Genomic DNA, 50,631 nt, shown 5'->3' on the forward strand with positions numbered 1-50,631 from the left:
AGGGAAGAAGGAGAGAAAACGATCATGAGAGGGAGAGAAGCGGTTCCTTTGTCCACAGAGAACGCACGTACGGACGGCAGTCTGTGACAGACGTTGTCTGGTTTCTGATCGACAAAACAATTTACTTTCTCACTCACGGTGGCACAAACACAGCAGTAGTCTCGAGCGGGACAAACACAAAACAGTCTAGCGTGGTGAACACAACTAACAGGCAGCAAACTTAAAATACTCCTCAGAGTAAAGCAGAGAAAAATTGACTCGGCGGTCCGTCAACTCACACAACAAGAACAATAGCAATAAAGCTAAAAAGCTAAATGCTAAACAACAGCAACTGATGCTGAAAAGAATACACAACTAACACTGCCTATGCCCAGACTTATGCCTCTTACTTGGTCGCTTCAGAAAGCGAGCAGGGTGTGTGTGTAGTCCGTCTTAATGTCCGGCTTTGTCCTTGGCTCGATGCAGACGGTGGCCGTTCTCGCACGGTTGGCGAAAATCACGGCAGCTAGCTCTCAGTGGCGTGGCGGAGAGAACAGCAGAGTCGACTCGATGAAGACGAGCGGGGCAGAGAAGTTCCACGTCTTCCTGAAGAAACTTTGTTTCTTCCTTCTCGAGGGAATTTGAGGGCGCTGGTTGCAGCAGCGGTCTCTCTCAGATCCAGGAATGTGTTCAGGTGAAGACGGGCGAAGTCTCGTCTCGTCCGGCGAAGGGAGTCTTTGATGAGGGGAAAACACGTGTGTGGGGTACCCCCTTTAGTCAATCTGACTCAGAGGAACAGAAGTTACCCCTAGCTCAGTGACATGGGAAAGGCGTGTGCTTCAGGGCACGTTCAGTTTTTAAAGGGGCGGTGATGTCATGGCTGCATCATCAGGACGCTTCGCTGTGCAGGAGCGTCTCCGCCAATGAGAGACTGTATGTTGACTGTTCCCTGCTGAGGTGTGAAAATCGCCAAGCATCCTTGGAAATTGAGTTTGCAATGGACTGCCATTGTTTGTAAGCAGCATTTCGGCGTTATTCCTTTGTCTCGGGTGAAACAAAGGAAAAAGCCCCTCGTGGTCAGGCCTCACAGGTTACATGTGGGCCTTCTCTGTGTGACCTCTTGGTTTGAGGCCCAACAGAAAGTAAATTGATGAGACTTCAAGAAAAACAAAAAGAGATCAGACAAACAAATACTTGATGAAATAGATCAAATCAAGAAAATAGATCATCTAGATATGGAACAAATAGGAAGGGCACTCACATTTGTCAAGCAAAAGTACTATGACAATGGACCAAGGGCCCGGAAACTGTTATCACGGAGGTTATGAAGACAGAATAATAAAGCTAGTATATTAAAAATGAAAGACAGTGCTGGTAGTATATTAACAAAAAGGTCAGAAACAGCAAAAGAAATTGTTAAATACTACTTAAAATTGGAAACTGGAATCCAGAAACAAGAAAACCACATAAAAAAAAATCAAAAGTATTGGAACATATCACTCTGCCAGAAGTAACAGAAGATCAAAACAATCTATTAAATAAGCCAATTACTGAGGCAGAGCTGTCTGCTATTATAAAAAGACAAAAAATGAGAAATGTCCAGGAAGTGATGGATTTACAAATGAGCTCTATGAGGAATTTCAATCTTTACTAGTTCCTCTGTTATGAAAAAACCTTTATTGGGCTCTGCAGAATAAACAATATGCAGATACTTGGGAAGAATTAGCAGAGTGTGCCTCACATCGCCCAATATCCTTCCATATCCATAAATAACTTACTTCAATTTTTGCAAATAGACTAAAAACCATTATTCTTATATTATACATCTTGATCAGTTGAGCTTTGTTTCCAATAGAACTATGATAACGTCAGAGGAACCTTGACTATAATAGAAAACTCTTCAAAGACAAAACAACAAATGATTCTTATTCTTCTCCTGGTCTTTTATATTTGAGGTGTCAAAAATTCAAATTCAATGATAAATTTATCAGTTGGTTATAGTATTATTATACTATTATTAGTAAAATGCAGGGATTTGTACTGGGACAAGAAGAGCACAAACTAGCAATGTATGCAGATGACTCCATCCTTTACCTACCTAACATATCAGAATTGCTGGAGGTCGTTACGGAGGAGATAAAACAATATAGCACAGAGTCTGAGTACAAACTAAATATGGGTAAATCAGAAGCAATAATAGTTGGGCAGCCAGTATCACATACTATTAAATCTCAATATAATCTAAAATGGATCCAAAATAAGATGAAATATCTAGGGGTGACCATCTTTCAAGACATTAATAAGATGTATCAATATAATTTCGGGGCTTTGGAGAGTCAAATGAAACAAGATTTAAAAAATGGATACTGATCCCATTAACAATAACAGGGGGAATTGAGATTATTAAAACAAATATTTTACCAAGATTTATATTTTTATTTCAAAACTTGAACCAATGTGATAAAATGTTTAATACACTTGGAACAGGTATCTGCTAAAATGACTACTCAAAGACATTAGAAAAATTTAAAATATATGTATAAAAAATACAATAATGGCCTGGATAAAAGTCACAAAACCAAAGGATATTCAGAAGGATCTAATATTTATGAGAGAGATTGCAACAGACAGGCAATTTAAATCAACTTTGAACGACAACACTTTTAAAAACTGGGCAAGTAAAGGCTTGACTCGATATAATCAGATAGTTACAGAAAAAAGGAATAGATACTTTTGAGTTTATCAAAACTATATAACCTAACAAAATTTCAATTTTATAAATTCTTACAAATAAGAAGATACCTTGTAAAAGAAATAGGATTAAACACACCCTTCACTAGCTTGTATAATAAGTAATAAAATTAACACAAAAAACTATAACAATACTAGGTCATATTTATTGCATAGTGGAAGAAGAATCTAGAAGTAAGGAAGTCAAAGCAATAAGCATAAGCATTAATACATGGAAAAGTTCATTAATTTGGAGAGAGTAAAATTCAACCACATTTCTTTAAAGCACTTGTTTTTCAAGCAAATTTCTCTAAGGAGGCAACGCCAAGCTGCTTGCAAAGATGTGGAGAGGAAGAAGCCAACCATACCCATATGTTCTTTTCCTGTCCAATTTTGCAGCAACATTGGACTGAAATAAGTGAAGCTATAGACTCCATACTTCAGTGTACACCCCACTTTTGGGGCCCGAGCAATTATTACTTGGTTGAACACCACAGCCTGCTCACAACAAACTGATAAGTATCTCTTTAGAATTTCAAGAGCAGCAGCACTTAAGCAGATAACAAAAAACTGGCTGAAACCAGCAGCACCACAACAAAGCAAATGGAAGGACACAATTAACGAAAATCTATAAAACAGAGATGATAAATCACAGGATTAGGAATCTAGTTAAACAGTTTGATGTGAGATAGAGAGGATACAGAAAACAAATATACAAAAATATAAGATACTCCCTGAGCCAAACCTAATACTACTGTTATGTGTGTTGGGATCGTGGAGCGAGGGGGAATATTCGATAGTTATTATAAAGTTGTTTGATACTTCTTTTTTTCCTTTTTTGAGAGAAGTAACTATTGTGAGGATCACAAATTAACAAATAAAGAGTATAAAAGATGTCTGGTGATGCGAGAAAGGATCTCTGAAGTGAATGCCAGGATTTAATACGTTAAGAGCAAAGGCTTACAGCAGCATCTACTGGCATATGGAAAGGTCAACATGATTGGAGAGAATCTGAAAGGTCAAGCCAGTAAAATAATCAAACATCTGAATCATTGTAGTTTAGTCCAGGTTTATTCTGCAGCTTACGGCTCTTTGGGAAAGAAACCCAAAGTAAAACCGCTGGCTAAGCCTCAATGCCTTCAGCTATGTGAACCTGCTGCCCTGTGACAAAAAGTAGGATAAAACATGAAGAAACACCATCTAACAGGGCACAGGATTCTGCAGTCTTGTAACATTTCACCGACTATCGGACTGGTCTGCATAGCAATAAGTTTGAACTCTGAACACTGCAGTTTCCATAGGAACTAAGTAAGCTGGCTTTCAGCTCACAAGACAGATTGATGAGACGCTTTAAGTGCAGAAGCAAGACTATTTATGTTCAAAACACAGCCACAAGGCACAGAAAATGATATGGACATTAATTATGAGGGATTGCAACCTAGCTTTGTGAAACATATTGAAGTAAATTGAGATTTTTTTCATCATGCAAGTTATTTCTACAGCACAAACATCACAAAAATAAACACTGCCTGAGGCAAGGTGCCTAATCTAAGACGGGAAGTCTTTTGCCATCACGAAACATAACTGGTAAAATAAGAAGCAGCAGCAGAACACGGCTGTTGTATTCGCTGTGGGGGAATCCACAACAGGCTATTCATTTACTTGACTTTTGTATTTGAAAATGTATTTAAGTCAAGTGATTCTTTTAATAGAAAACCCATCCTTAAAAAAAACATCACTTGCCATCCCATTGACAAAGTCTCATATATTCTGTTTTTAGTTAACTGAGTCTATTATTCATTTTGTCTTTTATTATTGTGGAAACTACTACATATAAATATATATTTTTAAGCTCAAAGCTAAATGTAAATGCTAGCATGACCAAATCCATTTTTTTTATGTAATTTGTATATTTTTATACTATATTTTGCTCAGTTTCTTATTATGAGAAACTTCTCATTTTAACACAATCCTTTTCATGTTATTAAGAGATCTTTTTCACATTGTAACAAGACGGTTTCATGTTATAATGACGTTCTTTTTTCGTCATTACTAGATCCTAAATTATTCCGTTTTAACAAGAAACTTTTCTTGTAATGACGACATATCACTTTTTCTCCATGAGGTGTTTTCTGCTAAGCGAGCGGTTGAGGGTGACGTGGGACGGGAGTCATGTTTTGTAAAGCAGAGAGGTGAAATGTTGAGGTTGTGGAACCACCTTATTCAGTTTCCAGAGGAACGACTGACCAAAAAGATCTTTAACTGGGATCGAGCGCACACTTATCGTTGGTCGAGAGAGGTTGCGGAAATATTTTCCCTTTCTGATTAGAATTTTATTTTCAGGAATAACTTGCCGTGTAATATGAACACAGTCAAGCAAAAACTATTAAAGATTACTATTACTATACAGAACCAAATATAAAATTAAATCTACAGAGAAGGCAAAGGTCCTTGTGTGCTCAGTTGAGAAATGGTACTTCACTGCTGGCAGATGTAAAGGTATTCCTGAGGAGCAACGTTTATATGTCTTTTGTGATCTTGTTGTTGCCGAGGATGAATTTCATTAAAGCAATAAGCCCCGTGAGGCCGTGGTTTACAGTGATTTTAAAACAGCTAAAGGGTGTTGTTAGGCACCATGAGGAGCGGCGTACATAACAACGCCCCTTAGCTGTTGCTTTCATAAAATGGTTACTACATACACCTGGCACGGTTTCATGAAATAAACACACAGAAACAAAAATTGCAATAATTTATTGACAGCAAATAATCATTCTTCCTCCAAGCGATGTAGTTCTTCAGCAACATTTAGCAGAATGGTTGCCAAGCAACACACAGACGCAGCATATTTCATTCCTCCTTGTACAGTGATTTGAGGAATTATTTGTTTGAAAAGATCCGGTTGAAAAATCCTGATTTGTTTTGGTTGTTTTGGCTTTTTAATGTGGAGATTTTTGTTTTGGCAAGATTTATAGGGAGATGCTTGGCTGCTGAGACAGAACACTGTATCCATCATAACACATAACAGGACATTTCTGCCATGTTCCCTTTTTGAATCTGTACATCATAATTTCAATGTCAGGTCATTATTATTGTTTAGTATCTTGTAAGCCCATATGGGACACTTATAAACAAATCCATCAATCAATCAATCAATCAATCTTATTATGTCGTAAAAATTTCTCATTATTTCACAAAATCAACATCTCATTCAAGCAAACTTTTCTGATTATAAACAGTTATAATGAGATGAAACTATCTTGTTACAACGTGAAAAGAATCTCATAATAACATGAGAAGGATTGTGTTAAAACGAGAAAAGTTACTTCTTATAACAAGAAACTGAACGAATATTTTTCTTCATGCTGGAAGCAGTACACAGCCATATTTTTACCATTCTCTTTCAACTTTTATCTTTTCAAAACCCATAATTAAAGCTCAACATGCCACCTGTTATTTATGATTTGTTTGAAAATTCAGCGAACAAAGCTTGGAGGAAAAAAAACATCACTCTGTTCAACAAGTCTTCACTGCATACGTGAACATTCAGCCCTTGATGAAGAACTGCATCATTTCAAACCCCACCTCTTCCTGAAGACAAGCCATGTAATGACATATGTCACTAATGGAGCGAGCACTCCTGAGCAGCACCAAATAAAAGCAGACAGAATTAATTGCAGCCTGCCGTAGTGACCTTTTTCTGTTTGATAAATCATAAAGCCCAAGAGACCGCCATTAGCCTCGTAGATGGGAAATATGCAGCTTTGAGAAATGATCTCGGATCTCAGGATCCGGAGCTCTATCGATCCGGCTGGTTTTGTGCTTGCAGCACACATACAGTGCAGTACATACAAAAACACCCACACATGCATGCAAAATTTGTATTATTCTGCCCCTTTCAGCTCAAAATGGGACAGAGACACCAGCGCTTTATTGTCTGAGGAGAAATCATCATTCAGTAAAGAGAAGCATTCCTGTGGTGCTCAATTAAGCTTAAACAGGAGGAGCCCACCAGTGTCTGGACTGTGAATAATGTAGACACTCATTAGGTTCTTTCCTGGTTCATTTGAAGAGGAAACCACATATCATTGGCTCTTTGAGACAATGTCAGGGCAGAGGCTTTTGAACTTTGTGAGCTGTTGGTCTTTATCTGGCACATTTGAACACAAAATTAAAACGTAGGAGGTAGACAACACATAAAACTCATCAGCTAATCGTAGAGTGGAGCAATTATTTTCAAGGTGAAACACACGGTTAGAGAGTCAAGTGTGATTTCCAAGCGATTTCATCATGATAAAGCAGTTAGGCTTTATTATCTATTAAATAGTGTACAATATGAGGTCATGAACTCAGCATGACTGTGGACCTGAGCCGCTGTGTGAAACAGTTCTGGCAGAGCAACTGAAGCCTGAAATGTTTCCCTCCAGCCAAAGACTCAACTCATTGCAAATTAATCACTTTCATTCTATTTAAATATAAATTTTACATAGCCTGAGTTCAAATATACATATGTGCTTTCTTTGAGACACAGAAACACATATACAACACACACACACACATCCACACTGAGTAAACATTAAGGTTACATACAGCTGAGTTTGTCATGTGTCATGTTGAAGTAAACATAAGTTATGTTAAAAAGGAATGATAAACAAACAAAAGACAGAATACTCAGCACAGATACACAACTTACATCAGCTACAAAGGAGAAAATATAGATTTTTATGTTATAACATCTAAAATTATCCACTCAGGTTCAGCAACATTCATGGATTTTTTCCAATTTGACATTTATTTTAATGGATTTCTCCATTATTCTGGTTACTTACAATAACCTGTGAGATGTTGGAAAGTCCACTAATTACAGCTTTACACTGGTGTCTATTATGGCAAACAACATAAGCCTCATACAGGTTTATGATAATGATGTACTGATCCGATACACTGGATCAGAATCAACACCCATACAGACCTCATTAAATGGATTGATGTGACTGATCCACACAAAATAAAGTTTCTTAGTCACTGTCGTTACAAAAGTTTTAGAACCAAACCTCATAAACCTTCGAGGACAATATAATTAAAACATGCACAAGCCCAAAAAGCACGTTGGTGTTCGAACTTTTCTAGTTAGATGTTATATGTACTTTCGGCCTCATTCGAAGAAAAAGGGTAAGTAATCGTAAAGATAGTGATGAAGTTATGAGGGACTACTAATCAGGATAGTGGTCAATATAATAAATTCACAGATATTCATGAACTAATCATTAACTACTGATTCATTAATATTGTATCCTCCTTTCTGTTCTCTAGTAACTCATCATTATCTACAATATAGTCCTCAACATCAGGAGTTATTAGGGACATACAATTATCAGGATGTTCCTCATTCGCTCCTTAGTAACACAGAATTTTTATTGTACTGTATGACAGAGAGTCAATCATGGAGTCATATAGAACAGAAAACTGCATGGAGGATTTATTTTGTTGTTGAAATGACAGGGTTAAAAGCTTGTGTTGCTTGCACTAATGACTACTGTTCTGAAACTGTAATTAGTGGAGTCCCCGTCTCTGCAATGTGTGCAGTGGTGCAGGTGAGTAAACTGTTATTATAATGTGAATAATAATGAAATGTGAATAATGGACAAAAAAAAAAACAGATTGAAAAACAGGAGAGGAAAAGAAGCTCCCCCAAGAATTTGAAGAGTCGAGTCAGATCACGTAACCTCAGCGGTTTGGAAAAATAAAACCAAAACGCCAAAATTAGAAACAAGAGTGAGTGCATGAGTGTATGTTAAAATATCGTGCAGGTTATGATCGCATTTATACATTTAATTCCTTCAACCACGTAGACCAAGACATTAAACAATAGATAGAAAATGTTTAATTCAAAGAGAGATATACAGTAATACCTGCTTTGAAGACTTGCCAGAAAACAGTCTGTGCTCTTTTTCTCTCCCATAGCCTGAAGGTTACATTGGGGAGGTGGGGGGGAAGGGGTGGGGTGTGTGTATGGGGGGGAGGGAGGAGGGTGTGTGTGGGGGGGGATCAGGAGTCATTTCTAATGAGTTCATCACCTTGGATATAGCAAGGGGGGGATTTCACATTTGCCATAAACACTTCATTATATCTCTAAAATTATATGAAACCAGGAAATTCATGGCAATTATACAAATCAGTTCATCCTATTACCTGAATCTAAAAATAGGAGATATAAAGCAAAAGGGAAAGGACTCAGAGTGCTGTCTCAGGTGTTAGCCAAAGCCACAACACACCACACACACTCTGTATAACACAAACAACATGCTCCATGAATTTTAAGATGTGAACCGACATAAAAAAAAAGCAAGATGGAGGTGAGTAACTGAGCGATGAATGAACATAACGTAACACAAATGTGATGTTGTATGCATACATGATGAATATGATGTACTGGATTCGGACCCCCAGGAAGACTTACTGGCGCAATGGGCATCAGCTAATGGGGATCCTTTTAAATAAATAAATAAACCGAGCCCACCCGAGGTCTCGCTGCCTCACACAATGCCGCACTAATCAGAACATCAGAACATGTCAGCTTTAATTGGAGCACGTTAGCACATGTGGCGAAGATGAAGTGTGACCGGTGTGGAAAGCAGACACCGTGATACCCTTAACCAGACCTGACATGAGAGCGATCAGTTCACTTGCGGATAAAAATTTATTAGAAACAGTATAGCAGCACTAAAGTATTTGACGCAGTTCAGAAAAGAAGCTGCATCCAGGGAAACAAACTCAGCAGCAGCCACAAGAAGTATGAAGTCAGTGTAGGAGCCATTAACTCCAGTTAGAGTGGAGCTGCTGTAGGGGACTGCTGATGTAATGTTATTGAACAGAGAGTCTTATAGCTGAAGATCCATCCTGTAAAGTTGTATATATGAGAGTCCATTTGAACAAATTAGATGTAGCTTTGCATTTAAATTATGCATTTTCATCTTGGGCTGGAATTGAAAAAGTGTTGCTGCCTCCACTGATCACTGAGTAAAACATTTGTATAAAAACTAAAAAGACCTTAAGGATTTTATCTTTAAAAAGCCATGAATAAGTTTTAATCAATTGTCACACATTTAATCATCATTCATCCACTGTGAGATGCTGCTGTCTGAAAGGGGAAATCAGGTTTTATTCAGCAACGTTTTGAAAAGGCAGAAATGTTCAAGCTGTGAATATTTAGTCAAACTCCTGTCTCACATGCTGACACACACAGAATAAAGGAAAAACAACCAAAGCCAGCATCACTAGCACTGAGGATGAAGGATTAAGAAATAACATCGCCTTCACATGTGTAGCTCCCTGCACCACTGCCTGATAAGTGGGCAATATGTGTGCTCCCTTTTACAGTACAGTTTTCCTTCAGGAGGAAAATGTAAAGACTCAGTACTTTGTACTTCACCTACAGCTGGGACTGCATCACTGTTTCCCAAGGTGACATCCTCAGATGTCTAGTTTTTTCCACAACAGTCCACAGCTCAAAGATATTCAGTTTACGGTCATAGAAGATTAAAGAAACCAGAAAATATTCACATTTATGGGGCTGGAATCAGAGAATTCGGACATTTTTGTCTTAATAAATGACTAAAAACAATTAATGGATTATCAATTAGTTGGAGATTCATTTAATAGTTGGCAATTAATCGATTAATTGATGCAGCTCATGCAAGTGGCTCTGTGAGGTTGTACTTCTTAGCTAAATGGTAACACCAGCCTGCTAACATGCTGGTGTTTAGCGGGTGTACTGTTTACAATGCTCCCCATCTTAGTTTAGCATGCTAACGTTTGCTAATTAGTGCTAAACTTTAAGTACAACTGAGGCTGATGGGAAGGTCATTAGTTTTGCAGATATCTGGTCGTAAACCAAAGTATTGGACAACCTGAAATTCTGACATGATGTTGATGCAAGATAGTTAGCATAATTAAAAAGTTAACAAACGTCTTTACAAAATTTTGTGACAATCCATCCAATAGTTGGTGAGTTGTGAACAACAACAACAGTAGTGAACAGACACTGACATCCTTAGTGTGGCTGAAAACAAGCTGACAAGAAGATTAAAAGAAAATTATAAACACACACTCAAACCCTTCTTCTCTTCCTGTTTCATTCACACATCTCACACTCATGACATTCCCTCACCTCACCTTAGTTACAAATTGTAAATTAAGTAACTGGTCACCACCCCCCCTCTCCTTGCCACTCGGGGCCACACTGTGAGCCGGCCCTCAGAGCAGCTCCGAGAGCAAGGCCTGCAGTGCTGGGCAGTAAATAACCAGCATAAACGTGTCGCAGGAGACAACCCTCAGACACCAACCCATTTAATGTTAATAGGAAAGCATCGGTTACCAGATTCTAAATAATAGCTTGCAGTCACTATGGCCAAGGATAGGTACCGCAGGCACAGGAATTTATGGAGTTAGCAAATTGCTTTTCTATCCCCATTCTTCCCCCATTTGTCCGTTTTGCCATCTCTCAGCGTAGGGTGGGGATGATGGAGAGGTGCAGGGAGATGATGGGACTGTTGCAGCCTGCTTGACTGAGCACACCTGTCCTACGGCCAGAGAGCTGGGGATGATGATGCTCCAAGGTGTACAACAACAATCCCTCCATGTGGGTCTCAGGAGGAACAGCCAAGACAAGACACTGAGATATATTTATTCCAGCAAGGCCTGAGGGGTTCTGGTTGTGACCGGTGGCACTTCTGTTCAACAGGAATTGTGAATGCACAAGACACAGCAAGCTCGTGGTCAGCAATGTTAAGCGGGGGCACATTCAGAGCCACATCACACTGCTCTCACCTCTTTGTACCAGGTGTTTGGTCCAGCTTGATTAGTATTTAAAGAATACTGGAGGATTCTGTACCGTCATTTTTCAAGACCATATCAGGTTACATCTTTTAAATATCTATTCATTTTTTATGGTTTAAAGACAAAATTACCTTTTGGCAGAGTGATACATTGCAAGTAAAACTATGAATTGCATGTACTAAGTAGGTAATTAAAATAGACCAAGACAAACTGATGAAACTGTCCCTGTGCTTTTACCTGTATCATGATGCAGTAACTACATAGTTAATACTAAGAGTAACCAGTGTTACACTTGTTTAAAACTACCCTACCCTTCAAGGGTCCAGTACACTCCGTCAGAACTGCTTGTCAGACAGTAGAATAGCTCTGTGACTTTCCAAAACTGATATCCCGACATATAGTCCCACTTCTTGATGTGATTGGCCAGCTGTGCGGAGGTGAGAAGGAAGTCAGGGTTTTACAGGTGCAGTGTGTAGAATTTAGTGGCATCTAGCGAAACGGACTTGGCAGAAATAGAATATAATATTCAGAAATATGTTTTAATTAGTGTATAATCACCTAAAACTAAGAATCATTTTCTTTCGGTTACCTTAGAATGAGCCCTTCATATCTACATAGGGAGCAGATCCTCTTCCATGGAGTCCTCCATGTTGCACCACCATGTTTCTACAGTAGCCCAGAGTGTACAAAACCAAACACTGGCTCTTGAGAGGGCCTTTAGTGTTTTTAGTGAGTTTCAGGGTCACCGTAGGTTCTCCTACATGCTTGGAAGGAGGGGGGCAGTATTCAGTTGGTTGCAATCTGCAACTCACTGATAGATGCTGCAAAATCCCACACACTGGTCCTTTAACTTCTCTCTCTAGCTCTTTTTTCATTCTTGACACAAATATTTCTGTTACTATGTACAAGCAAGTGCAACACTATGAATGTCCTCCAGGAGAGACTGAAAATGTATGCTGTTACCCCCGTATTTAAACAATATCACGCCACTCTCCACCCTTCTATGACGGCCCACTTTTCACTCCACCCTCCAGAGTTACTGGTTGGACAAAACATCGAACCACCTAATTCTGTTCGACCATAAACCGACTCTAACAGTGCACAGTCCTGCTAATGGCTCTGTGAAGCTTTGCGCTAAATGCTAACGTTAGCATGCTGATGCTGACCTACTAAACACGCTGATGTTAAGCAGGTATAATGTTTACCATTATCTCCTCAGTTCGGTGTGTTAGCATGCTAACTAGCTAACTAATTAGCAGTAAATACAAAATATAGGTGAGACTGAATGTCATCAGGTTTGCAGGTATTTGATCATAAACTGAAGTATCGGCCAAATTAAAATAGTGAGCTGATGATGAGGTAACGGATCAACAGTTATTACACTTCATCATGAGGGGGACATGAAAGTTTGTATAAAATTTCATGGCAATCCATTCAATAGTTTTTAATATATTTTACTCAAAACCACATTTATGGGGCTGGAATCAGAGAAATGTCAACCTGCTGGTGGCACTAGAGGAATAGTACACTAACGCTGAACATAGAATTTATCATCTCGGCACCGTGAATGTCTGTACAAAATTTCTTGGAAATCCATCTGATAGTTGTAGATATTTCAGTCTGGCCCAACGTGCTGGACTCACTGACAGACTGACATTGTCATCCATACAGACATGCCACTAGAATGACTAAAAAAGATAGCCCAGAGGACACGGATATGGCAGAAAAGTAAAGTTTTTGGGAGTTTCTTCTTCAAGATATCAATTGCAAGTAAGCCAAGCATTAGTGTAACTCAACCATAAAAGATATCAGCACTTAATTAATTGTGTTAACCGCCTATATTGTTACAGACACCACCTCACTCATCCCATCAGATAGTCTGAAATCCTCTCTGCATGCATGGTTGTCTTAGTTTGATGTTTCATAAAAACATCAAACTAAGACAAGATGAAATAACACAACAGAGAAAATTTGACTAAACCTAATTAACGCGTCATGGGATACAAACTCAGTGGATTAACAGGCATTTTAGTTTAGTTGTTTTTCATACTGTGCAAGAGTGAGTCGCAACAAATGGATTCTTCTGAAGGGAGGAAAATGAGCCCTGATATCTGCAGCTCTTCTGCTGTGTGCAGACTCCAGTGGGAATTCTGTACATTATTGCTAATTATACAAGTGTAAAGAAGACGGGCAGCCCAGACAAATATCACCAACAGAAATAATCCTTTAAATATAGAGAAAAGTTGAGTCACAGAGGCTCTTTCATTGCAAGTATCAAATCTAGCAACACAAGTTTTCCCGAATGATGTTGAATCTAAAAAACAAATCATTGAAGTCTTCATCTGCCCCGCTGGGGAGCAAGGTGGCATCAATAAGGTCAAAGCTGGGGTCAACTGTAATTAAATCACAGTGGCACTTTGACCAGTTCGACTCCACGAGGTCTGACTGAGGTCACGGCTTGTAAACTCATTGAGGTTTTCCTCTGTGAAGCAAAAACATATGAGACCTGACTAATTATCCACAATCACCGTGCCCACATGAAATCACAGGCTCTGACCTGCCGTCACCTTTTCATTGTAAATAACGAAAATTCCACACAGTAAGAATATGTAATGTCACCATAGCAGTTGGTAGGATGCTAATTCTTAACGCTCCGCTAGAGTTACTGAAGACCTCGGGCAGACTTTAACAGAGAATGACATTTTCAGATCACTCTCCTGAATTAAAAAAAGAGGAGGGGGGGGAAAGAAAAACATGCCCGAGACAATCTTTAACACAGCTTGCTCCCAACATAACAGTATAAATAATGGAATCCTAAAAATACATGTTTAGGATTCATCAGAGGAGATGAAAACAAACCATGAAAGAAACCAGCTCTGGCCTTGAAGTCTTGCGTATTTAGGATTAACCTTTCACACACACCCAAAACTGAGAAAAGAACTAACAGTCCAGAAAACACAAAAACCCGAAACCATTATCCAATTGGAGTTACTGTGTCTTCTTATGGGTAAATAAAGGATATTAAAATGGAAAGATGCTGTACGATTTAATCTATATTATCAAAAACACAGCTTGAGGGTGGAGTGTTGAAAATGCATAACATAAAACATGTCCAGGAGGCATGTAGATAGAGAGAGGCAGTGACAATAGAACATCCTCGTAATCCTTTTAGCGTCTTTTACAATTATAGTTCACTACTGTGTGGAGCCTTAAGAAACAGTCTCCCTCTGCCAAATCTGGTTACAAAGAACTACGCACAATATGCAAGCTGGTATGGTCATCACGCCGCATGTTACCCATTATTAAATCCACTATCTGCAGAATTATTCCTCCTATTTTTCCTTCTTTGAGATGTTTTGCAGAGATCAAAAGACATGAAATCCTGTCATCGCATCAAATTGGATTGCCTGAAGAAAATCCTGATTTTAGGCTTTTTGAGTTCTGAAGAAAATGATCTTTCAGTGTAGGTACAGGAAGATTACTGTCCATGAAAATGACTTGAAGCTATTTTAAATGAATGCAGATTGATAATGCTAAAAGGTCCTGCGGAATGACAACAAAAATGTCATTTTCAGAAGAATTTCTCCATGAGGCAGGATGTCACTTCATGCTCCCAGTGGGATGGAAACATTATTCAGCTCTTTCTATACATATACAGCAAAATAAACCATTTAAAGCTTCTAGAGACCTTCGATTTCATCCTGGACTGAGCCGTGAACACCAAGTTACCGGGCTTTATGATCAAAGATGAAAAAATACAAAAAAAGAAAAAAACAGCCTTGTAAGAAGGAGAGTTGAATGCTTTTGATGTTCAGAACCAAGATGATTATATTTTTATGAAGGGGATTTCTGTTTGACTCTTCGAAATGAACATGCAGGCAACATTTGAGCACAACAGTGCTGGCAAATGTACAGCTAATGAGTTGAACTAATATATTTGGACAGGTAAATAGTTGTCACAGCTCAAATATTTCGCCAGCATTACGTTAAAGGGACATTAAAGGACCAGTCAGTCATTTTTGTAACTACATCAACATGAAACATATACACAAAGTTGTAGATTTAAAAAAAAAAGTGTCAGTATATGTCTATATAAGCAAACATTACTAATGCAAACAAATGTTTTAGAGGAGGCTATGTTATATGTTTAATTTAGTTGTCTAATATCAACACCTGTCAATCAGATTGGGATCAATAGCAGGTTCAGATCTTGTATTTCAGGCACCGTTTTGTTTGCATTTTGATTTAAATGTAGGCTACTATACTACTGTCACGTCCAGACAGGATTACTTTCCTCCCTGCAAATATTTCTCTAAATCATCCCACACTGTGGCGCATCCTAGGGCCCTCTAAAAGACTTTTTGGAGCTTAAGACGCACACCGTGTAATTGTAACCATAATTACTCGCGACATTCAGGGTTCAAATCCGGATCAACACCTCTGAGTGAGTGCCATCACACGTCAGTCCCCACCCATACAAACTGATGAGGCAGAAAAGCCCTTTTAAAAAAAAAAAAAAGATCATTTTTTTCCTGCAGGAAGCCAGACTTGCAGGGAAACTTGCAGAGAAATATCTGCTTTTCTTCTGGGCTCCACAACAAAAGCGCAAACACCGGCGGACTCCAAGGCGCACACTTAGTGCCAGTACATCTAATTCCTTTTATCCGTAATTAGTGTGCAGAGAAACTGTGATCTGTGTAATATGTCCATCCAGTCTGTTCAGTTGAATAATAGACAGAACTGTAGCGTTAACAGGAGGTTTGGTGTTTTTTTTCTCCAATTGCTGCCAAAATGTCCAGTTGCGCACCGTTTTGTTCTGACACCGGCCACGGAGGACACACACATGTTGTAGTTATCCTGACGCTCATCAGGCAAAAACCTCATGCATCAAACGGATGTCGTCTGGTTAAAAAAAACAAAACCAAAACCCAGCTGCCAAACTGTGGCCAGGACGATGCTCAGTCTCCTAACTGCAGCACAACCACCAATATCTTCATGAACATGCACAGGAGTAACCCAAAGGCGGTTTAAGACGCATGTCACACTGTCGCATCATGTTCCTCTTATTTGCCCAGGATGTGAGGTTAACCGGCTTCTACCAACACACATTTTCTGCAGTAAACTCTTTAAAAAAAAAAAAAAAAAAGCATCCATGAACAACAATCTTACCTCTCTCTCCCTTCGGCGAGGATTTGGCTCAGGTAGGACCGGCACAGCTCAAGTGAATGTGTTGTCGAAGAGGCTGAAATAAGCTACTCCCGCGGATGCAGTCGCGGCTTGAGCTTGAAGAAAGTGAGGAGAGCAGCAGCGCAGATGAAGATTTGAAACGGCGGAGCGGAGCAGCGCTGCGCGGCGCGACGCGGCACGGCGCGGTCTGTCTCTCTGACGCTGACATCAGAGGGTTTTGCTTTAAGGTGGCTCCGCTCATTCACATCGGCGCGACACATCACACGCACGACGGTTTCATCTGTTGGATTTAACTATCTGTACAGAAGAATATTAGCATCCCAGAGAGCCAGAGTTGGAATAAAATGAGAGGAAAACTTCCACAGATCGGGCGCGTCATGAAAGCTGCAGGAGGGGAGGCTTGAAGTCACTGTTCAGGGGGTCCAAACAACTGTCAGGATGAAATTTGACTAAAGGTTCAGAGAGCACATCTTCTCTGCTACTCTTCCTCATTTTTGACAGTGGGTTGAGAACTTAATAAAGCCTGTAACATGTAAAAAATAAAGCTGTGATGTTCAAATGTTTCCCCTTCTAGCCAAAGTTCTGAGTGCTCCCCATCCTTATGAACACATCCCAAAATATGAAGCATTAATAAGTCATATGAAAGTTATGTAAGCTATAAACCAAGGTAATACTGGAAATACTTGACCTGAAACACAGACATACCTTCTCTCAGGGTTACAAATAGTGTCGAGTCGGAACAATTAGTGAAGTAATAGATTAGTTGATCAACAAAAGCTTTAAATCTTTTTCACATTTGAAAACATTTTCTGTGTTTCGTATCATTTTAAATTGAATATCTTTGGGTTTTGGACTGTTGGTTGGACAAAAAATATTTGAAGACGTGACCTTGAGATGTGGAAACTTGCAGTGGCCATTTTTCACAATTTTTTGACAAAAAATAGTAGATATATTAATCAATGATGAAAATAATCATTTGGTGTAGAGCTAAGATTCTGGGTACGTGGAGTCCCTGAATATCACTTTGGGAAACATCAATTTATGTCATCCGTGTTGCTTCTTATTTACAAAGAAATGAAGAAATCTGGACAATAAAAAAACACGACCACAATTCAAGTCATGTGTCATGTTCTGGGTCTTGATAGTAACATCTCGGAGGAAGCTGATCTCTGAATGTCTGGCATGCTGTGATTTCATCCAACATTTTCAAGAGTATCCGAGGAGCCAGGGGCCTGTTAACCATCCAGATGGGTCCTTCAATTAAAGCAAAATGCTGTTTTCCAGATGGTACGTCCACTGACTGCAATACATATGGACACTTATCCATAGAACAGATTGATGCCAAGTGATGGAGACAAAATTCAGGTTGACATTACGCCGAAAGCTCCAGACACTTTAATGTGTGTCCTGTAAACTGTCAGGTACTTCAATATAGTGCTGTAAGACACAACAATTTGATTTTTATTTGCTTCCAAAGTGAAAGTCCTACACTCATATGTGCAAGAGTCCTGGGAGAGAAGCTGTACAAGAATATTACAACAAAAACATATATGAGCTAAAAAAACGCATTTACAGTGTAGTAGCTGGCTCCATGTTAGTGAGTAGATATTGAACAAAACAAGGTTGTCTTTTGTGTTGCAAAAAAAGAGAAAAAAAAACACTGAAAGAGAACAATTTACACATCTGTTACTATTCTGTTAAATATGTAGTTTCTGAGAAGTAAAACGCTTTATTTCTGTGTGTAATTCAAAGATTTTTGAGCACCTCTCTCTGACCTCATAGATCAGTGAGTTCAGACGCTTTCTTTTCAGTTTTTGTCACTTTTTTTTGCAACAAACATGTCATCTTCCCTTGTTAAACATGTATTCATTGACCTGGATCCTGCTACCAGCACTGCTTCCGGCAAATAGCCGCCAGGGTATTATGGTCTGAATGGACAATACTATAAAATACACAAACACAAATAAATCTATATACATAAAAAGATTCTCAGATCGCTGGCAAGTAGCTCGCTTGAAGATGAAGGTAAGAAGAGATGAAATATTTACAAGTCTTTAAAAAAAAAATGGTTTGATGCAGACGGTTGTTTTTTTTCCTCTCCCCGCTGAGATGAGCATCTACCTCTGGTGTGTGGACAGGTTGTCGCCCTGACCGTCACCTGCTGTCAGCTGCCGGCTGATGTTGCTCTGAACAAACTGTTTAAGGCCATCGTAGCCCTGAGTGAACAGATACTCCAGGTACCAGCCCCATGGCTTGGAATGCTGAAACACACAGAGTTACATCTAAGACATCTGAAGATTTCCATGATCAAAGGGAGATCAGTGAGTGACACACCTCAAACTATATGTGAAGTCTATAATGAATGCAGAAATGAAAAGGAGATCCCTCGTACCTTTATGGAATTGAGGTCCATGTCCTTTCTCCCCGGCCAACACTGATAAAGAGAGAACATTAATATTCATTGTCAGCCCGCTCTGTTAAATCTCTGAAGATCACTGCTGGATGTTGCAGTTGGACAGAACCAAAAAAAGGTACTTGTATTATTAACTATGATGAAAACCACGGCTCATGCAGCACCTATTAATAATAAAATGTCCTTCTGTATTAATGCATCTTGTATGAAAGATACATTAATACCACATTTGTCTCCTTGTCTTGCCTCTGAGTCTATTAACCAAACGGTACCGACTGGCTACATACCAGATTGAAAACATACATAAGCCTCTGAAGAGGTTTTGTTTAACATACGACGATGATATCCTGGTGAAACAAATCACTACATCGTAAACGGCACACACTCACCCTTCGGTGAAAGTCGACAGCGTAGTTCATGAAGGCCGGGTGGTGGATGAGGTCGAAGCTCGTCCAGTATTGCGGTACGTTGCTCTTGAGCAGCAGCTCCTCTCCCAGCTGTACGCCCGTGCCTGGATGAATCATTTTGGAGTTCCACAAGCAGTTGACCATGACCACCGCGTAGTTGTTGAATTCACGGAAAGTCTGGCGGCTGATGTGAAAGGCCTGCTGGAAAACAGAATAGAAGGGAAAAAGATAAAGAAAGAAAGAAAGAAACGAGAAAGAGTTCAGCTAAACCGCTCTCTCCACATCTTCAGAATTTCGCTGATGTTTGTTGGGCTGATTAATTTGCATGCCACCAACCAAGTCCATTTTTCTTAATAAACAGCGCCAGTGACATTTTCAGGGGAGCATAGCGGCTGCCTGACATGTTCTTGTAAATTCACAGCTCGCAGTGGCAGATGTATTAAAATCGACAACACTTTTAACTGCTTCTCTGAGAGGGTTTAAAGGTTATCAGCTGTACGTAGATACTTGAGGTTTCCTAAAGAGCTGAAATAAGATGTAAAATGTACAAAATCTACCTACCTAAAACGTAAAAGCAATGACGACAGGAAATACATATCATATATCAAGATTACTGTTAAATCAACACATACATAAAACATTTTCGATTACTGCCCACTATTGTTCATAGGGACCTTGCTACACTGCCATTCATAATAATAATGTACATAAATAAAACCAGCTGCTAATATATATATATATATATATATATATATATATATATATATATATATATATATATATATATATATATATATATATATATATATATATATATATATATATATATATATATATATATATTGCTGCACTTGTGGATACCAAGAGAAAAGAGAAAAAAGAAGTGTGTTTTTACCTCTGTGAGTTTTTCTTGACTCTTGGCTGATGTCAAGTTCACCTTGTACCTGACAGAGAAAGAAAGATTGAAAGACCAGTGACATCTGTGATCAGAAATTACTTGGAAAACAACTCGTCCTCTATGGTCTGTCAAAAAAGGAAAAAATCATGCAATTACATTCCAATTTTCCTTTTGCCAGGGCATTTTTACGCTTAGCTTTGGTAAAATTATTTCAGAACCCCGGGGTGTAGTCAATTAGCCGACACTGAAAGGATTTGTGCTATTAAAGCCCGGAGTTATAAATGAAGCTCGAATACAGCATAAAAAGGAGAGGAGGGCTTAAGTATATTGCCTCTTAGCCTCTCATTATCATAAATCATATATTAACATGTAAGTGCAATGAAGCCATTTGATTCCAGTTCTGTTCCCTCATCAAATATACATAAGTATGTGACATTCTACATTAAGTGTATTTGCCAGCGTATGCGTTGAGATAGGCAGGCTCACGGCCGGCTGCAGCACGGAGACGAAGAGTCCTCACCTGTACATGATGTAAGCCAGTCTGTCCACGCTGACGGGGTCAGTGGCAAACAGGGCTGGGTAAAACACTCCAGGTGGGGGCATCACTATGAGCGGGAGCCCATACTTGAGAAACATGTCACACACCTGATGGAGGAGAGAAATATTCCCCCACCCACAAGGAGTAAAGCGTGAAAAGACTTTTCTACATACAGTATATGTCACTGCTGAAGCTTTCATTATGGCTGCTTTGTTAGACGCTACTACACATTGATCTATAAATCTATTCTTGGCATCCCACCATTGTATTCATGCAGTTTTGTTGTTCCAGATAAGGCAAGGGACAACTGATTATGCTTCAAAAACACATTTTCTTTCTGTGCCTAATGTGCATACTGTTGTGATAATCAGTTGGATTTTTCCACTTTATGTAGTTACTTTTAAGGGTTATTAATCTATTGCATATCATTTTTTATATTACTTATGGTATATCTATTGCTGTTATTTTATCCATCTTACATTATCATTTGGATCTTATCTGTTACACGATCCTTGATTATTCTCTTCATATTTTATTCTATGTGGTGGTGCCGTCTTGGCCAGTAAACGTTTCATGGTTAAAGATTCACTACAGGCATCTCTTAAGACTCTGCTTGATATAATCATTTCTGTCTGATGTGGTTTTTCTACAAAAAAGTTAGATTAAGTTTTTACAAATTCTTAAGAATCTATGAAAAGGCAGATATTTTTCATTTAGTTTAACTGTTGAACACAAGATTTACTTGTGTACTAATTAACTATAAGGTCCGCTGTATGTGCACTGGAGGCTTCAAATTTCCATATCAAACTTGAGTAAGCTGCATACTGGACCATGAGTGGCTTCCAAACTAGTTGTGATGTCACAAAATTATGCTTGTAGGTACACGCCCTAAATTCAGATTTAAGGTGAGAACAGTGAAACCTCAGCAGATTAATTTGAAAACAGCCTCCGAGCTCTGCACATCCATCATTCAAGCACACTGAAGGTCAAACATCCAAGAGAAGTAACAACAGGCAAAACACATTTGTGAGTAGATCCGTTATATTACGCTGAAGCACAGACTGCTTCTGGCCTGTGAGAGTCACAAAGCAGATTGACTCTCCAGCAATAGCTCATTTACCGTCTCATAGAAGTCAAGGATGAAGTTGAGTAGGAGGGAGTGACAGCCTTCAAGCTGAAGGCCTATGGTGGCCAGACGACCCACAAAGTGCACCAGCTCCATCACAGAATCCTTGAACCCTGACAGAGTCATGTTTCTGGGACAGACAGCAGAACAGAGAGTCAGACACACGCACACACACCAACAAGAATATTAGCACTTAAATGAACCACCAGTCAGCTGATTCACCCATGGACAATTTCTCTTTTAGTGACTCAGGTCTCTGACACCACAGATGAAAAACACCCAAATCAGCCAGAGTGGCAGTTCATTACAATACAAAAACAAACACAGAACCAAGACTAATGTTAGGAAAGGTGAACGCAAACACAACTAACAATCAATTATTTCTACATCTGATCTCTGAGTAGCTCTCTCCATAAATACCAGAGGTGAGTTTGGAAATGGCAGTGAATAAAAATGGATCTCACCACTTATCGGATCGTTTATAGTGGGATTATAAATGTGAGGACTCGATACTTGTGAAACCTGCTATTTAAACATAAATGACACTCCAGTCAAAATATTGGAAGCTAGAAAATCATTTAACTGGGCATTAAAGTAGTTTTGATCTCCAGACAACTTTTATTTAATGATTGGACACATTCAAGGTCTCAAAACTAAAGGAGGTGACACATCAATACATTAGGACTAGGGAACACGGACAAAATCAAATATCACAATATTTATGACTAAATACCTCAATATTGTGACAATATTGTAGGGATGACTACACACAATCAGATTTTTGACAAATAACCATCAGCAATGTGGACTATGTGGGTAAAAGGCAAATAACTGAACAGCTAGAACAGTCTGGTAAGTTCATAAAATTACATCACTTTATTGTAATGCAGCCTTTAAAACAACACTTATGCCATATCACAATATCCAAAATCTAAGATGATATCTAGTCTCATATCATGGTATAATATCAATATATTGCCCAGCTCTTCAATACACACTTCTGCATTGGTTGATTCTGTTGATGGTGGATAATCAAATGCTCAAATTAAAAAGGTAAAAAGCTGCAGTACAGACCAAACTGTGATTTCAGTCGAGATTCAACCCAAAAGATGAACGATTTTTCTTTTAAGTCCAAAAATGTTGCACTAATAGGCTTGACTTAAAAATAACTTACTGAGCCTCATCTTTAGAAAAATAGGTAAGTCATCTGGGACACCTGTGATGTCTACATCATTTCCAGAGAATTAGTTGTTTTCATACCTCTAAGCCACAGTAAATAAAATCTGAGGCAAGACCGTAAAACTTTTATTACTTCTGTAGGAAGTGATTATGTGTAAGAAGGACTTTTCTATGCTCTCAAGTCATTTCACAAAATCTTTCAGTCCTACTGCTTGTTTATGCTCAAGACATGAACAAGTGGCAGGAAGCAGGAAGCACAAGTGAGACTCACATGGAAGTGTGGCTGTTGAGGCTGATGTCCAAATCGTCCTCCAGAGCGTACACTGAGTGCCAGGTTAGCCACTTCAACAGCATATTGTTTAGGCACTCCATTAATCCGCACTAGTGACACACAAACACAAGCAGAGAGGGGCTGAGCATGGTTTGAACACATCAGACTACAGTGCTTTATAAATACGAGACAAACACTATTAATTTACTTTCAGGTGGCTCTCTGATCCAAATACTGTAGCGAGAGCAGCACTGAGCTGGTTTTACCTATGTGTCAGAGAGAAATCCTACCTTGAAAAAGGGCGAGGATATGAAGAAGAGCTGCATGAGGGGCTCGAACAGAAGCCGTCCGATTTCTGAAGGGGGGGAAGACAGAAGATTATAGTTGAACCAGGTACTTAATTCAATGCACCACAATACAAACAGTCCCAAGGACATGGCACAATATGGCAGGACTTGCTAACACAGGAACATGGCTGCCTTTTTATTTAAGGGGAGAGGAAGGTTGGGAAGGAAAGCATCTACAGTGGGGTCCAAAAGTCTGAGACCACTAGTCAAGATGCTTCTATTTTGAATTTGTTTCAAATGTAATACTAATTCTTTCATTACAAATGATAATATCAGCCTAACAACTGGCATGAAATGTTGAATCTTTGAAAAATGTCCATGACCTTCAGAATTTCCTAGTATTTGGTTTGTCCCCCTTTTGCTCTAATGACAGCATGCACTCGAGCTGACATGGACTCCACAAGTTTGTGCGAAACCTGATGACGCCTGTTATCCCAGCAGGATTTGACAATGTTCCAAAGAGTCTCTTGTGATGTCACAGAATGATCCACTTTCTCAGTTTTCAAGTGTCCCCATAAATGTTCGATGGCGTTTAAGGTCAGGTGACTGTGGGGGAAACTCCATGACAGTCAGGACTCCTTGGTCTTCAAGTAGTTCTTGCAAAGCTTCGAGGTGTACTTGGGGTCATTATCCTGCTGCAGTATGAGTCTTTCTCCACAAAGATGCAAACCAGAGGGTATAACATGTCTGTGAAGAACGGAGTAGTACTTCTCCTCGGTCAGGGTGGAGTCAGTTCGGTGCAGGTGTCCAACTCAAGAGTCGGCAAAACACCCTCAGGCTTGAATATTCCCACCACCATGTTTCACTGTGAGCTTGATACACTGCTGTATCATTTTCTCTCCTGTTCGTCTCCTTATATAACACCCTTCTGTTACTGCCATTTTCTCCAGTCATCCACTGTGAAATGCTGGTACTTCTTTGCCCACCCCAAGCGTCTGGCCTTGTTTCTGTTCCTGAGAAGTGGTTTAGAAACTGCTACTTGTCCTCTGAGACCACTACAACACAGCTTTCTTTTGACAGTACTTTGGCTGATTGGAGTCTTGCGTTCTTTATTTAGCAAATTCTATTTCTGTGATGAAGTTGCTTTTCTATCTCTCAGGGAACTAAGCTTGATGTATTGATCCTCTGATGGTGTGGTCATTTTTTTTGTCTGCCTGATCGTGCTCTGGATACAACTGATCCAGTTTCTGCAAAGCATTTTAGAGTTCCATGCAATGCCCCCTAAAAACCTTTAGTCTAACCATGATTTGACACTGAGAAAGACCCTCTTCGCTTAGAATAAACTTGAGGCACAGCCTTATTTACAACAGGTGAGCTCTGGCTGCATGTTGAGCCATCCCTAAGACACATTGCAAACACACATTAAAACAAGCACTGTTGTCCAAGTAACAGGCCTGTGTCATTTGAGGAAAATGTAGGCTATGCCTCGGCCTCAGACTCAGGATGATAGTGAAGATGAAAATGAAGACGAAGATGACAAGAAGTTGCGTTGATTCGGTAGATTCACTTGATTTAAGTAAAGTGATTCACGTTTTGTTATTTTAGATTTATTTTTGGCATAGGTTTATTTTATAAATAATTTCATTTAAAACCAATACATAGACTAAATAAGACATGGGATTAAAAACATGTTCCCCCTTAAAATAACCTTGTTTATTTTCGTTGAATAAGAGTGCATTTATGTTTCTACTAAAACAATACATTAACCATCATTGTGGCATGGCTTGATAAACCTTACAGTGTAGGTGTCAATAAATAAATAAAAAATAAAAAATAAGGTCTAATGATTCTTAGTTACAAAAGTTCTGATCAGTCAGGGATTGGGGTGGTTTTAAATATTAATAGCTATTTACAGACTGTGTGGGCGAAAACACACAAGAAGCCTAATTCTCCTTAATTAACAATAATTCACTGAATGTTTACAACTGGGTAGGCAAACTCATTAAAATATGCAATAATTAAAATCAGTGAATATGATGGAATAGTGGCATTAGAATGTGCAAGAGGCCACCAAATTAAGGCTTTTACAGACAAAATTTTTCTGGGGGGCAGCGGCGGCATCCTCCCAGACCCCCCTCACCGGCTATTTTTTTTTCCGACTAGCTGGCATGCTTCAATGGACGGGATACAACTCAAGGAAATCTGACCTTTTGTACAAAGGAGTTAAGTTGGTCAAAGCCACAGACTTGCTTAAATTTGATTGCTCACCTAGAAATAGTGCAGAATCTTAAATATTACATGTTATAACTTCTTGTGTTTTTAAATGTTTCTGAATCCTCAAACTTTCTGATTATTTTGGGGTTTATGTAGAAACATTAGAGATTTTCAATGTGGTCTCAGACTTTTGGACCCCACTGCATGTATGTATGTATGTATGTATGTATGTATGTATGTATACTCTGACTGGGGAGAGAAAGACAGCCCATGAAAGTGGTTGACTTGAAAGCAAAACTCACGGGAACTGGGAACAACGGGAATGTTGCTCAGCAGGCCAAGGATCTGTGGGCAGAGGAGGGATCCGTCCCAAACATTGAGAAACTTGTAGAGAAAAGCTTCTGAACTGGAAAACCCCTCCTGGAGCAGAAAATGTGACACATTAAGAATGTGAAATCAATGTTTGACTGTGGCTTTTACTCATTAGGACACAGCAGCTGTCGCCTGAGTGTGTGGGTGCAAGATGATGAATACAGGAAAACAGTGAACAACAAGTGTGAGGTAGAGATGTAGCTATCAGGGCCAAGAGGAGCGAGGCTCACCTGGAGGAAGTGGTGAGCGGATATCAACTTATCCAAAAACTGCAGAGCCTCTTCTGAATTCTGGGAGGCTCCTCCATCGCTACAGAACAAAAATTCTTAACAAAAACAGCAAACAGGGTATTTAGTGAGTGAAAATGTCAACAAGAAAAGAGGACAGCACAAGACTTCAGATTCACTGCATCTTCACAAAGTGAGATCCCCTCCAGTCTCTTTTAAACCCTTGAGAATCCCTTTGATGTACCAACTAGGTAACATGTCGGGGGTTCAACTCAAGGTCATTTTTGCTTTTAATATATCTTCCTCATAAGAAAATGTCACAGCAGTTCAGCAGTTGCTTCCCCCCGTCTGCCTTACCTTCATGAAGAGCGTAGCCTAGCCAGAAGTTGAGGCGTAGGAGGGCAGACTCATCCTGTACACAATCCAGGTACTGCAGTGCCAGACTGGAGCCCAGCAGCGAGCCCATCTGAGCGGGCAGCTGGTGGAGGTAAAATGAAGAAACACATGCAATAACATGACAAATAACAAATAATGCAATCAAATATTCATACATTCAAAAAAAAGAAAAAGAAAAAAAAGAACAGAGAGCCAGTGAGTGAGTTAGTATTCTCACAAATTCAAACATCAAAAAGCTGGTCTGCGTGATTAGTTGCCAACTCAGATTCAAATCAATCTGTTTACCTACTAAAGAATAACAAGCAACTGATACTTGTGTCTTTTTTCACTGAGCTGAGTGGGCCATCATTCCATTACTGAGCTAATTCTTCAGTATCCAGTAATCCCCATAAAGCCAGCACTGGGACATTTCTTCCATCCCACCAGTTAGTTTATACAGTCCCTCATTGTGTATGAACAGCTGCCTCCCAATATGGAGACTTTGTCAGAACAATAAATAATCTAGAATGAGGGGAAAGACAGACTGAATGGACACAGCTCGGTTCTCCAATAATTATGGAGCAACTGTATCATTAAACGGAGAAAGCGCCACTCTGCCTTTGACAACAGGAGGGCTGGTGATGAGAGAAATAATCAATGATCTTTTGTCAGCAACAGTGTGAGAATAGTTTTATGAGGGCGATTAATGTACTCATCAGTCTTTCTATACACAACGCAAAGTGGAGCTTCATGGCTGTACTCGCAGTTGATGCTGTCGCCATACAGAGGCCTTATTGCTCACGTCGGCTTTGTGGGCAGTGAATGGGGTGAATTTATGTAGCATGACGCATAAAAGTCCCCAAGCTGTTTAAAATGACTTATATTAGTTTATCGGGTCACTGAATCTGCAGGGGCAAACAGAAATTTATGGAGAGGCCTCTTTAAATGAATGAATACAAATTTGCTTTGTGACTTTTTCCAAAGCGTTACTCAGACATCTCATCTCAGGTCTTTTGCTTTCATTACTTATAGATGTTAGATAAACCACTAATGATATCTGTAAAACGAACAGTTGCCTGTTTTTAAAACAAAGGCCAAACTGAGCACTTGTGAAACTGGTTTATGCTCTAATCTAATAAACAAATTACAGCCCCAGGCCACCTCTGCTGTGTTTTCTCTAGGACAAAGTTGTTAGTAGCCTCATACAATATACAGTCAATATAACAGTGACACAGCACCACCCTGTGGCTGTGAGGATACATCACAATTTAAATGGATAATGGTTATGCATTCTAACGGCATAAATGATTAATGATCTTCATGCTTAATGTTTATTTGATATTCCATCCGTTTCCAGTCCAGATGAATTGGGACTAACGGCTCAGAGTGAAGGCAGAGGTAGGAAGACAGTAAAGGGTAAGAGGCAGCCGCAGTGTCAGCACCTCACAGATGTAAAATTCAGAAATTTGTCCTAGGAGAATTTACCTCTACACGGTGCATATTTTCCAGCAGCTGAGCAAAGGAATGGAGCTGCACCAGGGGGACCACCTTTCTGCTAGAGGACGGCTCAGTCTGAGCTTCTTTATTGACTGCAGAACTCACTGCTGGCATTTCCAGTTGCCAATGTTTCTGAGAAAGAGCAGTAAAACAAGGAAATAAAGTCAAAACAGATGAATTACAAATATATACTGTACAGAGCTGGTATTTGGCGTTACCGTCTGACACCGTCTGCAATCACACTTCAACATTTAGCACAACAAACTAGCCAAGAGCGACAATAACATTACCACCTCTGGAGAAAACCTTCGGAGCCTACAAGTGAATGCTGGAGTGGCAAGCCACAGCATTAACTGTAGCACGATGCAAACTGAGAAGTAAAGCGGCAGACTTCCATACCCTTTTCCTAGAGTTGGTCTTATCTTTAATTGCGACGGCCGGACTGATGCTGGAGGCAACTTGGGAGCCATTTCTCTTCTGGACAGCAATCAACGCTGATTTCCAAGGAGAATTGTGGTTCCTAAACCCACTCTGTGAGACAACAGAAAACATACAATTCCTTCTCTGTTTTTGGGATGATGGTCATATGTTATTATATATATATATATATATATATATATGCATGTTTATATGTATATACATTCGATGTACAAACCCTCATTCTTGATGGAATGGAGAGTGTCACAAGTTCAGGGCAAAAAACTCTGTAAAGTGACAGTAGATGCAGGAGGAATGGCTGCCTTCCCTGAAGAAACAAGAATATCAACATGCTCAGCATGACACATCTTTGACATCTTCCTTTTTTATGGTTGTTTCCTAACAATGCAGCATTCAATGATAACAAATGGCATGGAAAGAGTAACTGTTTATGGGAATTATGCACAGAGTGTAGAAAACAAACCTCTCCTGCCATTTATCAGTTAATAGATTTCCCTATTGAGTACAGACATGATTTAATAGCCTTGATAAATGGCAGGATGCTTACCAATTTAGACTGTAGATCCAGTAGCTTTCTGACTCTGAATACTCGCACTACAATTAGGAAACAAATGAAGCAGTCATTAATGTTCAGAAAAGTGCTGCAAATAGTAAAAATGGAAATAATGAGGAAAATATTGGAAATAGTAGCAACAATGTGTATCATATCCCAGGTGTAATAACGTTAGACTCACCACTTTCCTTTCTGGTCAAAAGGTACAACAGATGGCAGATGTAAGGACACTGAAACAATGTGACAAAACATAATAATGACTTCACATCTCAACAGTTGTTCAGTGGGTCACATATCACATTACATTATTACAATGTCATTTCATTGCACTGGTAAGAAGACCATAATTCACATGCCAACAAACAATAACTCAAACAAGTAAGTACTGCTGACAAAGGAGTAAAGCTTGTTCCATCCAGCAGTTGTCTGGATGACTTTGCTGTCAGTCCATTTTCAGTTTTAGATTTGAGGGGATTTCTGGATTTAGCAGCACATTGTAGTTATCCAGATAATTCACTTCCTGCTCCATGAAACAGCTCCCTAGTTATGAGGCTGTCACTTCAGCCACATTATCTGTCTTTCCACTCAGGCAGAAAGTAACTGTTATTTATGATGTCAAGTCTGTGTCTCTAGCAGGACAAAGTATCCATAGACAAATGGGAACGTCTTTTCAAAAATAGCTCAGAAATACAAACAGAATTGTAATCTAATGGTGTCAATGAATAATTAATGAATAAGTAGACATTTGATTTGATACCACCCCATATTAATAAACAGTTATTACACATACCAGATTTTCCTCTGTCACAAAGCTGAAGATGAAGCCATAGACAGCTCTGAGTTGGTCCTTTGCGTCAATCATGTCAAAAATGGTCAACACCCATTTTATGAAAAGAATCTGGAAATTATACATACATGTAAACACACAAGTGCAATACCTATGATGGAATATATACAATATGATACAATAGGTAACTATTTCCAATTCTGAACATCAATCACATAGCAAACTTTCTCATGTTTACACAAGTGGCAATCTAATCTACATGAGCCCAGAGGCAATCAATTATTTGCACTTACTTGTGTGGTAATGGGTATTTTGCCGATACCCAGCCAAACTACTGCTCGAACAACGGCCTCTTGTGGCACCACCGTGGCAGGGATCAGACACTTGAGCACACGCACAACTGGAGTCGTCCCTACAATGAAGTAAAACACAGAAACAAAATCAGTTAAAGGAAGACTGACTGTAAAAAATACAGACATCAACAAACACTGCAAGATAATTCTTGTTTCCATTTGTTTAAACTGTGTGAAAAATATGTGCTCACATCATACTGGTAACACATTACACCATATCTACTACATAAGCAATGTTTGGCTCCAGTATTCTTGTCAATTAAACTGTGCAAATAAAACACTAAAACATAAGGACCAGATGGTATTGCATTTCTGGCAGAGTGGCTCTGTGGTTAACACTGGCACCTAACTGTGAGAGGCGGTTTGAGCGCTTCGGACAGCAGGGGACTTTCTGTGTGGAGATTGTTCTCTCATGTTTGCGTGGCTTCCTGTAGGTTCTCTGATTTCCACCCACAGAAAAAAAGACTGGGAGGTTGGGTGATTTTTTTGGTGTTAAATTGACTTAGATGCAAATACAAGTTTGACATTTGTCTTTTACTTTTAGCCCTGTGATAAAGTGGCAACCTGTCCACGCTTGCTCAGCTCAGACTGTGATGTCATAGGTGTGGTGTACACATCAGGGGCCAACCCTAGTGCTGGAAATGCCAAACTTAATGCCCAGTTGTTGTGATGACTTACCCATGCGAAGGCTCATCGCAAACTCCAACATAATAGAGATGGCCTCTGGGGACAGTCCTCTGCTGTAGGCCACCTTCTCCACCAGCACCAGGTTCCTCTCAAAATCATCATTGCCCTGCCAAGGAGTACCTGCTTCAACTAGAGAGAGGTGACATCACATCAGAGTGTGCAAGAAAAAGTTCGATAACTCGCAAAGCTTGACAAATACTACAAAACGCTAATATCAACAAGTTCAGGGGTTTTTTCTGTGATGGTGATATCGGGTCAAGTGACGCCAAACGAGCAGAAGACCTGTATCAAGTTCAACTTAGTCTGGCTCTCTTTTGGTTACCAGGATTAACTGAGACCAACATTAGTGATTAGTAACTTTGCATTTTAAGACTCAGCTATGCACGTGTTGCTGTGAAAGAGGCAGAGTTCTTAGATACAAGCAACATAATCACAAGCATGATTTAACTGACTAACTAAAAGTTTCAGGTCCTTTTAGATGTTATGCCAGTGTTGGTTCTACTATTTTATCCATTATAAATAGCTTTTATTTATAAAACAGCTTTTGTAAATAATCAGAATATCAGTCTGGTTTCTGTTCATGTCGTAGAACAGAAACTGGGCTTATCAAAGCAAAAAACAATCTTTCCCTTACAGCTGCTGCTGGAGACTGTTTGATTTTAATTCTGCCTGATTTCAGCATTTGACTCAATTGATCATTTCAGTCAGGACACTCACATCAAGATTTTAAAAATTTATTGTAACAACATGCATTTTAGTTTGGCAGTGTGACTCTGCTTACGTGACGCTCTGGAACAAATCTGAGTCTGAGCAAGCTTGACGCAGACTTTCCTTGAGCTCACAACCCCCCCCCCACACCCCCGCCAGAGCCTGAGATACATGTTTGATGAACATGAACACATTAACCCCCACTTGTTCTTTATATACATGCTACCACTGCAACATGATATACATAATCACAATATTCAGTGCCCTTGTTATGTGAATGATACACAATTTATGTACCATTAAAAACCAGTGTAGAGGGCAACTTTTATAATTTAGTATCTTTTATCTCTCAGAAATAAAGTGCTGGATGTCCCTAAACTTTCTCCAGCTTAATGAAAACAAATCAAATCTTTTTTTTTTTGATCCTCCAAAATCCATCCAAATTTAACAAAAACATTTTGCTGCCCTGCCTACAAATGTCAAACCTGCAGCTGGAAACCTTGGTGTTATATTGACTATGACCTTTGTTTGACAAACAAATTATAAAAGTCATGTTTCATCAACTGTGGAGCATCTCAAAAATCTGGAAGGTTACGCATGCTTTTATATCATCACGGTTCGATTAGTGTAATTCAGTGTATTTAAGCCAAACATTTATCCCATGCCTTCAGCTGGTACAAAACGAGGCTGCTCAGCTTTGAACAAATACTAGAAGAGACATTTCTTCACTGAAATGAGAGACATTTGAGCGCTCCCAACTATAATGCTGAATTGCTGGTGCTCCTACTATCCAGAGAGCCTCAGATCCTCAGGCAGGCTGCTTCTAACTGCTCCTAAATCTTGGTTTAACATCCTCTGTTCTGCTGCTGGTTCCCTGCAAGGATTTAGACTCCACTGGCTGGGAGCTGAGTCTAATCAGCCTTCACTTTCAGGGGTCTTTCTACAATTCACAGGCCTGTTGGATGCAGTAAAGCAGGGTCCCTTATAAAGCTGCAATATTTAGTTGATTAGTCAATCGACAGAACATTAATCAGCAACAATTCTGATAACTGAATAATCATTTTGAGTCATTTTTTTGAGAAAAAATGTTCAATTCTCTGGTTCCAGCCTCTAAAGTGTGAATATTTTCTGGGTTCTTTAGTCTTCTATGATTACCTTGCGAGGCAGCTGGATTTGCAAGATCACGCGATCATGTGAGAATCCATCTTGTCAGGCTTCAACTTATCTACTTGTGTCCGGTGGTTCGGACCAATCAGCATCTCGAATCCAGCTGCCTCGCCAGGTAAGACAGTGATAGAGAGATGGTTCATCCAATCACCTGCCAAGTATTTTTTGAAAGCGCCTACCCTTTTCACCAACATTCACCATTTTCTGATATTCTATAAACCAACCAACTAATCGATTCATCGAGAAAATATTTGACAGATTAATTGATAACATAAAAAATCGTTGGTTGCAGCCCTCGTCCCTCAGCTCTGGAACTCCCTGCGTGAGCATCATAGGCTTGAAGAGATGGAAATATCTTATAAAATAATTTTTAAAACTTATATTTTTTTAAAAGCCCTAGATTAATGCTAGAGTGGTGTTTTATTACACTGTCTTATGTGTTAATATCTTTTATCTTAAATAATTTGGGGATGTTTTTCTTCCATTTTACTTTTGTTTTATTTTTTAATTGTCTGATTTCATTTGCTGCATTTCAGTCCTGAAAGGTTATCATCATAGTTCCACCATGTAAAGTAGAGCTGCGACGATTAATCAATTAGTTACCAACTGTCAAAGTAATCTCCAGCTATTTTGATAATTGATTGATTTAAAAGAAAATTTCTCTGATTCCAGCTTTTCAAATGTGAATATTTTCTAGTTTCTTTGGTGTTCTGTTACAGTAATCTGAATATCTTTGGGTTGTAGATAAATCAAGACATTTGAGGACGTCAACATGGGATTTTCAAAATTTTATGGACCAAACAACTAATTAATTAATCGGGAAAATAATTGATAGATTAAATCGATAATGAAAATAATCATTAGTTGCAGCCATAGTGTAAAGCGCTGTGTAACTGTGTCTTGAAATATGTTGTATTAATCAAGTGTATTATTATTATTATTCAGAGAGAGCAGCTCCTGAGACAATATGACAGCACTCATGATTTTAAATTGATAGTTGCACATTTTCTGATTCATAGGTAAGTTACAGGTCCTACAGTAAAATAAACCTCATTCAGATGTAACTAAAATCTAAGCAAAGTCATCGACCTCACACACACTCATATATGAATGGGCCAACAACACATATAGACGGATGACAAAATAAAATTAAAAAACAACATAAAGTGTCTTAGTAAGGTGTTGGGCCACCACATGCTGCCAGAACAGCTTCAGTGCACCTTGGCTTTGATTCAACAAGTCTCTGAACTCTACTGGAGGGATGAACATCATTCTTCCAAAAGATATTCACTTATTTGGTGTTTTGATGATGGTGGTGGAGAGCTTTGTCTAACACATTGGTCCAAAATCTCCCACAGGTGTTCAATTGGGTTGAGATCTTGGTGACTGTGAAGGCCATAGCATATGATTCACTTCAAACCATTCAGTGACCCCTTGTGCCCTCTGGATGGGGGCATTGTCATCCTGGAAGAGACCACTCCCATCAGGATAGAAATGTGTCATCATAGCATAAAGATGATGATTCAGAACTTTCTGTTGATTTGCAGAGACCCTTCCCTCTAAGCAAAGCAAAATGACCCCCACAGCATAACAGATCCCCTCACTGTAGGGGTCAAGCATTCAGGCCTGGACCGGTGTTTTCTTTTGTCACCCGTCTGCACATACAGTGGCAGCTGATGACGTCACAAAACCACGGGTTGATCCTGATATCGAGCTTTTAGTAACAACAACAATAATAATAATATTTGTCTGCATATGTAGATAGATAGATGCACGGGTACAAAGCTCCGTTTTAGACCGTCTCATCACCGTGTTTGTGAGCTAACGTTACTCAGCTAACTAACATTAAGCGTTTACTAGCAGTTTATCGAGCAATGAGAGCTAACGTAACTTAACGTTAAATACAGCTCCAAGAAAAAGTAACGTTAGGCATTTCTTTCGGATAAAAAGTCGTTCCTGGCTTTGTCTGATTTTTTTATTTTTTTAACCGCTTAACATTTAGGACCGTCTGCTAACGTTAGCGTGAGTAAGTTTTTGTGAGTCCTACCGTCAGAGAAGTACTTCAGGGCCAGGACAAACGGGTCCTCCGCCTCATTCTTCCTTCTCTCTTTTTCTGCGACTCTGTTGCTGCTCCGGTTGGACACAGATTGGTCGTTTGTAGACGATGAGTCCGAATCCAGCGACTCCGACAGGTTTAACTTCGTTGCCATGTCTACATTGCTAAAACTTAAAACACCCTGCTTTCCTGCCCCTGCCTTCACCCATTCAAACAAAACTCAAATCGTCCGCGCGACCGTTTGGTCTGCGCTTGCGCAGTGTAGTCCATCCGCCCGGTTGCTTCCTGGCAGTTGTAGTCCGTCTGTCCTTTCAGTTAGGACTACAAAAGTCATGCAGGAGTCTGTGTGGGAGTAAATGTGCTTCATGAGGGATGCTACGCCGAACAACGCCGACAATTGGTCAGTGATTAAACTAGTTTGTGGCAAATAATCTTAGAGATGAGCAGGTGTTGTAGTGCTCTCAAACCATCGAAGAACTACATTTCAACAGTTTCCTTTCATGCTAGCGGCTCTGTGAGGCTGTGCATTAAACTGTATACAGGCACAGTGCTATATGCTCACATGTTGATGTTTCACCATCTTAGATTAGTGTATAAGCGTGTCATTTGCTAAGTAGCACTAAACACAAAGTACAACTCAGGCTGATGTGAATGTCATTAGTTGCATATATTTGGTCATACACCATAAGGAAAACTAAAAATTTGACCGGATGATGGCGCTAGAGGAAAAGTTAGAGGACCCACGAGTCACAAGAATCTTCTGAGAGACCTTGAACATCTGTACAAAATTTCATCGCTTTCAATCTAGTAGTTGCCAAGATATTTCACACAAAACCGCAAATGTCAACCTATAGTGGCACTAAAGGGAAAGTGTCCCCATTAATCTGGATAATCCACAGACCTCACTACCAACAGTTTTGATGTGGATTATGTGCCCAATAGAAAGAAATTCTGATGAAACCTGTTCACAGTGAGGTTTGTGGATTATCAGAGTAACCAGGGATTATGTTAAATGTAATTGCTTTTAATGCTCTGAATACCCCAAACAAAAGTTTATTCACCTGCACTGTATTGGTGTGGTGGCAGAGATCAGACGGATAGGCTATCTCAAACCCTGGCTATGGCTAGATATCACTATATGTAAGTGAGAAAATGTTTTTGTGTATTATTATGTGGGTAAACTGACATTCAGTTACCTTATAATCATGTCCAAATTAACCTATTTGAGGGCCCCCTGTTGCCTTCAAGTTCACAACAAGCACCACACAACAAACTAGTATTCTTATACTGAATACTACCTGGCTCTAGGTTGTCTATCTGTCAGTTAGATTGTGGTAATTTGATAAAGCACAACAAACTGCATTGCGTGAGCACGATATAAAATGAAATAATAAAGTGTGAGACACAGGAACACAAGGCCACAAGATTACAAGGCCACAAGATTACCTCATAATGCCGCACAGTGCAGCTGCAATCTCCCAAACAAATTTGCAAGTAATCAAATTGCTAAAAAGCAACTGACATAGTCAGTGAACCCAGCACTTCTGGGGCCTCTGGAGGTCTGGGGAACAAACAGTTTTAAGCAGAAAGGACTGCAACTAAAACCCCCGAACCCTTCAAAACTAAAATGGTTAGCAACTGGTAGATGTGGAAACTGGAGTCGCATTTATTCTCTTTAAAAATCTAAAGCTGTTCTGCAAAACCACACAGTGACAAATCATATCATTTTAAATTTGGGCTACTCCCCCCCCCCCCCCCCCCCATCCCAACTTGCCCCCCAACTGTGACTGACCTCCTGTCCAGTTTTCATCTAGAGGCTTGCAGGGGGAGGAGCAAGAGGGAGATCATGCCATGTCATCATGAAGGCAAGAGACATTACAAAATGACTCTTGTGTCATATGCTGTTTCCTCCCTCACCTCCCACTGCAGTTTATAATGGGCCTGATTCTTTACTTCCTCCATTATTTATTCGTAACTAGATCAATGATGGTGCTAAATATGACATACTTCTATAATTTATATTATTTGTTATGAGAGTTGCGCAGAAACTGACTTAATTTCATAAAATAGATCAACTTCTAATACACAGCATAAAATCAGCAAGAAATCGCTGCAAGGTCATGATGACAGGCACTACATCTCTGGGCCCAAAATATTTTGTATGTAGTTCATGTGCTGATATGAAGGAATAAATCTGACATGGATTAAATGAAGTTACACCACAAGATGACAACACAAAAACTCATTATGTGACAGCAGCACATATTGTTGCAAGTGTAAGTTATTGTTCACTGGAATAAAATAAAAGACTGCTAATAAACAAACAATATTTAATCAGTCTCACCTCCAACTCTTTATTTTAAGTTTATCATTTACAGAAATATTGTGATTCTCAAAACGAACTGACAGCATTTTCAACTGAGATCTGATCCCCCAACCAAAACTGAAGGAGGAAAGCTTTTCACATCTTTAGAGAGAAAGAAACCAAACAGATGAGCAAAAAGTTACAGAGACAGTGGATAAGTTTACGACTTTTACTGTGCATTACAAAAGGGAAAAATCCATTTGTAACAGGCAAAAAGACTTTTTTTTTTTTTATTATTTTGTTGATGTTCTGCTGTACAAGCTTGCAGCAGACACCTGAGGCAGCAGCCGCTGTCCTTCCCAGATAAAAAACTTCACTGTGCTAACTGAACTGAAAGGAGAAAGAGGATTTTCAGCTTATGTTACTTTGGGAAGAAGGATTTCATGCGCAGTTCTGCAAAAACTTACCAAGATGAAAAAATGAAGTTTCCTAGGATTGATTTTTTTCTTTGTAAAATATTACTTTTCTAATACTGCACCAACATAAGACGTGGATATGTAATGAATACCAGTTTTAATTAGTACAAAAATCTTTCAACAGTGCTCATTTTGGTTTATGATTTATACTCTTGACCAAATGAAACATGCTCGAACTATTTAAATCATCAGTCTCTCCTACCTACAGTATAAAAACAAATTAGAAAAACAAGCTACAAAGATTCTTCCATGAAAAAAAGCATTCTCAAATCAACTTGTAGCCTAAATGAAATTCATACTCAAGTTAAAACAAAAAACACAAAAACACATTTAACACACTTTAGGAATGAAATAAATAGGGACAAAAAGGGGGAAATGGATCAACTGGTGCGACAATGAGCTGAGCTCATCAGAGTTTCCACAGGTATGATTGTCCACAGTTATGTAGAGGATGTTTGGAACAAGAGTTCTCAGTTTCACAAGAGTGCAGAGGAGTAGGTGAGAGTTGTCAGTCAGCCAGCTGGATGGGACGGAGGATGTGTGTGACAGGTGTTATTACTGGGAGTGACTGTTTCCTTCCAAATATGAATAACTACAATCCATACCGGCGCACCAGGTTCCCTTCACCGTGTGGCTTGGACCAAAGTGGAAGAGGAGCTTAAGACTGCTTGACCTTATTCTTTTCCTGGTCATTGATGTGCTGTTCTTCCCTGCTGTCCTCCCTCTCCGGCCGGTCATCACTCTGGCGAGCGATGAGCAGTCGGCAGGTGAGCAGAATGCCAAAGACTAGAGCGTGGGCATAGCGCTTCAGGGGGTCTCCTACTAGCTGGTGGAAGAAGAGGACGGCCAGCATGACCAGTAGCAGCAAGAAGTTGGCCACGTCTTTCGGCCTGCCCGGCACCAGGGTGAGCACCACCCCGCAGCCCACCTCCAGGGAGCCAATGATCTTACGAAGCAGGACTGAGCTGATACCAATCTTCTTTAGGCCCGGCAGTGCTTTGGCATAGCTCTTGTATGCCCTTTTCTGAAAGAAAAATACACAGATACCTTTTAAATATTTCTAACATTCATGTAAGGTAATACAAACTTCTGTGGGGGAGGTGAGGGTCTTTTAAAAGATCATGTGGGGTCACGTGTTAAACCTTCAACTGCATTTATTTCCTCATTGTGCCCCCCCCTGTCTGAAGAAACCTCATAGATGTGTACAAGTATAATAACAGAAAAAAAACATCCTCTAAGTGCATCAGTTTGTATTTCACAAGAAGCCTGTAAGCATGCCAGCTATCACCTTCCTCACAGGATATTTCAACATCAGCATCTCACAGAATTTGCTCGAATGCGCCGCCATTGCTCTTCAGCTGTTAAGTTGCTTTTCACACAATAAAACGAGAAGACATCCTGCTGCAACCTATTTAACAGGCTATAAAGATAAAGCTGCACAAATCTGATGATTATCCGGTGTTTGTTTGCAGCCTTGTGATCAATCATGACATGAATGAAGATAATGGGACCATGCATTCAGTCATTCATTATTCATCCCTGTTTCAGTGTTTATCAGCTAACGTCCGACATATTTCGGATTCATGAGTAAATATAGTGTCAGACTGAAATATTTTAAAGGTTATCTTATTACATGCGGGCCTAGCCAATGTGCTAACTGTGTTATTACAGGCAGTACAGCAGGTGTGACACATATATTTCTGCAGTGGGAAATGAAGGCTTCACAGTGGCAGATTAGCTGTGCGACTCATTATGGAAAGCGTTCATTTTTCCGTATCTTTCACTATTTAGGTCAACATCTCCACACATTATTCGAGCCTGAAAGCCTTTCGCGTCTCTGCAGCCAACGCAGAACAATGGCCTTTACCCCCACTGATGCAGAGGAGCATCGATTTAAAAAAAAATGTACTCACCATTTCACTATATGCATCTTTGCTTAGTCTCGGAGTGAGTTTAATGGTTCCCATAAAGACGAAAAACAAACCGAGGGCAAAGGAAAGGGCCACAATAGTTATTGTCCTTGGTGAGGCCATATTTCGGCACCGTTCATGCAGCCAGTTGCGTCCCGCTGAATTGAATGAAAGTCGGATGGTTTCCCGGTGAAGACGCACCAGGGGGAAGGGCTTCTGGATGAACCACAGAAATGGCGACGCGTTGGTCCCTCCTCTCTGCTGAGCCGCATCCATAACTCTAAACACACCTCTGCATATTCATTACACATCACATCTCCTATCAATAACAGGAGCTTGACAGTAGGAGGATGTTACAGTACAACCATACATAATCTTCCAGGCTGAGGCCCCAAAAGCTGGAGACTTACTGTGTTAAGTTTGTTTGGCATTACGCACCAAGAAAGCACAACATTTATAATACGATAAGAGGCTCAGACGAACTGTTTGACATTTTGGGGCAAGTAAAATATAGTCCCACATATAATTTACTGCAGAACAACTTATTGTCACCTTTACACTTTGGTTTTGTAGGGTTCAAACAAGTGAAAATGAATTATTAATTAGTGAGCTTTAACTGACTTTATTCGGACAAAGCCAGGCTAGCTGTTTCCCCCGCTTCCAGTCTTTATGCTAAGCTAAGCTAACTGGTTGTCGACTCATGAGTATTGTGGTATCACTCATCAAGAAAGCACAATATCTAAAAATATGATAAGAGTCTCAGAGCAATTGTTTGACATTTTGGAAAATTAGCTTATTCACTTCTTTGCCTGGAGTTAAATCAGAAATATTATCTCCTGAAGTTGCTAGGCAACCAGTTGAAGTCAGTGTGCCAAGTAAAATATAGTCCCACATATAATTTACTGCAAAACAACTTGTTGTCATTTTTACACTTTAGTTTTTGTGCAGTTCAAACAAACAAGTGAAAATGAATTAATATTAATTTTTTAGCTGTAGCTGACTTTATTCAGACTGAGTCAGGCTAACTGTTTCCCCCCGCTTCCAGTCTGTATGCTAAGCTAAGCTAACTGGCTGCTGGCTTTACCTTCATATTCATCATACAGACAAGAGAGTTGTATCAATCTTCTCATCTATCACTCGGCAAGAAAAAACAGTTTGATGAGAAGTGTATAGCTCATTTTTGCCCCTGGGCCCCTTTGTAGGTTCATTTGACCTTTTTCTTTTGCACAGGACACTGACAAATGTGTCCGTGTGTCTATTTTCAACACTGAAAAAATAGTTTACAGTTTTGTAGATATGAAATAAAACCTTTCAAGAAGATTTTAGGCTGCAGTGAAATGACATATTTATGAATATCAATGTAGCCTGACGTGGACTTTCAATGGACCCAACCAAGATGGTGTTTGTCATGTTAAAGCACTGCTAAAACACTAAAAATGGCTAAACAATTTTCCCTCATTAAGCTAGCTCTGTTTAGTATTTGCAAAGAGGCATTTTAGTCCACTCTTAGCTTCCTTCCCTCTCTTAGCTTAGAATGTTATCCACATGCCCCTGATGGCTCCCTGGCCCATATCCCATCACGTTTGTTGTTGTAAAAAGCAACAAAGTGTGTCCTTAATACAAACAAGAGGATGGTGTTCAAACCTAGGCGAACAAAAATCTGTAGTTTCCCAGTGATACATTTCAGAAGCATTGCAGATATCATGTAAAACTATAAGTTATTGTATTATTTACATTTTAGTGACACAATTTTGACATTTGTTTTTGTGATTGCTCAAATCTAGGACACTTAATATTGTCAACACAACCAATTTTAATCAAACTGAACTGCCAAAATCAGAAGCTGGCACTCTAAGACCCAAACTTGTTATGCCATCTGGTAAATACAGAGTTGCTTGATTATATATATGAATTATATTGTGGATTGTAGAGGATGGTGAGGATGACTGGAGGAAGAATGTCTTAAGCATTTTGGGGCTCAGGTTTGATAAAATCGATAGAACAATATAATTGAGCTCTTGTTCATTTTCTATGTGGATTTTTAAATCTAAGCAATACAAAGTCTTGTAGCACAGCCTGTTAATAGCCTGCTTGCAATTATAACATTAGGTATGAATTTCGTCTCTGCTGCTGTAAAGTAAAAAGAAATTACATACAAGTTGTGACAAAAACAATGTTTATTATACAGTTTGATGGATCTGTTAATCACCTCAACAATGCTCTGCTTACAGTATTGTTCATTGCTGAAAAATGGTCAAATAGTCATTTAAAAAAAACAGATACAGTTCAAAAATCGTGTTTCCTTTACAAGCAAATCTGCATAGATTATACAAACAAAATCTTCTTTAATGTTTTGGCCAAGTGCACACATTTATCTATAACTTATCTTTTTTTAAATGTATATTACTTATTTTATTTCTATATTATTACATCAATATTTGCCTGCCCTTCACTACACATTGGAATTTCCAGTTTCACACCAAAGGTTCAGGGATCAGGCCTGAGGTGGTAGAGTGTATAGAAAGTGATAAATAATATCAGTCAGAATCTGTGTCTCCGTCTTTCCCCCGCTGAGTGTCAAAGAAAGGGTGTGAGAGTTTGTGAAGGGATGTAGTGTGAGCGTATACTACTGCTGCGGACCACATCCTCACACTCAGACCGCAGGACGCAACCGGGATTCACTCTCACTGTCCCTGATCCTGACGTTCCTTCAGAGCCAGTATTGCTTTTCGATAAAGATCTAACAGGAGACAGGGGGATCTTTTTAAACAGAAGTTGGGGATTTCATCATTGTAGCGTCCAAAGTGTTATTGCATTTCATTGGTGGATGGAAGAAGTGGATGAGGCTCACCAAAGGTTGCAGACAGGTCCACAGGCTGAGAGTACGCTGCAGGCACCCCCTCTGTGTTGATCTTGTTCTTCCTTTTTACTTTCACGACCTTCTTCTTTTTCTTCTTGTCCCCTTTAGCTAGACATAAGATAGAGAAGATATTAGATTCTCACTCTCAAACAGTTAATAACCTAAAAAATATAAGCTGTTAATAAATTATTCAACTCAAGTCAACCTTTGAGTGGCTTGTCATCATTGTCCAGCGATTCTGGTACATCCAGAGTCTCCTCTTTCACCTTCGTTTTGCGTTTCAGTTTGCCTTTTTTCGGGGGGATCAGGGCACTGCTGGCTTTCTCTCTGTGACCTGAGGGCTCATGCTCTGCTTCATTTCCGTCGCCCTCCTCCTCCTCCTGATCATTTACTTCCTCCTGATTTGTTTCACCCTCTTTGACCTTAACAGGCTTCTTCTTCTTCTTTGTCCTAAGCTTCTTTTTCAGCGTTGTCTCCTGTGAATAAAAGACTTGTGAGCTTGATACAGCATTTATTTATCATATCATTTAAAGGGCCTCAAAATTATGACATTGAGATATTGTTACATACAAGCATTTCTGTAGAAATACAATCAAAAATGTTCTTTTTACCTTTTGCAGCATGTTTCGAATGGGCTGCAGCTTTCCCTCCCCCTTGGTCTTTTTCTCCTTGTCCTTCGGCCGATGAACCTGGCGAAGATCTGACTTGCTGGATCGCATCCTTAGGTGAGACAATATTTAACATATAAGGTCAGTGTGTAGCTTGGATAATTTAACATTTGACATTGAAGTGAATGTTGAATTCTTTAGACCTGTCTTACCTTTCGCCCTTGGTTTTTCTGCGAACTTTCTCTGCTTTCCTGTTCTTCTCCTTCTCTCTTGCTTCCAGAGGCCTCTTGCTGTCCTGGGCTACACGAGTACACAGCTCCGGATAATCCAGGTAAACAGCACGCAGCAACCAGCGAAGGCCTCGTAGAGTCTTCCTGTCTGACCAGCGCCGCAGGTCCATTAAGGCTGAACAAGGCTCCTGAGAGGAAAGGGAGCTTCATCAGTTCAAGAAGGGTATGTCTCTCTGCATCTCTGGTCTGTCTTAATATCTATATAAGATGTATAATTATTAGTTTCTGTAGCTTGCCGTAGTAAATTTCAGACTTACAATATGGCACAGAGAGCGGCTCTGGTTGACCAGCCTCTCCAAAGACAGCATCTCAATCAGCTCACTTCCCAGCAAAGCGTTCATTTTGTCCTGTTTGTTAGCCAACCTAAAAAGAAAAAGTTACAGCACAGACCTGAGTGACTCTCACATTTTACCTCTCTTCCACATCTATTTATCAAATTTCTAAAAAATTACACTTAAGAATGCTCCAAAGAACCAACTCGAGGAGAGTAAGAAGACACATTTATCAGCAAAGTGTAAAAGTAACTCTCAAGTGATCACATGTATGCTCAGAGAAGGAACAGTCAGGATTGTACCTTCTTTTAAAAAAAAGACATGCAAATGCTAAAACAACTCTTAACTATACAGTTTCAGCTAATGTTTTATTCATCATGATCTATTTTATTTAGCACAATAATTTAAGAGCATTTTAAAGTCAAAAGAAGTTTGTAACTTATTCAAGTCCTAAGTTTATGAGTGGGAGATTTTTTACTTTTATCTTTCACTTAATTCTTAAGTTTTACTTTTAGAAGTTTGATAAAATTCGGGCCCAGGTTTACAGTCACAAAGCTTATTTGGTATTTTCTCTTATCGGCCACCAGAGAGCACTGTTTACACTGCACATGATGTTAGAGCGTACTTAAATATTTATGTATGAAGCTGATTATAATTACACCAGTATGGGTTTCCCTGCCACCCTTGGTTGCTTCAGCAAGTCAGCCAGAACCTCCTTGACCTCCTTCATCCTATGCCTGTCACTGGAGTCCACCACAAAGATGATCCCATGGGCCTCTGCGCAGAGCTCCTTCCAGGCCTCCCGCGACCCTGCCGATCCTCCGACATCCAACAGGGTGACCAGGTAATTCTCCACTCGCAGCTCATTTCTGACACAGTCTTGGGTGGGTCCTGATTCCACACTGTAGGGGACTGGAGAGGCAAGACACAGGTGGGTTATTTGCTGTATTTCTACATTAAGCACTATTAAAAAGTAATTCAGTTTGAAAGTTGAGTTACCTCTTAACATCCCTCGGATAGAGGATGTTTTTCCTGCTTTGTCAAGACCGACCACAAGAATGGTCACTTTCCTGCATAGAAGTAAACACATTATAGAAATCATGTCAGATGACATCAATGCAAATCAATTTTAGACCAAAGGAATAAGAAAGCCAAAAGATCTCATGGTGACTTGTCTAGATTTCTCTGTCCGGAAAGGTTGCTTTATTATTTAAAAGTCGGTCAATTTTAGTAAAGAAATCTTCCCCCAACAACAGCACAGACATTTTACAATCAATCTAGGAGTATGGAAGCAAATCATTGCCATAATAATCTGAATTATATCAGCAACTAAATAACAAATTTTGAAATGTAATCACTACAGAATACTTAGTGTTGAAATTTAAATACAACTGAATTTATTGCACTGAAATATTTTACTTTTAAAACCATCTTCCTGAGTGTATGTGTTCTGAATTTCACTTTGTAAAATTCTTAATATGGTATTTAGTTGCTGATATAATTCAAATTATTATAGCAATGATTTGCTTTCATATACGAGTCCTCATTGTACTCACTGTAGCCCAACTTTAGGCTGATTAAACCTGTTTTTTTTAATCATTTTGGAAGATTTAACCTTCGCCTAATGCAGCATGTGCATCACTGATCACATTCCTCTTTTAGACTCATGCATTTTTAATCTGTGTTTTTCAAGAAATCTCATTATCTTATCATCTACCTGATTGGCTCCTGTATTTTGGAGACCCAGGTGCAGCAGTTGCTCATCAGGTTGAACATTGTTGCGTGAGGTGAGCAAGGTGAGCACAGTGGCCACCATTTTCTCTGGAACTGGTACCTGAAAACAGATGGTCAATCTTAGCATGACTCACACACACACGGACACACAAGTACACAAATAGGGCTGTTCAGCTGAGTCACTGGAGGTCATGGCCAGGTCCAACACAAAGATGCTGTGTGTCTGGCTCCTGTGAGCTTAGGAGACTTTTACAGATGGTCACTCACTGGTAATGTGTTCACTGCCAAGTGTCTCTCCCTCTTTACCTCCTCTGAATCCAAAATTAGCTTGATGCTAACCTTCTTTAGCTCACTTCAAATTCAAAGCTTTTCTTCTTTTTTTTTTGGATCAATAATAATAGATCAGAACCAAAAAACAAAATATTTTTCTCTGTCAGTAATAAGGATAATAACAATGTTGTCAGTTGTACTTCAAACATGGATGCTACAATGCGATGATTCACAAGTCCAGTAAAAGCTTTCTGCCGTGTTCAGGGAACTATGAGTAGTCCGCCTGAGTCTTGTAATGCACACGCAGCAGGTGTGTGTGAGGTAGTCGGGCCATGTGCTAAAAAAGACACAGGCAGATCTTTCAGTCCTTTGTCCACAGCATCTGTTCAGGCTCTGTAATCTGCTAAAGCCAGTTTAGAACGGCCTGCTTTTGCAGTGTTGTTGACAAGCCGACCCATATTTGCTGTGGCTGTAGAAGACGGTGAGGTCAGTATGTTTGAGAAAAGCATTTCGCTCAGACGTCTGAAATCTCAGCATTTTAGACATTCAGAGCAGGCGAGTATAAGAAACACAAAGACATCACCTGTTCACAATACTAAAAGTTGTGTGCAGTTTGAAAATTTTAATGTAATAGATTTATGTGTTTGCTGCATGTAGAAATCACTGTGTTTTGTCTTCATAAGAATTGAAAAAAAAATGTTTTGCAATACAAAACCTCCAAATTTGTGATTTTTTTAATCACTTCAAGCACTTGTTTCAAATTAAGTTTATTTGTTTTGATTCATACTTAAATGTATGAAAATGTATTAAATCCAGTAATTTCACAAAGTATAAATAAAACTAGAAACTGAAATATTAAGCACAAAGAATATCAGGCAAAATTTTAATGCTTTACACTACAGTTAAATCACAATCAGCCGTAATAATGGCCATGAAAAACCTGTTGCTATAAACAATATACCTCTACAGTAGATTAACTTGTGTTTATCACTAATGAAAATAATCTGTTTTTCTTTATATTCTTGTAATAAAAATCCAAAATTGAGTCAACAACAGTCATAACTGCATGCAAACATGACACATGGGAGGTAAAATTCCCTGAATCTGTAGATTAAAACAAAACATTTTAAACCCAGCGGACAATATACAACTACTGTTAGTCAGACACCACTGAATGACTACTGATGCTACAAATTTGCTAATTTTAATAAACAATGAGAAATACAAGGAGTACTTACAGAAGTAAGTCTATGTCCATGCATTTGTTTGGGTGCACGTCTCTACTAACATCTTGTACCCACCAGCTACAAAACTTAATCAGGCTCACACTAAGCCTTTGGTCACCCCATGTGGGAGGTGCGGCCTGGGAAATGTGGTTTGGTATTTCAACCAATCCCAGAGACCGCTGAGCCAATCACTCACCCCATTGGATGGCGTGGTTCTTCTTTTCCTAGAACAAATGAAGGTGCATATATCCGTCCAAGAGAACTAAATGTATCTCATGGTGTGATCTGTGACGTGCTGTGATCTCCTTCTTTTGTCTGAAAGTAGCTGCGTGCAGAGTGTTTGTGACAGATTTAGGCTGCACAACTGTAGTCACACAGGTAGATAATGAATGATGGTCATGAGGTGTCACGCTACAAGCTGGCTGAGTTTACAGGTATAATTTTACCTGAGTTAACATGTATAATTGGAACTGAAGCTTAAAATACATGTATTGTTTCCTGTGAGGTACATTTTGACTGAATTAGGGGTGACGTAAAAAATAACAATGTCAATATTTTATAATAAAATATTTTTAAAAGTTAAATACAAATGAAAGGAGGAGAACATGATTATATATAACTGGAAATGGGAAAGACAAGTTTATTATATACCTCATTTCTTTACTTAATGGATGAATAATATCAAAACTTTAATTTGAAGAGAGATATCAATATATTTATTTGATTATACATATAATTATTTTCAGGTACAACAGTGATTCACTATAACATTTACAGAGGATAAACATATTACATAATGGTGTTAATAGCATAGTTAAGCCGTACAACACATATTGTAATGCAGCTTCTGCCACCAGATGGCGTCATGTTCACAGGATCTATTTTCACCGCCAGAGGCTGCTGTGCCTTTTTTGCTTAGTCTGTTAAAATAATATCATGTCTTTATGCTCCTCAACAAGCTAAGATGAATTTCCTCTGCAGCATACTGAACGTACATATTTTTGATTACCAGATGTTGTATCTACCAATCTACATTACTGTCATTTAGTATTTTAATGTTTATGTTTAGGAAAATCTGGAGAAAACAGACAGCAGACTGAGTAGCAGAGCTTCTGCAGCTGTAATGAAATTAAACTTTAGGTGAATAAATGTTTAGTGACAGCTTGTAGAGACCTGGAGCCATGCTTTGTTTACAGGCTTTATCTCATTAAGTCATTAAACCACTGTCCAATCAGGCACTGCCTTCCTCTGCTGACTAGACTCATCACAGACTCTGACCACAGCCCTGTGTCAGCTGACGCTGACACATACACACAAACACAAACGCACACAAGTGCACAAACACACCCACACATGTACACACATAGACTTACATTCATTTCCTGGAGACTTACCCTAAGCCTAGCCATAACCACTGCTTGCCTAAATCTAATGCCTACCCTAACCTTAACCACTAACCAAAAAATCTGCGTTTTCACCACTTGGGTACACAGATTTTGTCCCCAGTCAATGGTCTTAAGTCTGGTGTGTGTCCTTGAAAGTGACTTGAGTCATACCCACACACAAACACACACACAAACACACACAGACAGACAGCAAAAACAGCTGCAGCTGAGCAGAGCTACCACACCCCCATTTGCTGCTCCAGTTTTCCACATTGCAAACATGCTTTAAAAGACCCCCGACTGCTTTTGCAGTCTGTGTTACAGTATCTACTTTATAAAGCACAGCTTGCTTTTCTGTCAGTCTGTTGCAGTGGTGGAAAGTAACTAAGTACATTTACTCAAGAACTGTATTTAAGTACAATTTTGAGGTACTTGTGCATTACTAAGTGTTTCCATTTGATGCTACTTTATACTTCCACTCCACCACATTTCTGAGGGAAATATTGTACTTTCTACTCCACTACATTTATTTGACAGCTTTAGTTAGTTTTCAGATGAAGATTCGACACAATGGATATTATAACAAGCTTTTAAAATACAACTCATTGTTAAAGATGAAACCAGTGGTTTCCAACCTTTTTGGCTTTTGACGTCTCACAAAAAGCAGCGTGTAGTCGGGGTCACATTTCAGATGTCTATGAGTTGATAACAGATCCACCAAATAGTGATTTTTCCCTCTAAACTTCTGACATGGTTTCATTTCAATAAATGTTCAAATGATCCAATATTTCTCCAAAGAGCAAAGATTAGAGAAAAAGTCAAAAAACTGAAAACAGATTTGTGTATCAGAGCTTTGTCTTTTCTTCTCTCCTCTCCCATTAATCATCTCAAGACCCCTCAGATTTATCTGATGACCCTTTGGAGGGGTGCGACCCCTAGCTTGGGAACCACTGGACTAAACTACTAAACTATATATAAAGTAGTTCAAACTAGCTCCAGCTCCAGCGACTACAACAGCAACATGCTGCTTACACACTGATGCTTCAGTATTAATAATCCAATGATGTCATATATAATAATATATCAGTCAGAGGGACCAAACCACTACTTTTACTGCAACACTTTAACAACATTTTGCTGATAATACTTATGTACTTTTACTTAAGTAGGACTTTTCATGCAGGACTTTTACTTGTAATGGAGTATTTTTACATTGCTGTATTGGTGCTTTTACTTAAGTAAAGGATCTGAGTACTTCCTCCATCACCGGTCTGTGGTCTTGTGAGGAACTTGAAACATAGATGAGCTGCACTGACCTGACTGGTTCGTAACACAGTGTGCAGGACATGCCTGGGGCTCCGTAACAAGGTTTCCATCTTCCACTTCCCCATGGCTCCACAAAACACACAACCTCTGCAATCTGAAGTCACTGACCCACACCACTGCCTCACCAAACACATGCATTAGTAATGGCGTGCCTTCATAGGTTGCGTCTACCCGCTTCACAATGCCAAGCTCGAGTCACCGGCTCTGATGAAATCTGATTAGACAGGAAGAGGTCAGCATGTTTGGGGTGAGCTCTGGGTACCCTGAGATGAAACTGTGCTGCAGTGCACAGAGAAATATACACAGAACAACTCCCTCTGTAGTTGAAAGGAAAAATCACAGGAAAGTTCATTTTTTCATGATCATGTTGCCCCACTGGAAGTTAAATCTCTCCAAAGAGGTTAAAACAGATCTTCTCTTAAGATGACAGGTCATGTCAACATTAACCTAAACAACAATGAGAACAGTTTTGCAATTTAAATATGAGGTATGCCACTACGGATTGTGCTCCTCTCAAGTGCTTTGCAAACAGAGAACCCTTGTTTGCATAAGTAGTTGAGCAAACATCAAACTGGTTCTTTACAACTGCATCACCAACTGTTCACGTGTTCAAATGAGTATGTAGTCTTAACGAATAGCAGTATAATGAGGGAAAGTCATGGTAAAAAGTGAATGAGTGAAGTTT

The 50,631-nt window shown here is 39.3% G+C and overlaps 3 protein-coding genes and 1 long non-coding RNA gene across 6 annotated transcripts; 1 reads left to right on the plus strand and 3 right to left on the minus strand.

Moving 5' to 3' along the window:
• Positions 1–18,169: 18,169 nt before the first annotated feature.
• Positions 18,170–35,530, minus strand: cenpi (centromere protein I). Of its 2 annotated transcripts, none has more exons than XM_067599652.1 (20): positions 35,276–35,530; positions 31,345–31,482; positions 30,607–30,725; positions 30,317–30,424; positions 29,708–29,756; positions 29,521–29,567; positions 29,191–29,280; positions 28,935–29,066; positions 28,524–28,667; positions 27,021–27,141; positions 26,667–26,761; positions 26,367–26,484; positions 23,854–23,918; positions 23,564–23,673; positions 22,108–22,243; positions 20,970–21,094; positions 20,447–20,495; positions 19,534–19,749; positions 19,124–19,165; positions 18,170–18,992 (listed from the first exon to the last, which is right to left on the minus strand). In XM_067599652.1, exons 1-20 carry the CDS (start codon positions 35,436–35,438, stop codon positions 18,849–18,851), a joined length of 2,211 nt encoding a protein of 736 aa, XP_067455753.1. In that variant the 5' UTR covers positions 35,439–35,530; the 3' UTR covers positions 18,170–18,848. The 2 variants fall into 2 exon arrangements, with proteins under 2 accessions (XP_067455753.1, XP_067455752.1); XM_067599651.1 differs by having other exon boundaries at positions 19,534–19,752.
• A 34-nt stretch (positions 35,531–35,564) lies between these two features.
• On the plus strand, positions 35,565–43,806 carry LOC137189649 (uncharacterized). The gene is made up of 3 exons (XR_010929693.1): positions 35,565–35,684; positions 43,456–43,560; positions 43,724–43,806. It is a non-coding gene; the product is annotated as an uncharacterized lncRNA (long non-coding RNA).
• tmem35 (transmembrane protein 35) lies at positions 37,614–40,946 on the minus strand. Its single transcript, XM_067599656.1, has 2 exons — positions 39,979–40,946; positions 37,614–39,089 (listed from the first exon to the last, which is right to left on the minus strand). The coding sequence occupies exons 1-2, from the start codon at positions 40,249–40,251 to the stop codon at positions 38,724–38,726; spliced, it is 639 nt and encodes a 212-aa protein (XP_067455757.1). The 5' UTR covers positions 40,252–40,946; the 3' UTR covers positions 37,614–38,723.
• Positions 42,135–48,695, minus strand: arl13a (ADP-ribosylation factor-like 13A). Of its 2 annotated transcripts, XM_067599655.1 has the most exons (10): positions 47,248–48,695; positions 45,723–45,839; positions 45,005–45,075; positions 44,665–44,917; positions 43,991–44,096; positions 43,656–43,861; positions 43,447–43,555; positions 43,041–43,311; positions 42,827–42,943; positions 42,135–42,715 (listed from the first exon to the last, which is right to left on the minus strand). In XM_067599655.1, exons 1-10 carry the CDS (start codon positions 47,265–47,267, stop codon positions 42,660–42,662), a joined length of 1,326 nt encoding a protein of 441 aa, XP_067455756.1. In that variant the 5' UTR covers positions 47,268–48,695; the 3' UTR covers positions 42,135–42,659. The 2 variants fall into 2 exon arrangements, with proteins under 2 accessions (XP_067455756.1, XP_067455755.1); XM_067599654.1 differs by having other exon boundaries at positions 44,665–45,075.
• Between the last annotated feature and the right edge of the window lie 1,936 nt (positions 48,696–50,631).

The sequence above is a fragment of the Thunnus thynnus genome, chromosome 9 (assembly GCF_963924715.1).
Source record: "Thunnus thynnus chromosome 9, fThuThy2.1, whole genome shotgun sequence".
Lineage (NCBI taxonomy): Eukaryota > Metazoa > Chordata > Actinopteri > Scombriformes > Scombridae > Thunnus > Thunnus thynnus.

What these genes read in the sequence shown, in the direction of transcription:
- arl13a (XM_067599654.1), bottom strand. Translation starts at nt 47,267, where the DNA reads ATGGACATAGACTTACTTCT. An exon ending in TGATGACAAGCCACTCAAAG is followed by an intron (nt 42,944 to 43,040) that starts GTTGACTTGAGT and finishes TCTTATGTCTAG; the next exon opens with CTAAAGGGGACAAGAAGAAA. An exon ending in GGACCTGTCTGCAACCTTTG is followed by an intron (nt 42,716 to 42,826) that starts GTGAGCCTCATC and finishes GTCTCCTGTTAG; the next exon opens with ATCTTTATCGAAAAGCAATA.
- tmem35 (XM_067599656.1), bottom strand. Translation starts at nt 40,251, where the DNA reads ATGGATGCGGCTCAGCAGAGAGGAGGGACCAACGCGTCGCCATTTCTG. An exon ending in AAGATGCATATAGTGAAATG is followed by an intron (nt 39,090 to 39,978) that starts GTGAGTACATTT and finishes TTTTTCTTTCAG; the next exon opens with AAAAGGGCATACAAGAGCTA.
- cenpi (XM_067599651.1), bottom strand. Translation starts at nt 35,438, where the DNA reads ATGGCAACGAAGTTAAACCTGTCGGAGTCGCTGGATTCGGACTCATCG. An exon ending in AAAATATGCACCGTGTAGAG is followed by an intron (nt 27,142 to 28,523) that starts GTAAATTCTCCT and finishes TACCTCCACCAG; the next exon opens with CTGCCCGCTCAGATGGGCTC. An exon ending in CTGTCGACTTTCACCGAAGG is followed by an intron (nt 19,166 to 19,533) that starts GTGAGTGTGTGC and finishes TCTCTTTATCAG; the next exon opens with TGTTGGCCGGGGAGAAAGGA.